At 37.5% G+C, this 65,403-nt stretch overlaps 1 long non-coding RNA gene across 1 annotated transcript; it reads right to left on the bottom strand.

Moving 5' to 3' along the window:
- Nucleotides 1-28,880: 28,880 nt before the first annotated feature.
- Nucleotides 28,881-30,701, bottom strand: LOC149801531 (uncharacterized). The gene is made up of 2 exons (XR_016420468.1): nucleotides 30,407-30,701; nucleotides 28,881-29,373 (listed from the first exon to the last, which is right to left on the bottom strand). It is a non-coding gene; the product is annotated as an uncharacterized LOC149801531 (long non-coding RNA).
- Nucleotides 30,702-65,403: the final 34,702 nt, after the last annotated feature.

Raw genomic sequence — 65,403 nt, 5'->3', positions numbered from 1 at the left:
TTAATAATTAATGCCCTATTTCAAAAGGACAGCCCTACAAAATCAATCACTGGGGTAATCATAAATGATCGCAACAAGTAAATCGAACGGTGGGCAGAACACTGATCGGAGCTATATTCCCGCGGAAACATTGATACAGTTCTCAACGCCGTCTAGAGCTTACCAACCCTCGACAAACACGATGATGAACAAACCGTTGATGAATTCAGCAACGCCACAGATAACATAGCAAACGGATAGACAAGGGAAGGGAACAGGAGGATTGCAATAATTATCATGATCTTTCTCTGATGAGTAACACAGGAAACGTGTTTGCTGGAATTGTCCTGAATAAACTTCAGAAACTTGCAAATCTAGTACATACATACATACATACATACATACATACATACATACATACATACATACATACATACATACATACATTTAAATAGCATGGCGTTTAAAGTGTTGGTATAAAGCAAATTAATATACCAATACTATTTGTACTTATTCATCATAAATTGCATGGAAATAACGATAAAAAGTACTAATAGTGCATGCTTTCTAAATGATATAAAAATGGTATGCAATTTCATCGGAATCCTTTCTTTTTTTTTCCATTTCCCTCTCCACTCTCGTGCGTAAGGGACAACAAAAAAAAAGCAAAAATCCGGAGTGAAAGAGAAAACCATATGGCGCTGGACGAAAACATTAAAACTGAACTTGTGCCAAGTAACCTACAGTAATCTGGTTCGTCGTAACGGTATGTTTACGCTTTCGATCGATCGAGAGAGAGAAAGAGAGAGACAGACATACAGACAGAGAGTGAGAGAGACAGATACACAGAGAGATAGACAGAGAGATAGACAGAGACGTTTAATATCTTTAGTAATGTTAATTAAAGAAGAATAATGACTTAGATGAACTGTAAATATATTGTTGGTTCGTCATTTCGCTTAGTTTCTATTCCACGCTAATTTCCATACGCCAGTACCTGAATGCTTGACAGTTCAGGTTCAGTGTACAAGAAGGTAACCGTGTTTGTTGTGCACTACTTTCTTCATAAAAACCATATTTCATATTTAAATCACGAGTGTGTATTATATTGATTTAATAAATATGAATAAGCATAGAAACTCAAGAAGAAAATAATCAACTTATAAATTTGCATATGTGATTGTGAACAACAAAAAATCGCAAAACTACTTTTTGTAGCGGACACACTCGCAGGGATGTGAGAAGTTCATTCACTCGCTCAATACACAGTTACCCGGAGCATATCGTAACTCAGTTCAAAGTATAAATATGTGTATTTGTATGTGATATCAATAAAATATATGTATAATATATACGCTGTATCAATGATATACCACTCGTTGTGTCAATTTTTCATTAAATGGAAACTCGTTTCATTTTAATGAAAAATGTATACATCTCGTGTATATATATATTCGTGTGTGCGCGCGCATGTGTGTGTATGTGTGTGCAATTGTCTCATTTCAGGTAGGCGTAATGGGATAAGTCGATTGACCTCACCATGCACCATGTTAAACTTTAAAACTAACATCACGGCTACCATTTTTTTGAATTCATTTAGCACGTAGTTCCTCCTGTTAAATATATGTACTGTGAAGTCGTACATCATCAGGTTAGTAATGATGTGTGTTGGATGATCATGAAGCCTGTTAGGTCCGCACAGTGAACCACAATGCTAAATTCTCATAATACTCCAAACCAGCCAGCAATGTTAAACATATAGACGTTTTTATTTTTAAAATTAAATTCCCGTTCAACCCCATAGTGGCCCAAAAGTGGAATTTTTTTCTCTTCATGTGACTCCATACAATTCCCAGTGACCCCACAGTGGCCACATTAAATGCCCACAACAAGTGATTATTCAGATTGCAAAGAAAATTAGGTCGAGTTGAATAAATATAGTTTTTAGCATAAAGGCAAATGCATCACTGAATTTGTTCTATGGGTACCCGAAATAGTTTGTAATGGCGGTAAAGTAATAATGTATGTATTGATACTATGTATTCAGATGGGATGGGCGAATCGTCAAAAGGGACAATCTTTAGCCTCGTTTTTCCGATACATTACAGTTGTATCCATTAGTCAAATAATTTTTCAACTGATGGGTAAGGCAGTCAATAGAGTCCTAATGATAATCCCGATAGATTTCAAGCGTCTTCCCATAATCTGAGAAATGAAACTGGAAAGTATGAAAGCAATAGAATCGATAGAAGTTAAAGATATCGCATGCTTTGTGCCCACCATGATATTGAAGATGAATACTATTCATTTTAGTATGCCATGTGTATACTATCTTGTTGTTGTTGTTGTTGTTGTTGTTGTTGCTGTGGGATTTAACGCCATTTTTCAGCACACGATAGGATATGCATGGCGGCCAGTATTAATGGTGGAGGAAGAACCCGGAAAACCTCGGGAAGAACCACCGATCCACGAGAAGCTACTGGCAAGCTTTCTCACATACCCACATTGGCCGAATCCTAGACTCGAACCCACGCAGACAGAGGTGAGATGGCAGTGATCCGTAACGGAGAGCGCTTTAGACCACTCGGCCACTCGGGGTCCCTTATACTATCTTGCGTAAGTAAGACATAGATAATTATTTATTGCGTAATTTATGACAAAGATTGTGTATCTTTGTCCATGCTCTCCTTTTCAGCTTATGACAATTGCCGTGTTGAGTTTATGTTTAAAGTTGTACACATAGCGTTTGATAACCACGCAGAATTTGTAACATTTTTAATATGTGTTCTATAAGCATGTTGGTGCTTTCGATAATGAACTTTTGAATTGATTTGAATTTAATTGATAAAATTTCGGAATAGTGTAGGACTAAATAATCACAGGAGAACGTCGAAACGACTTTACAAACGATGTATCAAAATCTTCACAACGGTCATGTAAACTCAAAACGCGACGCATTTATTGTGCTGTATACCCAATAAAGAAACCATTAATCCAAGCTACATCTTTTATTTTATTTTCAATATTTACACCTAAGTATAATGTTGCATAAAAAGTTCCTGATTCCATTTTATATCATGAGTGTCTTGAGTGTTCCAGCTGAAATTATACCCACTTCAACTTAATTAGTTTTGTTTGTTTCCAAAATAATGTTGACTTCGTTCCACCTATTTATTGCAAAGAATCGTTTTATTTACATTACAATCTTGAAGTGTCTGGAGATCTTTTTGCAAGAGATAGGAAGTTCTTATTTTATGATGCGTCAAAGATAATGAATGTTATGCGTCAATAGATTGCGATTTTACAGCAAAATAAAAAACTATTTTATTAATATATCGTTGTCCTTGATCTGTGCTTTGGGCACAATTTAACAAAAAAGGGAAAAACTTTTTTTTTAAATTATTTGAAACTTGCATACATACCTACGTACAAACATGAATTATGGAGGAACTTACCTGAAAAGTATGCAAAATATATCATTGAACCACTTACCTGAAAAGTATGCAAAATATATCATTGAACCAGGATATATCTATTTTTCTATCTTTCTATTTACCTATAGATCTATCCATCTATCTCTGGTTGTCTCTCTCTCTCTTTATCTCTCTCACACACACATAAAGTTAGTTTCCATGTTCCTGCAACGTTTCAGCCATACACCCTGAAGCTTCATTTTCATAGTCCTGGGGATCATTAGGGATCAACGTTCTGTAAGCAGCGGTATGTTATATGTTGCTATGACTGAATCATCAGTGGAAATGCTTGTCGTTAAAAGTTGCATCAAATCCTGGAGTATCGCATTGCGATCGACCGGAAATAGACATGCATGCAAGCAATTCGTATCAGCAAACACATAATGAACATTATCAACTTACAATTCTTTGCTCGAATAATTTATTGCGTCTGTGTTCATAAAATAGAGATAAATCCTATTATTACGAGCACCAGTCTAAGAAAAGCGCACTTGTTGGAATATATTGCATCGGTATCATGTTGTATTTGCACGCGTTTGAGATGCCATGTATAAAAGCGTGCATGTGAAATGTGAGTCATTCAGCACCATTAAGCTCCAAATATTGCTTGAAACTTTTCGTTCCACCTAGACTGGCATATATACTTGTAATTGTAAATGTTTACACCATCTGTGTGTGACAATTGGATAATGTATTATATACTGATCGATTATGTTTTGTTTGGAAGTCATTCAAGAAATCATTAAATAAAGACATCGTCTCGACATCGCCATCTAAAAAGTGTTTTGGTCTTGTGTATTGGTAGCCCTTGAGTCAATGATGAATCATATCTGTCTTGTGTATTGGTGGCCCTTGAGTCTATGAGAAATTTTCTGTCTTTTGTAATAGTAGCCCTTGAGTCTATGAGAAATTATCTGTCTTGTGCATTAGTAGCCCTTGAGTCTATGATAAATTTTGTCTTGTGTATTAGTAGCCCTTGAGTCTATGAGAAATTCTGTTTTGTGTAATGGTAGTCTTTGAGTCTGTGATAAATTCTCTCGGTCTTGTGTATTGGTAGCCCTTGAGTCTATGATATGTTCTCTCGATCTTGTGTATTGGTAGCCTTTGAGTATATGACATATATATCGGTCTAGTGTATTGGTAGCCCTTGAGTCTATGATAATTATCTGGGTCTGGTGTATTGGTAGCCTTGAGTCTATGATAACACTTGAGTCTATGATAATTATCTGGGTCTGGTGTATTGGTAGCCCTTGAGTATATGATAAATTATCTGTCTTGTGTATTGATAGCCCCAGCTTATGATAAGTTCTCTCGGTCTCGTGTATTGGTAGTCGTCTTTGAGTCAATGATAAATTTTCGCTGTCTTGTGAATTGTTAGCCCTTGAGTCAATGATAATTTGTTTTGATCTTGCATATTGGTAGTCCTTGAGTCTACGATACGTTGTTTTGATCTTGAGTATTGGTAGGCCTTGAGTCAAGGATAAATTGCTTTGGTCTTTGTGATTTGTGATTTGTGATTTTGATTTTTAACGTAGCTTTAACAATTTTTCAGTCATATCGCTACGATGTCTGCAATGTGGCAGTTTATAGTGATGTCTAGCACTGGGGCATCATGCCGCAGACATGTAGCATGATGTCCCACCCAGTCACATTATCCTGACACCAGGCCGACCAGTCCTAACACTAACCTCTTAATGATGAACGCCAAGCGAGGCAGCTGTTAGTACCATTTTTGTAAGTCTCTGGTATGACTCGGCCGGGGATCGAACCCACGACCTCCCGCATCCGAGGCGGACGCTCTAACCACTAGGCCATCGGAGCGGTCCTTTGGTCTTTGTATCATGAAATACGCTCCAATACATTGCAGAGACTCGTTGATAAATGGATCAGTCTAATACAGTTCCCGCGTCATGAACAAACTTATTCAAAAGAGATATCATCCTAGTTTTAAGACAAATGCAACCTCTATCCATGCAAGCTGCTTTGTTAATTTCCTTCCGGGTTAAGATACGGGTCACACAAGCCCAATTCACGATAGTTATACCATTTTTAAGTTATTAATACCATGCAGAAATGATTTTTTAAAGTCTCATTTAAATCCACATCACTGAGTAGCAATGAACTCCTGGTTGAATGTTTCAGGGCATTACGGATCCATTTCCTAATCTTAACATTCACTGAGGAACAATGGTTATCCATAAAGTTACTGAGCAGGTATCTGGCTGTAGGCATTTTACATTGTAAGTAGTAATATGTGGCATCATGGGGCGATACGAATCAACATATAGTATTAGATTTACAATGGATGTCACTATGGGGACAAACGGGAAATCTTATGTGAATTACGCCGTAGGTTTATATGGACAAAGTACTCTCGGGACAAATAGGAATTTAACATAGGATCGATATTGTCCCCAGACTACTCTCAAAATTTATAGACATACGGGAATTAACATTACGCCATAGGTTTATATGGAGATGCCACTCTGGGGAGACAAGGTAACATAAATGTTAAAACTGTTAATGGAAAAAGGGTCAAAAGTTTTACTATCGCACACAAGTGTTGATATATATACTAGTGTACCCTCTCATGCATACTATCACAAAATAATGGGAAATGAGTTTTAAGTTTGATTTTGGTGTGGCAAGACAAAGTATACACAAACACCTACATACACAAGCACAAATACTAGTATCTCTCTATTCTAAAGATCTAGCTGGCCATGAAAAGGGTCTTTGAGTCTTTGCAACAAGCACCTCAACAGTGGTCGCATATCCCGGGTCGAGCACCGCAAATCGCAGATCTTTGTCCCAAGTTCGTTTCATTTTTCTTCCAAAGTGTCTAGGTGGAGACCCGCTGAGGTGGCCTAGTGGTGAGAGCGTCCGTCTCGGATGTGGGAGGTCGCTGGTTCTACGGCCGAGTCATACCAAAGACTTCTAAAAATGGTAAGAACAGCTGCCTAGCTAGGCGCTCAGAATTATGAGGTTAGGATTAGGACTGGTCGGCCTGGTGTGAGGATAATGTGACTTAGTGGGACATGATGCTACATGTCTGCGACGTGATGCCCCAGTGCTAGACATCATTATAAACAGCCACAGTGCAGACATTGAAGCAATATGACTGAAAAAGTGTTACAGCCACGTTTAAAAAAATCCAAATCCAAATCAGTGGAGACCACAAGTCTAAAACTAGGCTCACTGGCCTCCTTCTCCCAGTCTTCCTCATCTAGCATCAAATATGGATGACTCAACCTTTGTAATTTGCCCTGGATTTTAATCCATTTCGCATTGCAAATAGCGAATTCCCCTTCTCCCTAATTTGTAGCAAGTGCTGGCCAAATGTGCCTCCGTGATTGGGTAGACCGGGATGGGAAACTGGTTATGTTTTATCGCTCCTCAGTAGATTACCCACCGTTCGATACTGCTGTTTAACATGTGGCATTTTGCTCCGACGAGCAACGGGAGCAGAAGTGGTCATCGGTTGTAAGGTAGTTACTTTCTATATATGACTATTTCCATTTCTGTATTCCATTCTATCTCATCTCTTCTGCAAGAAAGGTGTGGACATCACCTTTTTTGCACAAAGTTTCATTTCGTCCTCTCTGGGAGTAGGGAACGTGTGAACAAAGAAGTTTCTATATTACCTAGTTACTGGAGCAGACGAGTTTGCAACACTTCGCGTTTGTCTTCTTTACCCGTGGTAATGTCTGTCTTATGTACTTGTTTTCTCGTTTCGTCATAATATTAAAATGAGAGTATGTTTAAAGCTTTCTGGTGAACAGTTGAAGACGTTGAAATACTTACCCATACAATATGTGTCTGATAGTTGTCTATTTCTGACAAACCGGTTCGAACCATCAGTGTAATACTTATTGCAAATTTTGCATCTTGATTAGATTATAATTAGAAGACTAACGATGAGATGTCTGTCGTTCCTGTAAACGATGGGGTTACACACATTAATTTTATCAAATTAAAAATGTTTTCTCGTTCTTTCATAAGACCCAAAGGAAACAAAACGTGATGTCCTTCCAGGAAAGATTTCCTTTTTATATTCTTCGATCTGATTTAATGGTTCTTTGTAAACGAGGTACAGAAATGGATCCTAACAAGGAGCAGCTACCTTTCACAAGTGTCCTATCAACATGCTGAGAAATCCTCCTCGTTGAACCATCATTTTTTTTTTTTGTTGTTTTGGTTTTTTTTTTTTTGTTGTTGTTGTTTTTCTTTTCTCTGACTAATTGGTATTTTTCTTTTCACCTTTTAGTAAAGAATGTTCCGATGTTTTTGTGATTGCTGTTTCTGTATCTTGGACAAGGTACCGTTCCTTTCAAAGCATTCAAACATCATTCAAACACGGTAATAAGATATCTTTAGTGATTTGACTTTGCATGGGAGGATTGGATTTCGTTTAGTTAAACGAGGAGACGAGGAGGAATTTGCTCTCTTTTCACATTTGTGGAGGAAGGGTATGTCCTTGGACGACGACGAAGGTGGTGCACTTCTTGGGCACCGCTCGACGATGAGGTATTTTCAACAGATTAATTTCTGAGAGATCTTGTTTGGATACATCTAGTACACCTATTAACAAAATTGTTCTATATTGCACTTTTATTTTTGGAGAGGCCACGTTGTTTTAGATGCAAAAGTAGTTGTGCATTTATTTCCCAAATGATGGCCGACTGTGCACGAATACATTTGGAAGCAGGATGAGACTAAAAGTATGTCATGTTGAATACTGTTTGAAAGAAAAGCAGTGAAGGATAACTTCATATCTTATTTTTCAGACGCCAAAAAGGACCTGTAAACAACATGACCCTCTTCGTGGCCTCAGTGGTGAAATAAATTAGTACGAAATCTCAAATAATCTGGAGTGGACGGTTTTAAGTCGACGAGTAAATAAGCGTGATGTGTTTGAACGGCATCATCAACTTGGCGTAAAGGAAAACTTATTGTGGCCTAATATAGACAAGTAGGTGTACAACATTTTCGATCGATCTGTGTCATATTAAGTCTTGTGTTTTCTATGGCAGTTATTGTCTTCAATTAGTCAGGGCATTTTATTTCGACCTCATTCCTGTCTACGTGCACAATACTACTACTACTCTTGTGGACTTCTAGAATTTCTTTATCACTTTTGGGTTCTTCTATCTCTGTTTCTAAATTTGTCCTTAATTCCATTTTAACTTCTGGCTTATCTTTCACTTTCTTTAAGTAAAATTCCTTTCTTGGATGATTGACACACGGTGCCTTTAGCATCATGAGCCAGACAGTTGTCTCCATTCATTGAAGCCAAGATTTTCCCGACGAATATATTCTTTATAAGAAGGTACACAACTTGCCACTTTTCTCGACACCTTTAACATAATTTGTCTTTCGTGCACATATAAAGTTGTGATGGTCATATACAGTTTTGGTGGTCATGTCTTTGTTTCATGTGCTATTCATAAATGGGTCATAATGGATTTGCAGGTAAACGAAATCCAAGAAATATTGTTACTAATAAGCACACCACACGTCGTCCAAAATTCAATATAATCGTATGTGAGAACAGTTATTGTAAAAGTGTTTTTGATGCCCTAAGTCCTGAACACTATCATTGACTTTCTTACACGGACATTTTGCAGAACCGAGGACAAACGTTGTGGCATGGTAAGCTAATATCCGCAAAGAGTTTGATATGTTGTGTAAGTGTTTCTCTCAAATATATATTTTAATCCTATGGAAATAGTAACATGTTAAAATCGAGAAATTATTAGTTTGCGTTTTGCATGGAAAAAAAAAACAAAACAGACTGGCTCATGATGCCAAAGACACCGTGTGTCACTCATCCAAGAAAGGAATTTTATTTTAACGAAGCAAAAGATAAGACAAGCTCTCTGCAAATGCGTTATTGCAAATCCAAATGCAGATTCTGAATGTGCTCTTCTAAAAGTTAAAATGTTCAGTAAAATGTCTTTCTTTCTTAGGAAATATGCATATTTTTACCAACCGTATCTACTGTTAAAGGGTAGACAAAAAATTTCAGTCACTAATATGCACACCACACGTCGTTTGTATGAAACGTCTTTAAGATGTTTTTTGTAATCCTCCAAGTTTTCATCCTCTGGAAGAATTCTTCGTAGTATTCCAGTCTTGTACCTAGAAGTCATGGCATCAAACCTTTGTAGTTCTTGATCATTGTCTGGCAATTTAAGTACTATTCTATCATCCCTGTTATAGCTTTCAAGTACCGCGGGTTAAAACGTCTATGTCGTAAAAGTATGAAATTCTTTGCGTTTCGGTTGAATCTGTACGAGCTCTCTGTAAATGCGTTCTCGTACTCAGGAGTCAAATTGTCTTCTCAAGTATCCATGGGGATAAAAGGGACAACATCACGGAGACCATATGGCATATTCCAGAGAAGCAGAGTCTTTAGACTCCCATTAGTCACAAGATAACATAATCCATGTACTTGGTCTTCTCGTCCCGAAGAGACAAATCTTGCTCTGGCTAACGATTTTGTACTGGGTATCTAATATCCAGATATTTGGGCCAGTTTTAGAACGTCATAATTCCTTCCACTTTCAAAACTTCAATAGCAAGGAAACGTGTATTCTTCTCTGATTGTACATCTTGATGAGCTAGTCGTTTATGAGTGCATGGATGAAATCCATAGCTAGGTAAGCGCATGGCATCAATCTTGACAATTAAGCAGACGGGTGTGCTCCGTCGTTTTCGCTTATTAGTGACCAGGCACACGAATGGCATCATTATCGACCGTAGAGGATAGGCAATGTAGTGCTGCATAGCTGATGTCGCATGGCACGGCATCACTCTGATCGCACTCGAGTTCATTATTGTTTTTTTCTTTTATACTGCAGCTCAGCGTATCCGTACGGTACAGTTTTGTGGTCTGGAAGAATCACTCGTATCTGTTAGACAATTTGATAGACTTTTTTCTAAAGGACGACTGATGATTTGGTGATTTACAAATGTACAGTTTTGTGTAATCTAATGTGGTCACACAAAGTCTTAATCTTACACAGACTGTAAAAGCTTAAATCAAGACATCAACGTTAACTACTCGGCTCCGTCAATTGTTTAATGTTAGCCATTCACTTTGCATTTTGGTAAGCACTTGTCCCTTTCGTTTCCGGTATTAGCATCCTTAATTTTTCGTGCCATCGCTGACACAACTTACAATAGCGTCTTCTGGGTATTCTTCAGTCCACTCGCCTTAACGGTCTCCTTCGATGTCTGGGTGACGACTATAAGGGTGATGGATGTACATTCAGATATTGGTGTTAAAGCAAAGGACTCTATCTCCTAAATGTTCCAATGCACACATTTTAAACCAGCATTGGCTGTTACATACGCTGCAATGATGATATTTCCAAAACTCGGAAGGCGGGGGGGGGGGGGGGGGGCGATTGTGTACAAACTTTGTCACTTCTTCGTAATTTCACAAGATCAACTCTCCACAATTTTAACTTCAAATATTTATAAAATCGTAAGACATACTTACACACGCACAAAACCGAATCATGGTAAGGGATTTAATTTTCATTTGATTTGGTATTCATTATATGGGATCTCTTTTCTAAAAGATATAGTTAGCCCTGAAATGGACTGGTGGCTTTTTTATAATCACAAAAAAATACTTATGGACTTGATTGTATTAAGCCTAATAGTGGTAGCAACTGGTGCTGCTTCTGTTTAACCCTGACTACCCCGTCCATATGAAGGCATTGTGGAGCATGACCAGGATCACCGACACAGCCATATCGAAGAGAAGAGTGCGTGTGGAGAGGCAAGGATCTTAACTGGGTTGTAGTCGACAGAAACGCTATGAGACCAAGCTTAAAAAGAAGACAAGTGAAACGAGCAGACTTGTGTCAACCGACTTGGTTAACAACAGCAACGACCATTTTCAGGGCCACCCAGATCTCTAGAAAAGACAGATTTTAATAATATTTGCCAAATATTTTATTTTTGTGTATGTGATGTGTATGTTTATTTCTACCCTTTTAGCTCTTCTCTTGTGATATTATGGGTGATTGCTTAAAGTAGTGTCTCTATAATTAGAATATGCTCATTTTCGTCTCCGTTAACTTTACATTATCAGACTTGTGCAGTATTTTACGATATTGAACCCATCAGATTCTACGCATGTGCACGGCACGTGTGCCCAATAGTAGTATAGTGTATTAGGAACTACTTTGTAAATAAATCATGTACACTCATGCAGTATACGCTTTAGGTTTTGGTTGATTCATTTTGTTTCTGAATGAACTAAAGATGTTGTTTCGTGGACTGCCACGCATCAGCTGCTTTGCAATATTCCGCGTTAACGTTTATTATACAATGTTTTGGTTTTATGCTAGCGATAGACTCAATACAGGTCATAACAGTGCTCGGGTCCCTACAAAGAGCATGCAAGTGACAAGGAATGAACGTGTCTTCTTTAGCTGGTAATAAGAATGGCAAAAATTATACTTTGTTTTACATTCTGAATTTCCTCAAAATGAACTTTCTTAGTTCTTCAAATCCGAATTACATGAACTATGTCATTGGTTCTAAAACCTTATTGCACACTACAAAATTGTACTGTTATTTCGACTACATTTCCAACTGCAATAAAATTCTCCTTACTGCACTCAAATGAAATGAAGTGGATATTCATTTGCGTCATTTTGATAACTACAATTGAAAGAGTTCATATTTTCCCTCATTATCATTCCAAACATTCAATGACAGAACAGAAACACACTTGCAGATGAGTCAAGATGCACCTGTTCTTGCTCAAAACAACAATTCTGTTTTAAACTGATGTGAAGCGCGCGACTAAGTTCAAAGGTCGCTGGGCGGTGCTATGTGTGCATTAATATTGTTATTGTGTGTTGGAGAATGTATGGTTGTGTATTTATTTTGGAATAAAGCATAAATTCGGTTACTTTGTTTCTTGTAGTGTATTTTATTATAATTAATCCTTAGGTAGAATAATAAAATGAGTATATAATAAAACGTTACTGCATTTGTATGGGAAAATTGGAACTCATTTCTTTGGATGAATAATGGCACTCCCAACTCGTGCAGTATTAATCCCCCCCAAAAATCGTTCATATTTTTCCATACAAATGCAGTAACCTATAAATACTTCCTACCTGTGTGTGTGATAGTTGTTTGTGTGCATTTAAGTAAAGAATTCATGTACAAACACTTCCTACCCATACAATTGGATAGTAGCTGTGTGTACTTAGACTGTAAACAAAACGTGATTACTGTAAACAAAACGTGATTGCTGGATATTATATATGGTGTGCTGGAGTGTAAAAAAGTGGGTCTTGGATAGCAGGGGTGCGTATGAAAAATAATCAATAACTTGTTGCTGGAGTGTAGGGAATGTGATTTGATTGTAATTAAAAGAATATTAATATTAAATTTACGTACGTCTCAGAAATGTTTCAACATGGATAAGGCCAGTAAAAACAATTTTAACATAGGTACGTCCGCAATGTGGCATATTAAATTAAAGCTACTGACACTTTTAATATACGATTTCCCGAACGTACCTAGAGTGATTCATATTAAGGGCACCTCTAACAATGTACCAATGTAGCCTCAACTAAGGTTAGCTGAATTTAATAATGGTAAATGTGGCCTCATCCGAGGTCAGCCACTTCTAATAATATTATAATTGTACCCCAATGTTAAAACCTGTAGATAATTTTAACATAGGATTTCCCGTTTGTACCTAGAGTGGCATATCCGTTTAATCTTAAGGCGTAATTAACATATGATATACTGTTTATAAAAAGATGACATATAATATAAACCTACAGCGTAATGTTAATTCCCGTACGTACCCAAGGTGCCACATATCACTACTTTTGTAAAATGCTCTTGTATAACAGTTGTTTCTTCTCGAACAGAAAGAGACATGTCTTGGATAATTTACCGTTTCGCTGATTGGTGTATTTTCCAAGTTTGTTATCTTTACTGCTCACTGCACGTTATCTAGCCTATTACATGGGATGAATTCGTGAAAAGTTTGGCATTTCACTTCGCAGACAATGCATGTCCTTCGTTCAATCTGTTTATATGTTTCTCTCAACCAATTGAATAAGCGCCTCTGCCCTTACACAATGGTTTCCACTTTAATGTTATGAAGAAATGAGATTGTTCTCATCAGATAATCAGATAATTTGTCAATATCGACAGACTTACGTGACATAAGTAAACCAAGATTTGGTGGCTATGATCTCTCTCTCTCTCTCTCTCTCTCTCTCTCTCTCTCTCTCTCTCTCTCTCTCTCTTCATACGAAAATAATGGCGCAAATTCAAAACGGTTTCCCAACGTTTCGAACTAAACAAGCTCTTCGTCAGGGGCTCCTACATGTTAGAATCACTAGGGTAATTACAACAAGAGATATAGCAATACAAAGTTGTGAAAAAAATGATAGACGAGCTGGTTTTTGTGTCTATGCACATAGCGATCCAGTATGATTATATATCGCATACAAACACACATGGCCGCATAATAATCATTCAAGTAGCGTGCAAATAACGTCCATCAAGTTATGTAAGTAGAAATCAATAAAACATTTGGTGTTTTCTGCAATGATGGTTTAAAACAAACACGTGCTGGAAAAGTTAACAGTAGACGAGAACACGTAATGAATAAAGTAACCAAAGTCTCATTAAATACCATTATCACTTAATCAATAAACCACTAATAGCAATTGTAAATCAGACCCCACATGGTGTGTTATGTATATGTAACTTAATTATTAGTTCCTTAGTTATATTTTTTTAAATTCTATTGTAATGTAATATTGTTTACTGGACTTGACATTGTCCACAAATTCATTTCAGTTCTGTTTGATTTTTTTAATTTTTTTATTTCATTGATAAACACATGATAATAGAAACGCTGTATCTAGTTTCGGACCTTGATTCAGAACCAGTGACAGTTTTGGTAAACAACTTTTTTTTTTTTTTTTTTTTTTTTTTAAATTCTTTCGCAGAATAAGAATTATTAAGTTAAGTCAAGGCCATACCTGGACGACGTGATAATTACCATGTAACAAGCTTATATTCCTTCTGGAAGGATGAACTCTTGACCCCCATCTGGCAATCTGTTCTGCGTTTTCGTAAGTCTCATAACTGATGTTCTAATAAGAATTCAGTCAGTCGTGACTTAACACTTGAAAAGTCAAGCTGTTTTATGTTGTGTCCAGTTTGGGTTAATTGTTTTATTTTCTTCAAATTGTTTGAATTTCAAGTGATTCTTTACCCTGGAAATGCATAAGTGTTCCTACGAAATTCTTGGACAAAGGCATTCACTGAAATTTATATGGAATTCAAAACTGGAATAATATATTATGTGATTCAACAAGAAACTGTTGACATAACATCACTTCTTCATCGCCTTCCATTTTGGATATCATCGGGATTCGAGCTCATTTTCACTCAGGAATTTTTTTACTAGGACTTCTATTTTTTAATTCTTGGATTATTTTTGTATTTGATTAGTACAACCGTAAGTTCTTTTTTCTCATTTTCATTTGATATTTTAGGGAAATAAATTATTTGTTACATTTTGCAAAGCTTGTTGTCTTCACTCTTTTCTGTTACTTTTTGAAAGAGTCCAGACTTGTAACAGGTATCTCCGATGCCTTAAGTCACTGAAATTATTCCCTGATGGAATATAGATAATTCTATAAAATATAGCAACGTTTTTTGACATAATATCGCCATATTAATTATTACAAGGATGTACATCATAACGGATATCATGCACTTCACGAACAAAGTAATTAAATATAGTCTTCACGACTGTTAAACATTACATGTTCAATCTAAATTTGATCCTTCAGACGTTTCAAGTGCAAAGATATTGCCATATTACCAAATCATGAACAGCTTAAAATGTATGATTTCATTTAGTTTAACTTTGTAGATGTTTCTTAATTTCAAGAATCCAGTATGTTGTTGTCTACTTGTGACATTTCAAGTATTCTGTAATAGGTAGGCATTAGTATGTAAGCCTTCTGGTAACTTTTTAGTACATTATATACCTTATGCCATCTTTCTTTTACAGAAATGGCAATCCTGAGAAGAGGAAAATTTGGAACAATGACTGAAATTGGTTTTGCCTTCTGATGTACCTCTCTCTCCTTCACACTACTAGCGAGGAACAGACCATGCACACTACAATACGCACCAAAGACTCATTAAATACTGTCGGAAGAGTTGTTAGACACATTGCAGGCACAGACAAACAATGTTGGGACACATTAATGCAATCTGGCCGCAACGCAAAGAGATGGTATCACATTAAAGCCCGATATCTTCTAAAAGGCGGAGAAAAGTCTTCTCTACCAGTAGATTAATTTGCGATGGATTCAAAAATGAAAGCATTAACTGTTATCCTCTATTTCGCCTAGCGAAGCTTTTGATTTGAAGATTAGTTTCATTTTCGCAGCTCAAGTTACTCGTATCATCAGCTTTTATCGCTTTTAAATTAAATGTCTTTTTTTTTTCATTGTATATCTCCGTAGATAAATACCTCACAATTTTTTTTGTTTGTAAATCGATGTATAAAGAGAATGTACGTTTTGTACTGGTTTTTGTCAAACGCTTATCTGTCTTTTTCACATTCGTTCTACCTTTACAACTGTAATCCAATGACTGAACTATGCTTAATTACATTTGACCTCCCGCTGTACCTAAGAAGATCTTCCTATAATCTCAATGTATCCAGTAACAGAAAGATAATATATCAACAAACCATGTAACAGCGTTAAGCTGGCATAAATGTTTCTTTATGTTTTGAAATATCTGGATCAGAAAGGTAAACAAGTTCCATTTAAGTTTCTTTGGATCAAACTTTCTCGTTTACCATTACTAAACACCATGGTATTATGCAATTTTATCACACACAATAAACAATACACAATGAACAATTAACTTACTGACTTGGAAGACCCTTTGCTACTTTTCCATATTGAGTTATAATAGGGGATCGCTTGTTTAACGGTTCCAGCCAGGGAAGAGTGTAATGGTAACCCAAGGTCATATTGGCTAAGTGACAAGAACGGAGACATAAGCAGAGAAGATTTTAGGAAGTTGTGGTCCATTTGAAACAGGTATCATAAATGATCTATTCCAGAATAGATTTTAATAAAGGCGGAATGGGAAGACGTTTTTGACTTATACGGGACTAATAATAATTCTGTTGGGTAAAGTAATAATCCCGATTGGCTAAGCTAAAGGGGGGGGGGCGGGTTTCCCAGACAGAATTCCGAAATTTTTAAATTAGTCCCACTCACCGAACAAGGATCAGTACAAAAAATTATGCCGAGGGGGAAAACATGAGGGGCTCCGAGATCAGTAGAGAGTGCTCTTCTCGTTAAATAAATCATCTTAAAGACGAAAGGAAACATATGTAACTTCATGGGGAGGTGCGAATCTCGAATAAAGCACAAAGGAAAAAGCTCTATACACACCTGACTGCACAGTGGGAAATGGAGCGCAGTCCGCAATTAAGGTTTGATGACCAGGAGAGGCTAGGGAGAGAGAGAGGGATTGGTGGGTGTTATATTAAGAATCTTATGGTAAGGAGTAGTGGTACATAAAGATACTAATAACAATTTATATACATGCTTCTGTACACACACACACACACACATACAAATATATATATATATATATATATATATATATATATATATATATATATATATATATATATATATATATATATATATATATATATATATATATATATATATATATATATATATATATATATATATATATATATATATATATATATATATATATATATATATATATATATAAAGGTATGTGTGCTTTATGTATTTACGTCACCGGTTAGGAGCTTAGATACGGAAACGTCGACTGATCACCAACAGCGATTTGGAAAGGACAGGAAGAACAAGGTGATGCTGTTATGCCAGGCAATCTGAGTTCCATCTTTCACTCGATCATATCATGCAATTTGATCCAGGGTATTCTGTGGCATCATAGGTCAGGTGATACTTTGTATATAAACAGAGGTTTTGTAAACAAAGTCACATGCACAATTGTGTGCACGCCACTATAATTAAACTCAACAACAAAAAATAAAGTCTTCCTTCATGTTTCATATCAGTCCTCGGGAATCTATTATGAGAGTTTAGTTGTGTTAAAAAATATAATTCAAGAGGAATTATTTAACTCATTTATTGCAATTTCTAAAGTGTTCCTTGACTGGATTAACACATAATTTTGGGATTTTTGTGAATTCATTCAAAGACATTTTGGACTATAGCATTGTGGTACATGAGCACCTCGAAGACTATTTGTATATCAGGGCCGTCATGACTATTGGAATTCATTCGTAACATTCTAAAATTTTGGACTTGTAATAGGACATTTAGGATTTTTTGGAATTTAATTAAATTCAGAATATTGTAAGGTTTTTTTAAAGTTTTTGTTTGATTGTTTTTTCTTTAGATCTTCACTGGGACCCAGGTGAACCACAAAGGCGGAACTGATCCCTATTTTTAGGTTTTTGGGTACACACTCGGAAATTCAACGACACGGTTTTCACGAATATTACCAAATACGGAAGAATTTGGAAAGATATTCGCACGAGCACCCCCAGTGGAAAGCCGAACGGCCAATACACACAGACTAATACTAGTAAAAACAACAACTTATTTAAAACGGCAAATATAGCACACATTTCACATCAAATTATAAGTAGATTAAACACTGAAGGTGAACAATTGTATTACACTGGTGAAGAAACTTTATGAAAATACATGAGTGTTACCTTAATCCTGGCGAAAATGGATATAAGTGCCTATTTCCCTCTCAGAACAGAAGGTAAGAAAGACAGCTTACAATGCTAACGTCTACGAACTTGGCTTAAAAAGTAGAGATAGGTACGCAAAAATTAGAGTTCTTGTGTACAAGATTCATATTTCAAAAACGGTTGCTCCAGTTACTATACTATTATTTGCATTTGAGGTACAAACTTTCCGACAGGAGGCGAATGTAAACACTAAAGGGAGATTGTGTATTAACTCCGTGCATAATGATATATGCAAATGCAGTCTTTATGAATATAAGTTGATGGGTAGTCAGGTTTGTTTTACTAGGGAATAAATTATTTGTTGAATTTTACTCTAACTTGTTGTTTTCACTTCTTTCTGTTAGTAGCTTAAGACCATAAAGTCATAATAATAGTGTAGTATGATAATTAAAATTATATACACCAATTTATGACATGATCGGAAGCAGACCGATTTTAAAAAAAAAATAGCATAGTAGACCGCGTTATTTCAGTGACCAAGTCGGAAGAAGAGATGTATTCATTGAATATCATATTTTTGGCGGAAGCATTAAGATAAACAAAACTTTTTAGAATTAATACTCGAATGGTCTGTTTTGAAGAACAGAGCTCTCAACAAGTGGAAGATCGTCCTTTCAGGTTGCCATACTTTAATGTAAATATTTTTCTTAACTGCTCCAAGTTTATTCCACAGAAGATAACCGTTGTCTCAAAGAATTGTTTTGATTATGCATTAAGAATACTGAAGTAGTGTTAATTCTTAACACAGCAAGTTTGTTTCTTTGAAACAGTTTTCTCATTGTGTAGATTTTTAGTAAGGGTAAATAGGTACGACCATGGCGAGTAGAGCAAGCCAGAAAGAAACTTAGATTGCTTGCAATTATATTCCACGCCGACAAAAAATGCTGAAGGTGTATCATATTTACAAACAATGTGCCGATTATGAATGCCAACATTGTGGACGTACCTTGGAACCATCTTGATCAGTTGTGCTGAAGAGCTATCAAAGCATCATCCCAAACGCATGTTATGTTATAGATAAGTGTCAACAGCAATTTGGAGTAAGGACGATCGTGTGGTGTTTTCTACATCAAAGTAGCTTATCGACGTTGTTGTTGTTGTTGTTGTTGTTGTTGTAGGGTTTAATGCCATTTTTCAGCACAAGGTAGTCTATGCATGGCGGCCAGTATTAATGATGGAGGTTGAATCCGGGAAAACCCCTGGAAGAACCACTGACTCACGAGAAGCTACTGGAAAGCTTTCTCCCATACCCACATTGCGCGAATCCTAGACTCGAACCCACGAAGACAGAGGTGAGATGGCAGTGATCCGTAACAGAGAGTGCTTTAGACCACTCGGCCACTCAGGTCCCCGCTTATCGACGTAACAACAATACAAATAGGTTGCACATGATGAATAAGCCGACAAGGCTCACGTTTTGACGTCACTGCATTGAGCCAAGCGTACTCAACAATCTAAACAAATTCTGGCAAAAAAAAACTTAAACTATTATATTTTTTCTAATTAATATATATATTTTAGAAAGTTAATACCCAATGAAGGATGCAAAACAGTGCGATATTTCTATTAAAAGACAGACTCCCTTTGTTCTCTTTCAACCGGGGACCCCGGGTGGCCTGGTGGTCGCCTTTACAGATCACTGACATCTCATCTCTGCTCGGCCAGCGTGGAAATGTCAGAAAGCTTGCCAATAGCTTTTCGTGTGTCGGTGGTTCTTTTCGTTGTCTTACCGGGTTCTTCATCTGCCAGTGTTATAGCTGAAAAATGACTTTAAACCGACACAACAGCATTCAGTCTGATTCTTTTTATATAAAGCTATTCTTTGTAACATACAAATACCACTGCATATTTTTCTACACTAACAAGTTTACTCTGATTTCAATAATGTTATTGCCTTAACTACAAAAGTAATCATATTAAGTCACAGCTTTTCGTAAAGTATCGGGATCTTTTCCCATAATGCATTATTCATACAACCTGGGTACAAACGGTGCCACCGGGCATCTCATTCTAGAAATGTAATTACAATAGAGAATGAAGCCACCATATTTGACTACTTAAAAGCCGTCTTGTCATGTTTGTGACATCTGAAAAATATATCGAGAAAATGTGGGGACTGGATTTTAGATTTGACCTAAAATTCTAACAATTTATTTGACGATGATGATAGGATATAGGAAATACGAAAAAAACCCACATTATAGTTAATTTAAATGCTGCTTTTGTTTTTTGGATTTAACGCCATTTCTCAACACAAAATAGACTATAAATGAATTCCGGTATAACTGGTAAGAACCTCCTACCTACGGGAAGCTACTGGTTAGCTTTCTAATATTCGGAGATTCGAACCCACACAGACAGAGGTGAGATGGCAGTGATTGCCAGAGGTGAGCCCTTTAGACCACAGGTCTCTCTAAATGTAATTCGTGTCTTAAAATGTATTCACGGATGTGCTTTCTCCAGACTGAACATCAAAAGTAGTAGCAGTAGTAGTGGTAGTAATAATGTGTGTGTTGGATTTTTTTAACGTAGCTTGAAGAAATTTTCAGTCATATCTCTTCGATGTCTGCAGTGTGGCAGTTTATAGTGATGTCTAGCACTGAGGCACCATGCCGCAGATATGTAGCATGATGTCCCATCAAGTCACATTATCCTGACACCAGGCCGACCAGTCCTAATACTAACCTGTTAATGCTGAGCGCCTAGCGAGGCAGCTGTTAGTACCATTTTTAGAAGTCTTTGGTATGATTCGGCCGGGATTCAAACCCTTAACCTCCCGATTCCGAAGTGGACGCACTAACCATTAGGCCACCGAACAGTCTAATAGTAGTAGTAATAGCGGTAGTAGTATTTGTTGTTGTTGTAATAGTGTGTCCTCACGAAGTATATCAACTATTGCATTTTCATCAAATATTGATCATTTTTTAAGTTAGTCGTATAGGTACGGTCCAACGAAGAAATTAGCGCGGAGGAAAAGGTAACCTGATTATTTTAATTTTCAGTTTATATAGGTTATCTATCGTAAAACAGACTATGTGTCAAACATGATAAATTTCTAATTTATACACGTGAATATAAATATAATAATACGAGAGAAGGTTTACAACAAGAGGTCCAAGTACGAGAGATATCGAACACTTGGCTTTCATCTACCTAAAAACCAAATGTAGGCCGCTAGGATGTTTTCTGTACAAGTTTCTATACAATATAAGTTATTTCACATTTAAGGAAAACACATTTTTCGAGATTTTTTTTATTTTTATCTTCATCAAAATTTAATGCACATCAGCATCATTTTTCCAACATTGAAAAGTCTTTTTGAACGATGCTTTCTGCCAGAGTTTGTCAGATTCTGTTAAGCAGTCCTTTTGGAATACTTTTATTTTTTAAATTTGGGTCTTTTTCTTCTCTTTTCAAATTATAGTAACATATCAATATTTGATGACAAGATGCGTACGCATTTTATAAAATTATGTTGAGTGTATTGTTGAGAAGCAGTAACTGGAGGTTGTTTCTGGTTTCTAGTTTGGTGTGATTTGGATTTTTAACTTAGCTTTAACAATTATTAGTACACGTTTGGAAGTTTTGACAGGATGTTTTCGGTCAAGTTTGGTTAAATTCTGATGACCTTTTCTTGAGAGGCCTTTAAAAGGTTTTTCTCTTTCTATGGCGGTAGCAATATTTACTTGTAGATCGGCATCCTGCGTACAAACCGTAAAGCCATTTGTGCCAGAATACTGTGTGTAAAATTTGGTCGAAATCTTTTGAGGGATTTTGAGAAAAAAATTGACTGAAGTGATTTTTGTTTTTTCCTTTTGTTGTATTTTGTTTTTAGTAACAGCGGCTATATTTGTATTTGATGGTACATCGGCATCAGTTGTACTAACTTGTATGGTCTTTATGTGAGAATGTTTTCTATGAAATTTCTTCAATTTCTCTTGAGTGCTTTTTTAGTTTTTTAAGCGTGTTCTATTTTTAGTAAGTGCGACCATATTTGCTGGTGTATCTTCATAGTATGCATGAACTTGTGAGCCCTTCAGCTCTTAATAGTACCTTTTCAAATTTTTTAAAATTTTGGTACGACTCTTTTGGATGAAATTTAAAAGTTTGTTTATTTTCAGTAGCAGCGTCTATTTTATATGGCAGATCGGCATCATGTTATGTATATTTGAAAGCTCTTTATTATAGAATGTCCTTTGCCAAGCCATATTGAATCCTGTCCGACGTTTCTTTTTCTAAAACGAAAGTTTATAATGGCAGGTGTTGACGGACGACGCATGACACAGTACCATACATACCGTAAGCTCTCGAAGCTTTACAGACAGGTGGGCTAACAAAAACTAGGTATAAAACTTCTTTAAGATACGGTTAGGTCTGAATTGATAACTAGAAATTTAACAGATGTTGTTCCTCTGAAATATTTAAGTGTGTACATGACTTGTTAGATTTCGTGGTCACGCTAGACTTAAAAGAAAAGACACAGATGTGAAATTTCACTTTCTTGTGCTAATTACGGCAACGTTTTAATAACCTATGCCGTTTGATTGAGATACAGCGGACTATCTTCTTGCACATGAAATAAATAACTAAATACAAGCTGTCAGCATTCCTTGCTTGTAATTATGACCTAACTCTTGCATTATAGTTATTTAGTGGCCCAGTGTCAGGTTATGTTTTTCTTGGTCAAATAAACACGCTATGGTCTCGACGCAAACATTTCTTTTAATGTGATACTATGTTGCACTGGTCTAATGCGCTGCATAGTTAAACTAGGCACTGTAGATTTAACACTAGGCACTGTAGATTTAACACTAGGCACTGTAGATTTAACACTAGGCACTGTAGAGCACATACAAAGTGGACAAAACCACATTCACTGTCAAAAGCAAAACTTAATTGGACCTTTAAGTACTTCGTGTCCTTGAAATCAATCTTGGAATCATCAGCTCAGCAGACTGCGAAAATTGCTGGAAGTTCACGATTAACATGTGAAGTCCTTTGTTAAGTAAAGAAAACTAAGGAAAAGTGGTATAACCTCAAGTCAGAGGGGAAAAGCCATAACAAATCCAACACACAAGCAAAACAAGGGATTATATGAATTTATTTAGAATGTAGGACCAACGACAAATATGAATATAATATGCAATTGATCACAAACCGTATAACCGAAATCTGTATTAATTTCTACCCAACATTGAACAGTACACGCGAAAGCAAGGCTCAGTAAGCCATCGCAGTAGAACTATCAGTGGGTAGTTTTCACTTATTTGCCTCTGTTGAGATACATACGAATTTTTATGAACGAGTAAATTTTACATAAATCAACGTAAAGTGGATGTCAGTATGATAAGTTTGCTTGTTCATAAAACTTTTTCTTGCTTTAGAAACAGTCCCATTAGTTTAATATTGTTGACGGGGCTAAAACCTCAAAAAATTGCTTGAACATTAGATAAAATACAGTCCCTACCCACAGTGTAAACATGTGTCACGTGACTGAAAACTGTGTCATGCATAAGCACAGTTACCTCACCGCAGTCACTAGTGTATCTTAGGTTTACTAAACACAAGGAAAAAAAGTACTACAGTAAAACAAAATATTTTATAACATTTTACAAAGAAAATTAGAATAAAGTTATACAAAAGTCTTTTCATGATTTACATATTACTTGATGGTAGGTTCATACAATGATTTTGAAGTTTACTGAGCATGATTGATCACTTGCATATATGAAATGACACGAATTAGTATAATCAACATTGATCACTTGCATATATGAAATGACACGAATTACTATAACAACAATATCGTTCTGACTGCTGTCTTCATGGCTTAATACTGATTTCTGATTACCGCTGTCAATTTTGGGCTGGTCATGCCCCTAATCTTTGGTAGGTGTATGTCGTTAGCATAGACTTTGGAAATATCGTAGGTGTATGTCGTTAGCATAGACTTTGGAAATATCGTAGGTGTATGTCCTTAACATAGACTTTGGAAATATCGTAGGTGTATGTCCTTAACATAGACTTTGGAAATATCGTAGGAGACTTTATAAATATCGTAAGTGTATGTCCTTAACATGGCAAATCTCAACCTTCCTATGATACGATCTTTCTTCAAATCATCATATAATTTACTTAACTCTTTACCCTTGTCCATTACAATATGCGAAGAGTTTCCATTAGAGTGCCCTTCCATTCACGTACTCTGGATATAATGAAATTTCTGTCTTTGTGTCATACAAAAATTGCCATTATACTGCCACCTTTAACCCTATATACTGTTATACTGTCACCTTTAACCCTATCTACTGTTACACTGTCACCTTTACCCCTATGTACTGTTATACTGTCACCTTCAACTCCATCTGCGCGTTCTATCTTTAAGTCCTCCTCGATCTTAAGATTTATATTGCTTACTTCGCGAATCTCCTGTTCAAACTGATCCCATGTCTCATTCCGATTCATCTCTTGATTCCAAAGAATGCTAAGTTGCTTCTTCTGGGCTGGTCCTCTAGGCTATCAACATTGTCTTCCAGAATACTCTCTTTGGCCTCTTGGGTGGCCTTTTCCTTATCAAGATCTTTAATTCTTGATGACATAACAACACTAACCGTATCATCTGTACATCAGCGATTTGCTGCTAACCACATACAATCTTTCATCAAATTTCTTCCGAATTTCTCCATCTGTCGTGTTTTTTTTTTTTTTTTGGTGTAGCGTTTGTTTATGGAAAAGGATCGAACACCATCAAGTTATGTAAAATTCAAAAAAAAATGTATTTCATATGAATACAAAGTGAAGATTTAAAAAGAACTTACAGTATTGTGAATTAAATCCCCAAATAGTCCTAAAAGTTTATCACAAGTCCAGATGTATAAAGTTCCAATTCTAGTGGTATTCCAATTAAATTCCAGTATTGAATATATTGGTGTGTCTTGTCTGTAGTATCGAGCGTGGTAATGTGCCAATAGCCAGAATTGTGTCGATGTGCTAAGAGTCTTTTGATGCATCACAATAGTATAGTCCAAAACTATTCTTGTCTGAATTCACTATAATTCCAAAATAATTTTTCTGTCCAAGAATATTATCGAACACTTTGTAATTCCAGCGAATAATAATTTGAGTAAATAAATCCACTCTAATTAAAAGCTGAACACAACAATAAGACTGATTCTCCTTAAGATGTTATGGCAAGAATGAATAATCCCAATGTAAACAAGGTTATATACTCCTCTACCTGACCTAGGTCACAATTACTATTTTCTGAAAATACTCTATCAACTAATAGGATTGACGTCATTATCAATATGTGTGATAATCAGTCTAGTACAGCGTCAAACATTTGATTATAAATGTATAAATTAATCATATTTGTTGATGAACAATACATTGTTCATAAATTCATACGTTAATAATATTTTTGATAAACAATAAAGTGACCATGATTCCATATATCAATCATATATGTTGATAAATTCCATGAAATGGCCCCGTTGAAGTTAGAATGTAATTATATTAAGGATATTAAGATATTAAATTTTTAGCACTTTGATTTTCCTTTCATGCACATAATCGCTTGGTCTCAAATTTGCCCTTTTTAATGGTATCACTCGGTACGTGTGCAACAAATGTCAAATGCAAAGACACGCAGTCATGTGGAAACATTTCTGCTGCATTATAAAAACTAGCTTTCCTGTATTCAGTTGCAAAACGGTCGTCTGAACACTGTACATAATTTTATTATAAAGAACACAATGATTATAACATGAGAACGTCATAGTCAGAATGGCAACCACGTAATCTTAGCTTAATTTTGACCACAGCTAACATTTGCCAGGCCCTCTACTTGGTGGTTATTAATACCATCTTGAAAGCGTGTAATTCTCCAAGCTGTATTATCTGTTGAAAAGATCAGTTGACGTGTAGATCCAATCTACTTTCTATTCCAGTTCATCAATTTTAAATGTAAAACCGACAGGAGATTCGTTTTCAGCACAGTGGCAAAATTATAAATTCACGAACGCATATACGTACGTGCTATATAATATGTGATAATGTTCACTTACATGACTTAGTAGCAAAACGAGTATTTATTTTGTTTTAAATATTCCTATCGTAATATCCAGTGGAAAGTATAATACATTTTGTTGACGTACCTAAATTGTATTGGTTTGAATAACCTACATTATTAATCTAGTAAGGGTATATTCACTGTCACAATCTGCATTGCAAACCATACCCTACTTTCTTCTGATCAATCTTGTATTATTATTATTATTATTATTATTATTATTATCAGCAGTAGCAGTAGCAGTAGCAGCAGCAACCACAGCAATTCAACAGCAATAACTGTCTTCATGATCATTATTATCATCATCGCTGCAGTAGAATTGTCTGCTATTTTAAAATATTACGCTGAAGTTATTTTAAGGAATTACGCTAAAGTTATTTTAAGATATTACGCTGACGCTATTTTAAGATATTACGCTGCAGCTCTCTCTACCTGTTGTACGTAAAGTTCAGTGAAACTCTTTTCTGTAATAATGGCAACATAACATCTGGTTATTGTCTATGTAATTCAAATTCGACTAACATTAGCGGTCGTTTCGGCCCAACCGTAATTCCCGTGCATGTCATACTTAACGTTTGGTGTGTCAGAAAAATGCAGTCAAATTAAATGGCGATTAAAACTACGATAATCTTTTTGGCAAAAAAAAAAAAAGATATTATACTGTAAGGCATCACAAAACGCTAATTAACTTCATTATATATTTCCTTCTTGTTCAACATTTTTAAAATAAATTCCAGTTCATCGCTTATACGTTCTGCTTCACGAACACTACCTCATTTAAGTTAAACACCAAAAAGGAACAACATATACAAATTTAGCATGAGCTATGCTGTTTTTTCCAAACAAAGTTCACTTTTAATGAAATGATTGGAATTTGTTGAGCAGATGTCCTTTCCGGAACCTCTGAAGCACACCTGTTTGCTTTCAAATTCAATGTTAAGACGATGAGCTCCATAAACATTTTACTTTCTGTTTAGGCAGCGATGTTGTTTTTTATTGGGTGCTTGTGACGTTATTAATTGGTTAGCTAATCTGCATAACAAATCAGAGAAAAAAATAATATTATTTATCTTGGGGACTACATTAATATGCAATGACAGCTTATCGGTTTCATTAGCGTTGTATTACCTCAAGGAGATGACAAAAGTTAAACCTGTTTAATAAATCTGCTATTTATGTGCATGTATCAATAAGGAAGCAAAAGCACGAGGTCTGGTTGCACTAGTTCCAGCGTGGTTTGCTCCAGATAACATTTTATCTTAGGGGGCAGGGTCCAGTTTTTATGTACAAATTTAATGCCGCATTCAGTGACCTAGTATAAAAAAATCATAAAAAATCAAATACACAAGTGAGGTCAAAAAGGTCCATATTTTTAGATACCTATATTAAAACAGAGCATAAGAATAGTATTCACTTGACCAGAGAAGTCAATGGCAGTTCACAGCAGAAGAGGTTTGTGCACCCCAACCCCTATTTTATACCTGCATTTTTCACATCCAAATGCCATTTTTGACAGCATGTAGTACTCACAATGCAAACGCAAGCCCTTTCCCTGGATGAAACTTTTGAAAAACACTGTCTGCTAAATAGTTTGATGCAATTCAGAATAGTTGTCATCCAAGCCGTTTTTGAGATACTCGGCTTGCCTTGAACCCACGTGTCTACTGCTATGGGAGGCTAGCTCTTCTTCCTAGCCAACTATTGGTATTTCACTATCAACATACTGCAGAGCAACTATGGAAGGTGTACATGACTGACATCAATTTCAGAACAACACAAGCCCAAAACACCTAGTTCACAAATATATCCATATCTATAAATAGTAAACAATAATAGCTGAAAAAGTCACACCATAGCCTTAAGTTAAGAAATTTGCCAGGGGCCAAATTACGAAACTGGACCCTGCCACCTTAAGGATTTGGCTCAAAATGGTTTATGTCAAAAGTTGTGTACATATCACATATTTAGACATTATCTAGTACATTGGTATAAAGGAAAACTTTTTGTGCACAAAACTAAAAATGGTATTATGCTTTTAAAAAAGTTACCTCTTTGCGGCAAAAAGCACTGCATTATTTACATTGTGAATTATGACTGACTGCATTTCTTGAAAGATTTCAAATTGTTTGCAACCTACGATGCTCTTGGTCTTTGTTTACCACCATAGCATCAGTACAAAATCAAAATTCCTTTACAATGTTTCATGAATGTCAAGAAGAAATCTGGAAGTTATACATTTTAGGAGGGAATAACATAAATGCTATGTTAGGTGTCAGTGACAGAAGTGAAAAGTTTCTCTAAACTCTTCTAGCAAACTTAAAGAAATCACACATTTAAGTAAATCATGTGCTTTAGAAGTACTCTTAGACTGATATAAAAGAAGTGGTTCCTAACTTTTCATTATCATTCTGGAGATGCTAATAGCAACATCAGTGTTGTGTCAGTGTATATTGGGGGGGGGGGGGGGTAATCGCAACACAAGTCTAGCTAGTCTGGAAAAGTCAAAGTTTAATCAATTAACATTAGACAATGCTGGAATATTGATATACTGATGTGTAGGACCCTAAAACTTACAAGGAGTGACATATCAAATAAATTCATTGATACATAGCCAATGAAATTGACCATACATATACAAATTACTCAATACAGTTTAACAGAGAAATTTCTTCTCAGACACCAATTTACTTACAACTGACTTTAATGTTTTCTGGAGTTTACAAAATCATAGTAAATAATAAGATAAGGTATAGAACAAATATTTATAGTGGAAAATCCAGTTCAAGGTAAAAAGCATATCACCGGCTTGGCTTTTGATAAGCACGTACCATAAAACAACTCCTGCAGAAGCTAAGTCTGTCCGTCAAAGTCACTCTCTTGTGCACTTAGATCAGAATGACTATCTGGATGAGATTGAAGCTATTGTTTCTTTCAGCATGACTAACCGATTAATCCTAATCTCTTACTATGCAAACTGACACCTGCAAAAAGAAAAGAAACAAGTGATACTGATGTACTTTTAACATTCAGTGAAAACATAAGACTTTCAGAGGAGAAACTGTATGTGCATTGTCAAATGCATGAAGCTGCCACTTAATTTTAAGCTTTTCCCCCTTTGTTAACTGAACCTAGAAATTTCAAGATATATACATAACACTGAAACATTTTCTACTATCACCCAAGTGTGAGATATGAATCTCTTATGTCAACTTCAGAGTGGGGTCATGAAGGTATAAACTATGTCGGTGTGCTAAAACTTTCATTCTTCTCACCAAAATATACCAAGTAATATGCCATATGCATCATTATTTCTAAGACTGTTCCACTGGTGACATTCAATATTCACAACAGTGTGTTTATGTATGATTCCTCTGAATTCTATCTGCTCCTGTGGAGTTAAATTACTTTAAAGAATACATGTTGACATGCTATGCAATTGTTTAGGCGTGTCTGTATTGAAATGTGAATAGTATTCATAAAAATAGAGGTGCAAAACCTTGACAGCTACAGAAAGTGCAAGACAATACATTATGGTTACCATTTTGTTCTCATATTTAGTAAGTTATATCCAAAATATGCTACTTTGTCATGATGTAAACAGTTCTCACATGGAGGTACAAAACACAGTTACCTCCCTCTCCAAAGAGCATCACATACAACACTATGTAATATATGGAAAAAGGAAGGAGATATAATAAAGCTAATGCATAAAAATTATTTAAATATACACAAAGAAACAGAAAAGTGTAATAGATGTGGCTGACTGCACTATCAAAAAATGATCAATTTTCCTTAAGGGGGCAGGGTCCAGTTTTTATGTACAAATTTAATGCCGCATTCAGTGACCTAGTATAAAAAATCATAAAAAATCAAATACACAAGTGAGGTCAAAAAGGTCCATATTTTTAGATACCTATATTAAAACAGAGCATAAGAATAGTATTCACTTGACCAGAGAAGTCAATGGCAGTTCACAGCAGAAGAGGTTTATGCACCCCAACCCCTATTTTATACCTGCATTTTTCACATCCAAATGCCATTTTTGACAGCATGTAGTACTCACAATGCAAACGCAAGCCCTTTCCCTGGATGAAACTTTTGAAAAACACTGTCTGCTAAATAGTTTGATGCAATTCAGAATAGTTGTCATCCAAGCCGTTTTTGAGATACTCGGCTTGCCTTGAACCCACGTGTCTACTGCTATGGGAGGCTAGCTCTTCTTCCTAGCCAACTATTGGTATTTCACTATCAACATACTGCAGAGCAACTATGGAAGGTGTACATGACTGACATCAATTTCAAGAACAACACAAGCCCAAAACACCTAGTTCACAAATATATCCATATCTATAAATAGTAAACAATAATAGCTGAAAAAGTCACACCATAGCCTTAAGTTAAGAAATTTGCCAGGGGCCAAATTACGAAACTGGACCCTGCCACCTTATAATACAGAGACCCAAAAGGAGTTTCATGTGTCGCCATATATGAGTATAAACGCAAGGAATCACTTGCCATACTCATCATGTAAAAACAATTGTACAAATAAATCATTTTTTAATTTGGAAATATCAATTATATTCAGTTTTAATATTTATATGTTCACCCAAAAAGAGAAATATGAAGAAATAAACAATATCACTCAACATGTTGCTTTGGAAATATAATGCCCTCCCCTAAATAAAAATAACTTAAAAAAAATAAGTATCTAAAATGATACTTTGATCTCTCAATTGATGTTTCTGGAGAAATTAAATAACCAGTGTGCACCTGGGACCACGGGTGGCCGAGTGATCTAAAGCTTTAGGAAATGCAATATTTTTCAGAACTGTATTCTATAACTGCACCCAGAAATTGATTGATTAACTTGGTTCATGTATATGCATGCAACATTTAGCAACGAATGCATCTAGGTTGTAAAATTATCAAACAAATGTGATCCTCGTTGATTTTCCACTTTATGCCTTTTCTGTATAGATTTCCTCTTTTCTATATTTGAGATAATAATATCCAGTGCATTCATTTTAAGTTTAGATGCCAAGGATTAGTGTACTTATGTAAGGCATTAACCTGTACAGAAGAATAGCAAGATCAGATTCCACGCAGCATTGACGCCCTGGTGTGTTGTTATACCTTTCGTTTTTCAAGGCTGCAACCAAAACAAACGATTCTGAATCCCGCATTTATGTGTGTTTTGGTTAACGGCATGCAATGCTATTACGATCCCCAGCACACAGAAGAGAGAAATTTTCTGAGCAGAAAATGATGATGTGCTCGCTTGCCCTGATATATCGTAGCGATAGAAATAACGATGTGTGGATCTTCAACTCGCCTGCTCCATAGTAACCGGTGTGTTATCACATATGTGCATCAGTCAAAATGCTGCTTAGAATCATGGTTATTTCATGTATTTAACTGCTAAGCATCTCATAGTTGCTTTATTCCTCAGGAATGGTAGATAATATGGTGAACATTATGTAAAAGTGGTTCCTTCTCTATTGATCTTCGAAGATTTCCGTCTTGCGAAACGCTTGTGAAAATCGCCTCTTTTCCCTCAACTGATCGGGAGCATCGCCCCGGAAAGGACTTTGTAAAACCGACTTACCGGATGTGCGCCTTCACTAGACAAACTTTAAATTGCATATGAAAATTGCAAGCTGGTATCTTTTTTTATTTTTGTTGGGATAAGATCAGAAATCACACCCGTTTTGTGGTTGTTTTCTGGTATCAATGTTCAGGTATGTTGAAAACTCACTCTTTTTGCTCTGGCTTCAAGGATTCATGATCTCTGGTAAGCAAATTTCCAGGAAATATAAGAGTCAACATTTGAAGTCTTTTCATAAGGACTATAAGAAGATGAAATATCAATTGACTGGATCAGTTACTGTAGTGATACCTATAAAGTTCTTGTTCGTCCTTTGAGTTCAAAGATGATCATGACATCACTGACTGCTTTGGTTTCTGTAAGTATGTGAGTGGTTGATCAGCCCAATTTGTGCTCTGAACTGTCTATGGCACACTTGACAGGATATGCCGCTTGGGTTTGCTTGACCAAAAGAGGATGTGCTAATATTCTGAGATTTGAGCTGCTCACGCTTCTGTACAACCTGTTCATTTCTCATCCGTTCAGATCTATTAACTCCAGTGTGGATTACACTCTGCCAGGCAGAGCGATTCCGTAGATCTTCCCAAGACTCGGGCTAATTTTTGACGTATTTCCAGAATTATATGATGGAATCTTTGAAGCGTTTATCCTGAGCATCCTGATATCGCTTTCCCTCCTTCAGTTCGAAATAGAAAATCTTCTTTGGTAAAAGCTCTCCTGACATCCTGATGACGTGGCCTGTCCGTCTCAAATGTGATTTCATCAGCAGAGTGTGCATGCTTGGAATGCGTGCTCGTGTGAGAACATTAGTGTCTGTGACCCTGTTCTGTAATCTTATCCTCATCAGTTTCCTCAAGTGACCCATGTGAAAATGGGTCAGCTTCTTGACATGGTGTCTGTACACCTCCCATGTTTTGCAAATATACGCCAGAGTAGTATAGTGGGGTTGTTTAGCAACAATGGGAAAGTACATTTCAGACCCCCTTGGAGCTGTTTGGCGACAACACGTTTTAGCACACCAAGGGGAATTGAACATGGGGAATATTGGGGCTGTATAGCGACAAAGGAAAGTTGGGTTGTTGTATAGGGTAGCGAGTAGCGGGTAAGTTCAGCCAGTGGCAGCAGCAGGTAGTGGGGTGACGGGTACGTTCAGCTAGTTCAGCGGGTAGCGGGTGGCGGTTACGTTCATCTAGTTCATAAACTATACCAATAAAACAGCGATTGGCGGAGCGGGACATATAACTTATCTGTAGACAGAGACATAGATATACGACACATACATGGATTGATGAACATCAATATATCACACAACAACCGAATATAAAAAATTAGTCAAGAAAGCAAATCTTTTCGAGGCATATCAGTGGCCCTGAAAAGTGCCTTTGGTATTTTTGTTAACACCATTCCGTTAATATAGAGGGCATTGCATAGGTCTTCTTCTCTTCCTCACACTTCTTCTGAATTCTGAACCGTTGATGAGGACTTTCTTCAGACAACGTTGTCTCTCCGCATAGATCCTTCTTTTCCAAACTCTCGTATCGGTGATCCGGATGATTGTCCATGATGATTTCATATACATGGGTAAGTCCGTTCGGAACAGTATCGACGATACGAGGGTATATGATTCAACGTTAGTCCCACTTTGTGACGAGAACAGGTGAAGGTAATGTTTATCTATGTTGAATTAACGTCGTGTTCGACCGCTAGGCCATGCACTACAATTTGTGCCAGCACGGCTGGCTATTTAATTACTCCTGGGGGAAGGAATTAGTCCATCATCCCCCATGCATTTATGTGTTCATAGAACACTATTTAATTTGGCCGTCAGGTCGTAGGACTAGTAAGTCCTTTACGACATGATTGAAGGGCCGTTATGAGTGGGAATGGACCCAACACACAAACACATGTTCAAAGACGAATTACAGTCTGCCAGAACTGAGCAAGGGTGTCAACCAAGGCAGTATGTGACGCCAATAGCGATTGGTCGTCTACTATGACGTCACATCGGGACACCAAGCTTTGGAAGGGTTCCACATCTCCGTCCATGTACCAATGTCCGAGAGAGGCAGGAGAGGCAAGGAACTCGGCAAGCCGGCTTTGGATGTTGTGTACTCCCAGAAAAACCAGCCCTTACTTATTTCAGATTTAGTCCAGTTGTATAAATGGACAATAAAATGCCAATAATGTGTAAGCCACCTGTGCAATTGTTCAAATCGACTAAGTCAGAAATTTTGAAAATGATTCATTCATTAAAAGTTGGGATTTAGTGTAGAGAGTGTACAGTCGATATACTAATTAAATACCAATCGGTAAAGTCAAAATGACTTATGAATAGTTAGTATCACGCTTAATAAAAATTACAGAATAAAAATTTTTGATGGCGGTAACCAAACGGATCAAATTTGGATATTGAAAAATAGAGATATTATCAAAAGCAGTTTCCAGTCAAAATATAAACTGCATAATTCACTTTGGCAATTTTGGCACGTTGCTCGACCTTATCAATATCGAGTTTCCGGGGGTCATCAGAAGGTAAGGCATCACCTGATTTTCAGCGCTGCTATCGTCAGTCCACATGGTTCAGCCTTCCATTGAACTGCTAACATCCCGGCTAGTAGCTTGCTTGCATACTGAAGTGTAAACTTTCCTTTTAACAACAGCAGTACCCTCCTCTATTATTCAATAGCAGGAGACTCGTTTATATGCAGGTATTACCGGACTTCTGTCTTTCTTCTTCCACAATTCTGTGGGTCCCTGTGTCCACATATGCAGCATGTTTCCCATGCACCCACATACCACTCCGTCAAGATACCAGCCAGGGCTCTGATGTTACTCCCTCAAGGTCGCCAAAGTGAATGATTCAGCAAAGGCAGCTTTCCAACGAAGTTATTCTGCACTACACTTTGTCGTCCCGGGCAAACGATTAGGTCCATGTTTGGCTGGTGGCTCATAATTTCATCAGTCTTCGTGATATAAAACATAGCCGCCACGAGGACGCCAAGGTGCAGTGCTACCCGATGTTAACTGGTCAATGTCCTCTTGCTGAATGATGAAGGGAATTTAGTGAACCGTGGTTATTTATAGTAGAAGAGCGGATCGAAACGGATTGAGTTTTTTCACGAATCCTAACACGCGTTACAAAATTCAGTTACAGTTCGGAGTCTGTCTTCCAACCCGAAGAGAGCGACCTGTTATGTCACATTCCCTATATAGATGCGCTAGCGTCTGTGCGCAATGAATCAATGAGTTTTCAAACATGACGGAAACTAAGAAAACGATTAATTAGGGTGCATCGGCCGTGGAGAAGACAAGCGATTGTATAGCAGCCACTACCAAAGTCAACACAGTCCTACTTCCAGAAGAGGCCGATTTTAATTGGAATTTAGTGGATTTTCTCTCTTCTTCGCAAGAATTTGTTCCGGTACCAGCACCTTCACCACATTCTCCTTCCTTACTACATGTGGAGGATTTTACAGAAAGAACAATTAGAGAAAGTTTTACAGCAGCAGAAAGAAGCAGAACAAGCTTTTCTCCTTCAATAACAACAGCAACAGCGAGAATAAGAGGCAAGAAGAAGGAAACGACAGGAAGAAGAATAATCAGCAGAGAAGAAACAAGGTCTAGGAGAGAAGGAGAATAGTGAAAGTCAAACAGTGATGGTACTTTTAGATATTTTAACAGAGTTAAGGAGTCTGAAACAAATGTATCAGACTTCTTTAATAACTATCCAATGGAAAAAGACATTCCAGAGCTAAACAACCCAACCCTATTACTACGCCTGCGATACCACCCCTGGTGATTTCTACCAAATCATTCACAGGAGCAAATCCAGAAGTAGGCCTTGGCTGTGTCAAAGGCTTAAGGCAGTTAAAACTGATTACTTCCCGTTCCTGAGTTTGTCTTTTAAAAAAACAAGCACCCAACGGTGCTTTTCAGGGCCACCCACTTCTCTCGAAAAACGATAGCATTCATCAATTGAAACTCAAAATCCCTTTTTGTCCGTGATATACGCGTGTGAGTGAGTGTAGGTTCTTATTATGATTATAAAAATCAAAACCAAGAGACACTTACGTTTTCTGTCTGGTCTATTCTGGTACAAATTTTACAATCCAGTATCACAACACAACACCTTAAAAAGTTCATAGACTTCTTCTGTGTCTATGTCCACACTCTCTGTTTTTTTAATTTCTTCGCTTACACAGGTTCTTCCTCCTCTTCTTCCTCACTTTCTCCTCGTCTTTTTTTTCTTCTCTTTTTTCTCTTTCTATACGTGTCTGCGTTCTTCCTTTGGGGAGGGTACCTATTCTTCCGGTTCGGAACTCTTTTCTTCCTCTTGCTCCTGTTGTTTCTTAGGGCCTTCTGAAGACCTATGTTCTTTCTCTTGACAATGAGAACAGGTATCTTGACTTTTGTCTCTTTTGATATTTGTCTTGCCTTTTTGAAGGTCTGGACACTCTGTAGCCCAATGCCCTTTCTTCTTTCAGATATAGCAAGTATCTTGACTTTTATCTCAAACGGAGGGGGAGTAGTCCGTCGGATTGTCTGAAGAAAACGTTTGTATGACACCTCACAAAGCTCTGATCTGTAGTTCGATCTGTGTTGGCTCTTCCATCTTTCTGGTCTTTTTGAGACTGAAATGAATAATGGAAGGGAAGACACTGACCCCTTTTAAATATACCTGTCTGACATGGATATAAAGGGACCCATGGTGTTTAAAATGTAGTCATTTGACTTTTTGTAGTCAAGATGAAATGAGATTTTCGGAACGTATTCGGTAGATGGCTGCGACTTAGAAAACCTCACCATCGTGTAGGAGTTTAATGGATGCTTATTTTACGGATGTCCCCTATGCTACCATCAACGTGACACCAAAAATCAGTTTTTACAACGGACCATGGAAGATTTGTACGAGGCCACTTGTCAACGGAGATTGAAGTTAGAACAGCACGGATACCACAGGGTGGAAATGTGGGAACACGAGTACGATCACCGTTTGAAAACCGATCCCGAGTTTAAATGCATCGTGGAATGTTACAAGTTGGCGGACCCACTGAACCCGAGGGACAGTTTGTACGGAGGGCGGACGAATGTCACCTGTTTTGAGGAGAAAGGAGAAAAAAATCAAATACTTGGACGTGTGTTCGCTGTATCCTTACATGTGCATTTATTGTCTCTTTTCCGCAGGGCACCTGCGATTGATGATGGAACACATCGACTTGGATAACATTCGATAATACGAAGGATTGATCAAGTGCAAAGTCTTGCCTCCCACCGACATGTTCCATACCGTGTTACCGCACCTATGCCAAGGAAAATGAATGTTTTCCTCGTGCCGTACTTGTGCCGAAACGTGCAATCCAGATCAGGTTTGTCAGCACACCCAAGAAGAACGTGCCTTGACGGAAACGTGGGTCGCATGGAATTGTTTAAAGCTCCGGACCTGGAATACCAACTGTTAGAAGTGTAGAAAATTTACCACTTTCCCAAGAAAGAACTTTACCACAAGGACGACGAGACTCAGAAAGGAATTTTTGCAGATTACGTGGATGCCTTTTGAAACAGAAATAAGAAGCCAGCGACTATCCTTCCTGGTGTCACACTCCCGAAGACCAAAAACAAAATTCAAAGAGAAATGCTGGGAGCAGGAAGGCATCGCTTTAGACCACGTGGGGAGAAATTAAGGAAGACGATCGTATGCCGAAGTTATGTTAAATTGCCTGTGGGGTAAAATGGCACAACGACCATGTTTACCCAAGACGGAATATTTGACAGAACCTTCCCGCTACTTCCAGATGATTCACGACAAAACCAAATGCATGAAACACGTGGACGTCCTTCGTGAGATTTTGATCTTAGTCAATTACTAAGAAGAACTGAACTTTGTATAAGCCGACGAATTTGGAAATGTCATCGTTGTGGCTTACGTGACAGCCCATGATCAATTAAAATTGTACGAAGTTTCAGAACTGTTAGGAGATCACGTCCTGTACTTCGACACTAACAGATGCATCTACATCAAATAGCCTGGGTCACTTTTACCCTAAAATTGATGCAGACCGTTTAGAAGCCTGTACGGACGAATACCCAGACGACAAGATTCAAAGTTTTCCTAGTGGCGGTCCTAAAAATCACGGCTACGAATACCGGAACAAACAAGAAGTGCACACGGAATGTAAACTGAAATGATTGACTCTCAATTATCGTACCAGTAGGGTGGCGAGCTTTGGTGTACTGAAAGAAGCCTTGCAGTCTGGACAGGATGGAAGCTTTAAATTGACCACCTACGAAACAAGACTGAACGTTTACCAACACACCAAATTGTCAGTCGGTGTTTGGAAAAAGTTTATCGAATCGTGTAACAGAAGCAATTGCAGCTTCCCAACCACTTCACTTTGCCGCACTTACACGTCGATATTGGCCTGCATATAGAAAGGGACAACGTTCAAGACCGATAGTTCATTGTAACTACCAAGAACAAGCGAGAAAGATGAATATTTTTAAACATACATCATTCAAGTTGGTGATTCTCAAGTGGAGTGCGATACTGTGACCTCAGCGATTAAGTACCACATCATGGGAACTTTGCTATGACAACTACTACTACTACCACTACACCTACCATGGAAAGTGATGATATGCGTGTCAAACCTGACGGATGCAAAAGAGATGCCACTCGTTATCGTGGACTCTTTACTGGTTTTCATTGTCACGGTCATCCTCTACGTGAAACCATTCAGCTACCACCCTACGGTTGTCATCGAAAAATGAGCAAACTGCCTCGGATTTCACCGTACCCTCAACGAAATGAGTTTGTGAAAGACGAATAGTCGTTCCCTGTGCATTTGCCTGAAGACTGCAGCTTTGAAAGTCGTTTCCAAACCTTCAAAGGAAAATAGCCTAAATATCTGGGAGGACCTACCCTCGAAGAATTCGCCAGAGCCGGATTTTTCTACTTGTACGAAGGGGATAAAGTCAAGTACTTCAGTTGCGATGTGTCACTTCGCGAGTGGGAGCAGAAAGATTCGGTTTTTCTGGAACATACTCGATGGTCTCCGCATTGTCACTACCTACCTTTAGCGGGACGACCTCAGTAAACTCTGGATGGATCCTTTACAATAGAACATTCGTGGATTACCTGTGGAGTTGAGAGAACGCATGTACCGAGAGCTGGTCAAAATGCAAGTGAAGCGCAAACTCAAAATCATTTCTCCATTTTTAAACTATGCTCTTTTCCAAAGTAAACGAATACTGATTATGGGAGGACAATACTTCAGCCAGAAATATAAACGAGGCTATTGGGCACGAATTAGCGATTCTTGGAGGACAATGAATGGATACTTTACAAGAGAACATCAGTGATTTGCCTGGGGAGTTGAGAGAACTCATTTACAGAGAGCTGGTCAAAATACAAGTTCAACGCAAAGAACAATTGCATCCGTTATGTCACCGATGTTTAAACCACTGGTACCTGAATTCTATAAGAAGAATGAATCAGATGAAAGTGTTCCAGTGGTCAGAAATTGTTAAACTGGACGTGGGAGAGAAGGTCTGGTTTGTTGTGACATTCTTTTTACTACAAGTTAGACATGCTACGATGAATTCAAGAAGAAGAGTTTTTATAGGATTACCAAAATTCTTTACGCAATGTAAACTTATTTCAAGAGGAAACTTCTGAACGGTGTATTGTGATGTGCAAGTTAGTGACTAAACCATTTATATACGCCACTGGAGCATGAACATCTCTGTGCAAAAAGTACACTTATTGCCTCCGACAAAAAGAGGTATAAAAACGACCTATCATGCCACGACCTCTATCAGTGGTGATACAACAGATTCCGTGGAAGGAAATCAATGAGAACATTCAAACGGTGGAGAATTTCAAACACTTATTACATGAACTGTGTCCATTGAATTGGGGTCATCGTGTGGTGTGTGTCTTAGTGAATTGCTTTCTGGGATTTCGTTTACCAGCCGATTGTGGACTCTTTACGAACAGTACTTACTACCAAATAAAACAGGAAAGTGGTCCCTTTAAATGTCCACGAGATATTTATGTTTTCATCTGGATACTTCTCGACCTCTACGGGAAAAAAAGATTGGTCAACTGTTAGGCACTGAAGATATGTACGACGATTTGTGTGTAGCTTGTGGCTTACACCCTCACTGGACAGACGTATGTGACTGGAAAAGTTGGGGTTTCGAGACTTGGTCCAAAGAAGTGGCAAATTATGCAGAAACCTGTGTTAGTGACAGTGTCAGAAGAAACAGAACCAGACACCGAGGACAATCACTGCCATCAGGACTGGACTGTCACGTACATTCCCGAAGGACTTAACCATTTGGCTTTTATGCATTTTTGACTTTCGTGTTGTTCCATTTTGAAAAATCAATAAACGTGTCCTAAAAAATTATAAAATCTCTTGTCTTTTTTGTCTTCGTGTCAAAGTAACATTCTCTGCACTATGGCTACCTCTGCTCCCTCTTCCGCCACTTTCCAAGTCATCGACGAACACATATATCATGCTAGTTGGGAGGCCTTGTATCTTTGCCATCCCTTTAACACGTTAATTGCCGGACCCAGCGGTTCAGGCATAACCGTATTTGTCAAACGTTTGATCGAAAACGAAATCATTTGATCGATCGTCCACCTCAATGGATCGTGTAGTGTTACAAAAAGTGAAAATCAGAGTACAGTCTCTTGCAAGAATGTCAAGGCAATTCCGTCGTGTTTGTAGTCATTCTCGACATGTTAGGAGAAGACGAAGAAGAAATAAAACTGGTTAACGCGCAAATGGCATCGTCGTAATGCCAGTGTCTTTTACATTGCTCAGAATTTGTTTCAACAAAGTAAAGACCATTACAACATTAATCTCAATGCTCATTACGTGGTTTTGTTTAAAAGTCCTAGAGATAAATCGCAAGTTCAAGTCTTATCAAATAGTTAGGAACGCCTTGGCCGACTCATGAGTACGACGATGCCTCTCAAACCCTATATGCCTATTTACTTGTGGATTTATAACCCACCACCCCCGTCGTCAACTTAACATAAAAATCTAGAAAAAAACTCGGTCACTTTGGGTCTGTCTCACACAGTGTCAACATGACGTCCCTTCAGTCTCACCTTCCCGTCAAATTGATTCGTGCCTTGTACGGCATCAGCCGCGAAAACAATCCACAAATACGTGCTCGTGTTTTAGAAGCCAGTCTCAAAGAAGTCTTACGATGGTTTAAAGTTACAGCACGTCAATTACTACAAGGCATCATTCACATTCCTCATCAAACCTAAGACTTTTTTTGAGAGAAGCAAAGTAGCCTAGACACATCTGGAAGAACTCCACATCGGCACTCAACCCAAAAGCAAATCATTTTGAAACCTGGAGGTAGCGGTTCTCTAGGAGGTGTCATCACTCGCTCCCTGTCAAAATGGGATCCTAATGTCCCCAAAGTCCTCCCCAAGAAAAAAGTCGCTCCCAGAAAAGCCAAACGGACCCAAAAGAAGAAAAAGAGCAATAGTGGCACAACCCCAGAAAAAGAAAAGCCTACAGAAAAAAGTCCCCAGAAAAAAACACCCCCAGAAAACAGCTTCTTCCCGCAAGATAGTCACTTCGGCCAGGACGCATCCTTACATTCGCAAACTACGACCCGCAGTGACCGCGTCTCAAGTAGCCACAGGTTCTTCCACTTCTTCGTTGTTAGTGATGCCTGCCTAACCCAATTTGACACCCGCTGTGCCTCATTTGATGAAACAACGCAAACACACGTCTCCAAGAACTTCTCCTCCAGCAGTGACACCCTTCTCCTCCTCTTTAGCTGCAATGGCAGCTGCTCACAAAATACCCGTCCCAAAAATCAAAGTCCAAGAGAGATCGGACAGGTTACAGAGTTTACTAGATTTGTCCAAACAAGAACAGTCCAGATTTAGTCCGTTGCGAACCCCTCTACGAATTGTGATGCCTGTCATCAAGTTAATACGACGTAAAGACAATCACTGGCGACGCATTCCAGTATAAAATAGACTTGTGACAAAAGGATGGGTCTCTGTGTTTTTGTGCTTCTGAATGCCCAAAAATGTCCCCTCAAAGACATCGTTGTTCTTCTGTCTAAAAAGAAAACGGAAAAAGAAAAGGACAGTCTCGTCATCCGAAAAAACGCTTATCCAAGCATCGACGTCACTCTCGGTAAAACAACACAGTCTTCCAAAGAAAAAGAGAAGCAGCCAAATGAGCGGATTCTGTGGCGATTTCGGAAAACAAATAGTCACCATTTTGACGAAGTGATAGTAAAAAAAACAATACAAAAGGAATTGTGCCAAGTCAAGTGTATTTTTGGTGTGTGCCCTGGAACCGACAAACAAAGATGTCGCCCCCCCCCGAAAACATTCTTCTTCTACCCCCTAAAGGAAAGAAAAGGAAAGGACTTCATCCTTGCTTAGCCAAACATTGGGACGTGTTGTCCGTCCAGTCAAAAGCGAAAACAAATCATTCAAACTACCTCAAAAGATGTCATCGATACCGTGTGCGAATGTTGTTTGAATGTTCTGAAAGGCACGAAACCTTTGTCTAAACATTAGAAAAGATGCTTAGTCAAGCATCGACACGTTCTGTGCCAAAACGAAAATACCCATTAGTTAAAAGAAAAAGATGTTAGTGCAACGCGGACGACTTTTTACCTCTGTTAGGACTTCTTACCAAAGGAATAGTAGGACCTACATTTGGACTCCTGGGAAGTATTTTACCCATGCCTCCAGGAAGATAAAAGGGGCCTATGGTGTCAAAAGATCTCAGATGTGACCATTGAAATCGAATGGAAGGATGAAAATTGGCTTTAGTGCCTTACAAACGATGGATGCCAATACCAACGGACCCAGCATTTGCCTCTAAATCCTCATTTGACCGAGATGTCCCAGTTACAAAACGAATTGCCAGAGTTGATGGATCGAAGCGATTTGTCCGACACAGAAAAATCGCAACGTTATAGTCATCTGTTGCAACGACTGCAACCCTTACACCAGAAAGCAGTAGACAGCTCAGCCGACTCTGAGGACAGCCCGAACATTGCATCGATCGGAATAGCAGTTACTTGTACTTGAAAGTTAAAGTGATCAACACATCGACGGACGGTCCCGATATAAAGGACGAAGATAAAGTAGCCCCCGCCAACAATTTCATACATTCCTTGTTCAGTGGAGTGGATTTATACTTGAATAACGTTCTGGTCAATAGCAGCTTGGACACGTACCCTTACCGAGAGTAACTGGAAAATTTCTTGACGTACGGGGAAAAAAAGCCAAGAACACTCATCTGGATGCTTGCGTGGTATGGAAGCCTGACAAACAAGCAAATTCAACGATACCGATTTGATTGCATATAAAGAACCCAGCCACAATGTGGGATTCAACGGTCAACAAAAAATAATCGAAGGACTCAACACACATTTAGAACTGCTGGATCGTTTGCATTTAGACATGTGGTTGCAAGAGAAGTATTTCCTGAACGGAGTGGATGTCCGCCTGAGACTGGTTCGTAGCAGTGACGCTTTCCATTTGATAGCTGAGTCTGCCTATTACAAAACAGTCATTCAAGAAACCAGACTCTACGTACGACGTTTGGAAGTGTTACTTAAAGTTGGAAACAACATCAGTCATACTCTGAGCAGAACGACTGCCAAATATCCAATACGACGCGTGGAAGTGAAAACTTTCACCATTCCCGCTGAACATCAATCCATGATCGAAGATCATCTGTTCCAAGGCCAAACGTTTGATCATTGATACCGTCAAAAATACATAGTGGAGCCTTCGAGGAAAATCCTTTTGAGTTTCAGCACTAAACCAAGTCCAAGAATGAAGTCAGTCGAGATGGCAAAACCTTGTGTACCAGGCCTTTCTAACCTGACCTTAGCGACGAGAAGAGGAATTACTTGAGATAGTACTTGTCCCTGTACGAAGCTATGGGACAGTTAGGAACCAACACAGTCACGGCATTACGTACGAGGATTTTGCAGAAGATTACACTTTGTGGGCCTTTGATTTCATTCCAGATCAAGGCAGCGATGAGGGACATTTCCACCCAATAAAATCCGGCCAGATTCGTGTGGAACTTCAGTTTTCAAAGGCAATACCCGTAAACAACACGGTGAACGTCATCATGTATGCCGAATTCGACAATACTATAAAATCAACAGTTTTGAGAGATGTCATTCTAGACTATTAGAAACTATGGAAGCATGTAATCCTTCTTTGAATGGAATGGGTGGATACCGTGTAAGTAGAACCCAAACAAAAGAAGAAGAGGACATAGTCATGAAGTTCAGATGGCCAGAACAAGAACAACATTTAGTCTCCTGTTTTGCCAAACACATGGAAGACATAATTACGGAATTGATCAAGAAAGATTGCTATGGATATAAAAACGAGCATCACAGTCAAATTCAACACGATAAATGTATGATGCAGAGTCAAGATGAAAAATTGGACGAATATCTGGACGAAGCTTGGAGTGTCATCTCGGAAGAATCCGTGTTGCATCAGTGGTATAAACACTTGCGTGATCATTCCTCTCCTCCATTGATGGATCTAGAGATCCATCACATCGAAGCTCTCTTGGCTCAAAGTACAGAGACGAAGCAAACAAACGGTTACTTGTAAGACATTTTCAAGCAAAATGTTCAGATTGAATTGATGACTTATCATTACCTGTGAAGAAAAAAAAACAGAAAAATAAAACAACACAAAAAATGGATACCTGGGAAATTCATTACCTTTTGAACCATTGATCGAACACTGCATCTTGGAATCCAGTCGTGTGTGCAAAAAATGATCTGCCTCATCGCAAACCTCAAAGCCATCAAGCTTTTGTCATCACCACGGACGACAGTCATCTCACGGGTACCCACTGCGTAGCCGTTTACTATCCCCGTGATGGTTGTATGAAGTATTTTGATTTGTATATATTGCCACCTTTGGAAGACGACATCATCGACTTTATGAGAAGAAATGCCCAGACAACACGATTCAATAATGTGAAATTACAAGGCACAGATTCCATGGTGTGTGGACAACATCGTGTGTATTTTCGTCATCAACGCAGTCTTGGATATTCTTTAGAACGTTTAGTGACTTATTTTAATCGTCACTCTTCTCGAAACGATGACAAAGTAGATCGATGGTTTTGTGACCATTATATCTATCTTTTGTCTTTAGCTAGGAAACGTAGTGTTCATCAATGGCCCAGTGACTTTCATCAGTGGAAGCATGGCTTAACTTCACAATGATGTCAACCTTGTCAAAAATAGTTTGTTATTTGAAAAATGTTTGTTTGTTTATTTGTTAGAATAATTGTCAATTGTTGGTTATTAGTTATTTGAATAAAAATGTTTTGTTTTGAAAAATGTGCCTGTCGTTTATTTTCAATTGTTAGCATTACACATGTTGTTTGACTTCTCTCTATCCCTCACCCTAAAATCAACAATCATAGTGTTCCGACTCTAAACATTGTAGGGGTGTTTTCTATCGGGTCCGCGCTTGAACAATATAAAGCGAGGCAGTCTCCGGTGGGATAAAAGTGAAGGGACGGACCAAGATATTGCTGGCCCTGGGCATAATGGCGAACGTAGACGGAACATAAATAGAAAACGCAAGGAGAGGAGGAAAGCTGCCTTATTAAAGACTACGAACCACCCTACTGCTTTACTGGAGCTCTACTGGAAAGTCAGCTACCCCCAGAACCGATCAAGGTCACCTCCAATGAAACCCAGATAATACCAATAGGACGGCAGGTAAACAGCAAAAACGTTGAAATACAAATTGTATCCAGTATCCCCATTTCTGACTCAGAGGGAAGCAAAGTTGAAGAAGCTGGAATGGAAGAAAGCGACACGGACGAAGTAGCTGAAGAAACAGACCAATCTGAAAAGTTTTTGAAAATCGGGATAGAAGCTGCACTGAACAGCATAAGAAAAGCACAGAACTACGTTAGTGCAGTAAAATACGTTGGATGGCGGAAACTCGCAGTCAGAAAACCGACAAATCAGCAATGGCTCTTTGGGGTTCGTATACTTGACCGTACTGCGTAGAAAGTGGAGCTTTTCACAAACACCTAACGGATCCCTGATAGAAGCTGAAATTCATCTTACTGCATTACACGGATAAGAGGCATTCCTTGAACAGCGACCTAAAGAACCACTCAGTGCAATAGAAATCGTAGACGAAGAAGACGACCGCTGCTCATTTGGACTGTAAGGGCTATTACTAAACAAATGCCTATTATTTTAAGGGTTTCTACTTTGGCTTAGAAACCCGATTTGTTTGAACTAACACAACAAGTTTGATCCTTTGATGACTGCTAAAGAACTGTACCATTCTCAACAACTAATATTTACATAAATTTATAAGGATCACTCTGACTACATTTAAATTAGATTTTTTTACATTTTGCGTACGCTTAGTACACTAACTTTGAAGCTTAGGATAGCAGGAAAATGTAAGACTTAGATTAAACGTGACTCTAATTATGAGTGTGACTAACACAAAATTGGTAATAGGGACTCCCAAAAAATTTCAACTGGGATAATTTGACTCATAGTAAGGGTTTAGCGTTTAAGTACGTTCCTGTGGGCTGTGGTTGCCTCCTGACGGGTCCCTTCCATCCCTTGCACACTCGGACATGTTAACAATTAAGAAGTTGGACATTCGCGCAGAAATGCGAGACTGTATTTGCTCTTTTCCTACAGTACCGACCAATTGAAAATATCGACATTCGAGACTTAACTAGTCGCAAAAGCACTAGTTTGTGTAAGCGACTACAATTTATATTGATTGATTGATTGAATGAGTCTGACCATTCATTGTTGACCCATCCTCTTATGATACCCAAACCTGAAGACATAGAGAATGTCAGAATGTTGAAAGTGACTCGAGACTTGATAGAGCTCTTCAGAGAAAAAATCAAGAAAGAGAAAGAAGAATGGATGGAGACGTACAGACTTCAGAAGCAGAGAGAGCAGCAGCAGCAACAGCCGGAACTAGACAGAGGATGTGTCGACTGTCGTGAAGACACGAAAGAGTTCTCCTTTTCTTTCCGAAGAAAGAGGCCCTATTTTGTGGGATAGCCTGTCGCCAGACGGGGAAGCAGTTTTAGACGATAAAAGATTACCATAACTCCCTGTCCACAAAAAACAGCACTTTTCAGGGTTACCCCAAGACTCTAGAAAAGAGATACTAATTCATTTCCCAAATGTATGTTAGTACGTTTTGAAAAAAATAGAAGAGTGTCTATAAGCACTTCATTTCTTTGTTTTATATCCAAAAAAACAGAAGTATGGCTATAAGCACTTAGTTTCCGTAGCTTGTCAAAAAATAGTCTGTATGTGTTTGTTTGTTGTTAGTGTTTGTAAGTAAAAAGTGAGTGAGTGTTTCTTTTAGGCTCGCAAGTTCTATGTTTTTGCGATAATATGGGTCGCGTACGTTTTGGTGACAGGGGATGTTTTCCTTCACGTCCGTGCTTCACAAATACAAAAGGGAAAGCGTTTGTCGGTCTGGCTACCAAGCGTTCAATCCTTAACATGAGCAAAATTGCAAGATTGATAGAACTTCAAATGCACCTGGAGTATGTCAGGCGGCTCCTGGATGAGCTGGCCATGGAGGCAATACAGGAGGAAGCCAGGCTTGAGGAAGAGGAGAAGAGAAAAAAGAAAGACGAGGACTCAAAGAAAAGACCTATATTACCTCACCTCATCCTGAGACAGACCAGCGAAGTCAAGCCTATGGTGAGGACACCGCCCCAGCGACAGGCACCACAGCCACTACCACCATCAAGACCCGCGGTTCTCCAGACGGAAAACTGGGAAGAGGAAATAAGGAGGTCACAGCTCCACGAGTGTGGCATAGGAGAAGGGAACAAGAACAAGTCTTCAATATCCCTCAAACGGAGGAGTGGGATAGTGAAGCCACTCAAGCCCCGTCTGCGCTCCCAAGAAAGACTGTAAATCTCTAGAAAAGAGACTATTCAAGTTGCCGATTGGTGAGAATGTAGATTAGTGTGATTATAAACACTCAGTCCTTTCCTGATATGTGTGTGTATGTGTTTGTGTGTTTGTATGAGTTAGCGTAAGTTTCTCTGGATAGTAGATATAGAACTTGTTTCCTCTTCCCGTATGTGGATAGTAGATTTGGAGTTTATGGATAGTATGTAATAGTTTTTTCTTCTTCCCGTGTGTGGATAGTAGACTTTTGGGGTTTGTGGATAGTATATAATAGTTTTGTCTTCTTCCCGTGTGTGGATAGTAGATTTTTGGGTTTGTGGATAGTATAAAATAGTTTTTTTCTTCTTCTCGTGTGTGGATAGTAGATTTTGGAGTTTGTAGATAGGATATAATAGTTTTTTCTTCTTCCCGTGTGTGGATAGTAGACTTGTGATTTTATTTCTTCTTCCCCTGTGTGGATAGTATGTTTTGGGGTTAGTGAATAGTATATAATAGTTTTTTTCTTCTTCCGCGTGTGGATAGGATATTTTAGTGTTTATACGAATTCACGTACGTTTGTGTGGATAGTAGATAATATGTGAGAGAATGTTGTTATCCTTCACGTCCGTGCTTGACAAATATAAACTTCGGCGTCCATCATTCGCGCCAGAGAATCCCGATTCGACAACACCACAAAACTGATTCGATCCTTTTATCCACCGGTTCAAAATTAACAAATTACCACACCTAATAATGACAAAAAAATTTATTTAAGTCGCTTAGACATAATAATGAATACAAATTTTAGGGCATTTACAACGTACACTATGTACTAGAATTCTTTTGAACAGTAAAGATGTAGGAAAATTCGGAAACTCGAACAATTTGACAGAATTGCACACGTGGCTTAAATATTATTGGGTTTATTTATTGTCCACTAGTATAACTGGACTCGATTTTGAATTGAAAATACGTCCTGGCGTTTTAGGGCTGTTAGTGTGATGTGCTCGGTGTATTAGTTGTTCGAACTAACTACCTAAAACTAAATCTGATTGGCAGTTGAAATTTTTGGTTCGTTCTCTTGGTGGTGGCAGGTTCGTAAACTCAAATTTGATTGGTACTTGAATCCTTTGGTTGGTTTTCTAACTTGGTGGTGTCAGGTATGTAAACTCGAATTTGATTGGAAGTTGAAACCTTTGGATAACTTTTCTACTTGGGCTAACTCGCACATATTAGTTATGAAAGGCTGCATCTGATTGGAGGTTGAATTCTTTGGCTGGTTTTCCAACATGGTAGTGTTCAATGTATAAACTCAGATTTGATTGGTAGTTGAATATTCTGGTTGATTTCTAACTTGCAATGTGCCAGCATGATAGATTAAATCTTACTGAGCGCTGAATTCTTAACTATTAACTTATTTCTTTTAGTTGGGAATGTTTGGTATTAACTATGATTGGAAATGCTAATTGAACTCAATAAAACGCTTTTATTAGTTGGCGGATTGGAAATTGTTTGTTGGGTGTGAGCGCCGTTCCAGGGTTCCTTTCCACCCAGTGCAGACCAATTAAGAAGTGTGACACTCACACATAAACACGGAATTGTAGTGGCACCATTCCTACAGTACCGACTAATTAAGAATCTCGACATTCGAGAATTAACCAGTCGCGAAAGCACTCGGTGCATGGGCGACTTAAATCTTTTTCATCATCATCATCATCATCATTCGCGCCAGAGGAAAAACAGTTAATGCCACTCCCAAAATAGCACGTGCACTGACAAATAAGGAAAAGGCAGACCAACTAGCCAAATATTTCTCAGCTATGAGTAGCAACCTAAACCACACACCAGCCTTTCAGCAACACAGGGATAAAATAAAGAGAAAAAAAGCATATACACCTTTTTAAAGATCTGGGCCGTAATGAATCCAACTTAAATAGAGAAATAACATCATGAATGGGGAAAAAAGGTCTGACGTCAAATAAAGGAAACATCCCCAGGTGAAGATCAAATAGGCTATATCATATATAAAAACTTGCCTGAAAAAATTACGTACAGCTGATAAACAAGATCTGGGAAGTAGGCAAACTACCCAATAAATGGAAAAATGCAATAGTAATCCCAATACCCAAACAAGGAAAAGACCCCAATGACAAAACCTCGTATAGACCAATATCCCGGAATAATAATATTTGCAAAATTATGGAAACAATAATAACTAATCGACTTAAATACCACTTGGAAAGTAACAACTTGATATCCGATAACCAATGCGGATTTAGAAACAAAAGGTCCACTACGGACCAACTCATACGATTGGAATCAGCAATTAAACTGGCATTTAACTCCAAACGAAAGATAGAGAGAAACACCTAATTGCAGTATTCATAGACTTGGAAAAAGCATTCGACCTCATTTGGACAAAAGGCTTTTTATCCAAACATAACCACTTCGGAATAACTGGACGATTATTTAACCTCATCAAGAACTTCTTAACTGACCGCAAAATTATAACTAGAGTTGGGGACGCTTACTCTGATATATACTCAGTCGAGAATGGTACTCCACAAGGGAGCGTACTCAGCCCCACACTCTTTAACAGTATGATTAATGACTTGGATCAAAATATAACTTTAAAACTAGCCGAAATTTCACAATTTGCGGATGACAGTGGAATATGGAGAGCAGGTAACCCTACAAGTCACAAAATCATCAGTGAAATCCAAGATAGTTTAAACAATATAGGGAGATGGGCAGATAAGTGAGGATTTAATCTATCCCATGAAAAAACTATTGCAGTCCTCTTTACAACCAAACATAGTTATAAATTCAAGTAGCCCAAACTCACCATACAAAAATAAAATCATCAAATTCGTAAACGTAGCACGATTTCTAAGCATGTATTATGATGAACATCTTAATTGGAGACACCACGTAAATGACCTAGTAAATAGATGCAATAAGGACATAAACTTATTAAGGAATCTTACAGGAACCACATGGGGATCCAATCAAGAAACGCTCTTAACACTAAACAGGGCATTATTAAGGTCAAAATATGACTATGGGTTTCAAATATATAATCCAGCTCCACATAGACACCTAAAAAGATTAGACCTGATACATTGAAAAGCCCTAGTCATTTGTCCCGGTGCTCTGCTGTCTGTATCCCTAGCTGAACTCCAAATACTAACAGGAGAAACTGCCTCTACACCTAAGACGACAGGAGTTAACCGTAAGATATACAGCTAGAATAACTATCCACCCTAACACCCACCCCACCTGTATAGCCATCAATAAATGCAACACGCCACTCAGTTTCAAACGAGTAACTACCGTCCATGCAGGAAAATGTATACACCAATTGATTAACCAATTATCAATTGATGATTACCAAGCCGAATTAACAACAAAATACGACACAACGCCATGGACCAATATCAAACCATCAATTAACACACAAAACACGGAATTTGGCAATGAAAAAGACCAGGAACTCAAACTTAAAACAATTATCACAACTGAAATTATGACAAAATACCCAAATTCAATTAAAATATACACTGACGGGTCCAAAACATTACAGCCCCCAGAACAGCAGCATCAGTAGTTATACCCGAGCTGAACATTAAAATGGGCAAAAGGCTACCTAACCACTGCTCTATTTACACAGCAGAATTCTGGGCCATCCTAGAAGCCCTCAGATGGATTAAGGACAACAACATACCTATAGCAGTGATTATGACTGACTCGCTGTGCTTCATATCATCTATACTAAATAATAATACTAAATCAAGAGAATATTTCCTCAGGCAAACATATTTATTAATTAAAGAACTATATAACAACAAACAACAGACCGAATTCATATGGATACCATCCCACATTGACATTCAAGGAAATGAGTTAGCTGACCAAATAGCGAAACAAAAACTAAATGAACCAACTCACATAGCCATTAATTAAAGTGTCAGCGAAAGCATAACCAAAACCTTTATGGAGAGCAAATGGCAGGAATGCTGGAACCAAAACACCAAAGCCAGGAAACTATACTCTATTCTAAAAGATATCAACAGGAATAAGAAACCACCTAAAATCAAAAACAATGATCAAAAAACATAACTAGGATATATACCGGAAAAACCAAGTTGGCCAGCAGCTTTGGACAATACAAAGGGCACCAACCCCACAACTCAAACTTCTACCACTGCCGGGTTCCAGAAGACTTAACACATATATTCACCACCTGATACAAACTAAAGAAATAAAGAACCAAACTAAAAATGGAGCAAAATAAGATTGGAGTCCCGGAAAACATACCCAGTATTTTTAATGAATAACAACCCCAACATCAATCTCACATATGTAAATATAATTAACTTTATACATGAATCTGGGTTACAAAACAAAATATAAAACTAAAGTTCCATAATCCAATTATTTACAACTAGGAGACAGGCTAAGAAACTAACTGTAAGGACCAGTAAGATCAGGTGCCTTTGACATGTCTTAGTGACCCGAGTATTCGGCAAAGAAATCTATCTTATCCAAAAAGTTTAAGCCAGAAAATAACATCACACAACTAGTACATGCTAACAAACTTAAATATAGAGAATATATAAGATCAGATGTCATTGACACGCCTTAGCGACCCGAGTATTCGGCAAAGATATCTGTCTTATCCAAATAGATTTAGCCATAAAATAACCATCACGTAACTAGTATACAGGCTAAGAAACTTAAATTTAGGGGGGAAAATAAGATCAGATGTCTTTGACACGTCATAGCGACCCGATTATTTGGGAAAGATATGTCTTAATCAAATAGACTTAGCCTGAAAATAAAATAACACCAAACAAATCTAACCACATAAAATGAATAATGGTGGAGCATGCCGCTGTTAGTAAAAGGAACGTGCTAACGTTTACGGGCCCTGTGTGTTTGCACCTGCTGACAGGTACCTCTCCTCCCTTGCCTCTCCCGGACCTCCTGTACCGTGACGGAGATGTGGAACCATTTTCACCCGTCCAAATTCAGGTGTCCCGATGTCACGTCATAGTGGCGACCAATCGCTACGGGCGTCACATAATGTTTTGGTCGACATCTGGCTCAGTTGATAGCAGACTGAAATAACATCTATATTTTACATGAATGCATGTTGAGTCCATTCCCAGTCATGAAAGTTCTTCAAGTCATGTCGTTAGGGACATTTAGTCTCACGACCTGAAGGCTAAATTAAATAGTGCTCTGTGAGCACATAAATGCCTGGGGGATGTGGCACCAATTCCTTCCCCCAGGAGTAATTGCAGAAATAAAATAGAGGTACATGTACATTCGTACGAAAACCTCTTTAATTAAGCTAAGTAAGTATTCGCGCCATTATCCAGCAGCGAACGAAACAAGAACAAGTCATGCAGTCAATGGAGCTAGCGACGGAGGTGATTCCCGCTCAAGCACTAAATGCACTGAAGGGCCTTGGCCTCACAGTTGCAATAGGCTGAAAGGCTGAAGTTAACAGGACGACTTCATTATTACTATTGGAGAAGAAAGAAGACGAAAATGAAGAAAGAAGATGGCCCAGGGGTCGGTAAAGGTGAAATAAGCAGAAACAGAGGGAGCATACAGTGTAGACTTGGTTAACCTGCAACCAGCCGAGTACGACCCACGGAGAAAATAATCACCAGCTGTCTACTGAACCAACAATAACAACTTTAGTGGCCCGGCTACCCAGGGGCGTATTAACCATTTAGCAGACTAAGCACGTGCTTAGAGCACCAGGGCCAAAGGGGGCACCACAAAGTTGAGAAAAGGGTGAAAAGAAAAAAACGAATGAAGATTTGTAAAAACAAATTGATAAAACTAGTGCAAATTGATCATAATGTTCTGTTTCTTGATCATGGTGCACCCTAGAGTTATCTTCCCAGGTGTACGTGGAAAGGAGGGGGGCACCAAGATCTGTCAGTACTTAGGGCACCAGTGAGCCTTAATCCGCCCCTGCGGCTACCGGTATTGACTGCGCAGCCTTCACCAGACCACGCTATGGTCCACAAACACCAGCAAGAAAAGGAGACATATGCTAGTATTGTTGCTCATTCTCCTACGAGTAGGACTAATCCAGAAAGTCCATCTACTCCTTCTCCTACTACCTGGCAGCCGGAATTTGTTGCTACACTTAAAGAATTGCTTAGCGCCTTTAAGGAAACAAGTACTCCCGTCATGGAAAACAAGGAGGAAACTGATGACGAACAAGAGGAGCCTGCAGAAGGTGAGCAGAGTCAGGCCGAGGGAGGGGAGGAAAACGATCAAGGCATTAGTAGACTTCACACCCTTGGACTGTAGAAGACTATAGACAACGCCAAAAACGCAGGAAACTATATAAATGCAGTCTCTTACTTAGCTTGGAAGTCTTTAAAAACAAAGAAACCATGGCCACAACAATAGAATTTTGGCAACCGCATCCTCTCCACCTACTATAACGAAGTTTATGAAAAACACCCAATGTCGACCCTGATTCATGCCGCAAAATATTTAACAGAACGTCATGGGTTTGAAGCATTCCCGAATCAGCGGTACGGCGGAAAAGATATTTGACCAGGAAACCAGCCAGAATACCTTCTAACCGGCTGCCTTAAACAGTCCTTTTTAGGTCTACTAAACAAATTGCCTCTTATCTAGGGATCCCATTTTGACTTGGAATCCCAATTCGATAAAACCATTAAACTGACTTGATCATTTAATCAACCGCTTCAAAACTGTACCTAATAGTGACCAAACTTTTTTATGTCGCTCAGACATATTGGTAATTAGAAAATTTGTAGGGCACTTAAAATGTACACTATGTATTAGTATTAATGGATTAGTTACGAAGTAAGAAAATTTTAAGACTAGTTTGATTTGATTTGAACAAATTGCACAGGTGGCTTATACATTATTGGTACTTTTCATCGTCCATTAATATAACTGGACTAAATCTGGTTAAGTACGAGCTAGACGTTTCAGGGCTCTGTGCTTTTGCGCCTGCTGCCGGTACCTTTCCTCTATTGCCTCTCCCGGACCCCCGGACCATGACGGAGATGTGGAACCATTTCTACCCGTCTAAACCCAGGTGTCCCGGTGTCACGTCATAGTGGAGACCAATCGCTACGGGCGTCACATAATGCCTTGGTAGACACCTGGCTCAGTTGATAATATAATGAAACATTACCTTTTAACATGAGTGCGTGTTGGGTCCATTCCCACTCATGAAAGCCCTTCATTCATGTCGTTACGGACATTATAGTCCCACGACTTGATGGTCAAATTAGATAGTTCTCGGTGATCACATAAATGCTTGGGGGATGTGGCACCAATTCCTTCCCCCAGGATTAACTAGATAGCCTGCATTGCAGGCAGAAATCAGTGGTACATGTACTTATGTACGAAACCACTTAAATCCAATTAGTCAGTCAGCAATTCGCGCCATTCTACACGGAATAACCAAAGAAGAGGATGGCAAGCAACCATATGGATAAAATATTGGAATTACAGGAAGTGGTGGATACGATATGCATGGTGGAAGTGCTACTAGTGAGAACAGAAAATGCGGCCTTTAGTCCACACATTTTAAAAATGAAAATGAACAATTAAAAAAAGGTCAAGGAACAACTGAGATAAATAATTAAAGAAGAAAAGGAAAACGAGGATGAAGAGGACATACAGAGGATGAAAGAGTGGAATAAAAAAAAATAGAAAAGTAAGAAGAAAAGGAAAGGAAGAAAGCGGAAGAAAGGACGGGAAAACACAAGGAGGAAAAAATGAATAAAAGAAGAAGACAAAGAGTGTAGGGCAGAAAATAAGAAGCTGGTGGAAGAATAGAAGAAATTAGAAGAAAAAGAGGAAGAAACCCAAAAGCCTTTTTCAGGGCCACTAATATGCCTCAAAAAGATTTGCTTTCTTGCCTTCCATTTTTAGTCTGTTATATAGTTGTTTGTGTGATAGACTGATGTTCATCAATATATGTATGTGTCGTATATCTATGTCTCTGTCTATAAAGAAGTTATATGTCCCGCCCCGCCAAGCGCTGTTTTATTGGCATAGTGTATGAACTAGCTGAACCTAACCGCCTCCCGCTACTAGATGAACTTACCATTCACCCCCTACCCACTACCCGCCACTCGCTGAACTAGCTGAACTTACCCGCTACCCGCTACCCTATACAGCAACCCAACTTTCCTTTGTCGCTATACAGCCCCAGTATTCCCCATGTTCAATTCCCCTTGTCGCTAAACAGCACCAGGGTGTGCTAAAAAGTGTTGTAACCAAACAGCCACGGGGGGGGGGGGGGGGCTGTAATGTATTTTCCCATTGTCGCTAAACAGCCCCACTATACTACTCACCAGAAATGATAGAAACCATGCTTTCGTTATCTTGATATTTATAGCGGTATTTTAAAGCTCGTGCCGTTTGATTGCGACCCAGATAGGATCTTTTTTTTTTTTGATTACATAAACGTCTAAATACCATCTTGTAGCATTCCCTGTTGTTAATCACATTATACATTTTGAAATTATTATATCTGCCAACCTTGGGTTGTATTGCACACCGTGAACGAAACGCACGATGTTCGAGAAGTCAACGTGTGTTTGTTTGCAGAATACGTTGCAATTGACATATTTCGTTGCATTGCATACATTCAATACAATATAATTAAAGAGGCAAGAGATGAAATTAGGATGGCCATCATCCAAAAGCAAAAGTGGGACGCAATGAATTAGACCATCATGTATACTGCGTAGTGCAGCAATCGTCTTGAAACCTTCGCTTCCGCCCAAAATTGCATGCTTAACGAATAATATTGAACGGGTCCAGTTATGGAAATGAACCAAAATAGGTCGATTAATTTCACAGGCCTGGCCCTAGCATGTGCGGGGCCCAAGGCAGCAAGCGATGAGCGGGGCCCCCAAGCAAACAAACTGCACTGTGGAGTTGATTTCCTGAAAGCGCGGGGCCCAAGGGGGTTGCCTCGTTCGCTACGTTAAGATATAATTATGTCTGATATAATAATTAGAATATTAACAGATGCATATCCCATTTCATTTCTAAAAATATAGTTTAATGGACAAATGATAAAATACAGCTAAAAAAATCAACCATACATCCATCAATTCGCTTTAAGTGAAAAAATGCGGTACTGAAATGTCAGTGTCTAGTTTATATCTACTACTCAAAAGCAAGATAAGGGGATACAATAAATATTACTGGGACTTCATATATCTTTATATATCTCGTTGCCACCACAAAAAGGACGTAGATGAAAACATGCTCACAATGTCTCTCAATAACACATATGTATATAAATATTGCCCCCTCAGTTTCATTGAGATCTAGCTAGGATCACGTTGGTGTGAAATAGATTGCTTATTACAGACATTCGGCATTCCTTGCTTATAATCATATACAACATAATACAGTATTGATTTTAAATGGTCAGTGTCACCTGGTGTTAAACTCTGTCAAAAATATGTTTTTTTTTATTACTGTAAATATTTCTTGAGGCCAAAAAAAAATAAATAATGAACTGAAATATCGTTAGTGCCACGATAGCATTTATCATTTTACCAAATGAAAGGCTGTAAAAACCAAATTACTTCCAAATTACTTTATTCGTAGATTTCTTTTGCACTGCTACAGAAATAAATCCCCAACCATTTGTTCGAAGAATAGGCTCCAAAGTTTAAGAATCTTTGATAATTATGCTGTAAATGTCTACAAAATGTGACAAATAGCATATTGCAGCTTTACCAACCTATTTGTGTCATGCATTCTATCTGTTAGAGACCAGCCCTTTATTGAAGAAAAAAAATCCCACTTCTTTCCTTCATTTTAAGGTAAAAGAAAAAAAAATATTTTCTGATTGGAAAGATAATTCCAGCCCCGTTCCAAAGAAATAAATTAAATCGTCATTCTCTCAGAGACCTTATCACAATCTGTAACCCAATACACCTGCATATTATATCCAACGTTAATCTTCAGGATTACGTTGCATCTAACCCATATAAATCAAAAACTGACACGACGCGCAGTATGCATAAATCGCACTATAATCTATGGCTGCACTGCAGTAGCAACGAAAAAATAAACATATAAAACCATATCAGATTGCTACATTACAGTTTCAGAAGCCATGTGCGAGTATTAAATAGTTTTCTCCACCACAAAATGAGCCGTTTTTGTGGGTCATTAATGATAAGTCAAGTTTGTGGTATTCAAGTTCACCGTTCCTAAACATTTCATTTGCTCATCATAAAGGAAAGGAATCCTATAAAATATATTATAGAAGTCAGCACTATTAGGCAGCTTCTTGTTTGTGTCAATAAAGTGATCCTCATTCAAATTGACAGTCAAAATTTAGTTGCTTATTCATATCAATCTTCATTTTCAATTCATGCGATTGCATTTTGAAATCTTGTATCTATTATATATTTCAACGCACTGTCATTTATTAGCGTCTCCTCATACCTGTAAATTAAATCTACTAAACTCTTGAGTAAAATGATTAGTTCACTTTCCACTCTGCATCATCGTCGCTGATAAAAAGACTCTCGGTTCTCTGGCGATCCACTCACTGTACAATGCTGTATATTAACACTGTGCTACAATCTTGGCGGACGTATATATTAAGAGTCCAACAAAATAGTTCCATTCACTTGGCGCCTTTGCAATGTTTGCTATATTACTTATATAAGTTATACTTGTCCTCGATTTATATACTTTACATTAATCATGATCTCTGCTCAGATTTTCTGATTAGACAGCATATGTTAATTATCATCGCACCATCATCACGCAAGCTCCGTGTTCCCCCGCGACACCTCTGCGTTGAAAGTAGAGTGGTTATAAATATTTATTATTGCATAGCGTCTTATCTCCTCCCGCTTCATAAAGTGTCTGTGATTATACATTGATAGCGAAATCTGTTTTACAACTGGATCATACACTGAACATTCAAGACATATTCTATGGTGTTAGGGTATCTGTTGAAGTAATTTGAAATAGTTGTAATAAAGTAAAAGCATAGTTTTAAATGGAAATTACAGTAGCAAGGAGTCGCTGTTATACCCAGACTTGATCGGCTTAAACATATTCTATTTCCAGATACATTTTATATCAGGCAGATAGTTGAGAAATACGATGTCCAACTTTACTTGTACGTCTCCATTACTAGAAGTATTTACATGAATGCAATAGGTATTTGCAAAGGAAATATCAACTGATTCCTAATATATATATATATATATATATATATATATATATATATATATATATATATATATATATATATATATATATATATATATATATATATATATATATATATATATATATATATATATATATATATATATATATATATATATATATATAATAATAATAATAATAATAATAATAATAATAATTAATTATAATTTAATATATATACCTTGCATTTACAAACAAATATCGAGTGGGTTTTCGCCAATGACTGAATGTTACAATACCGCTGACTTAGCGAGTTCCGATGCACCTCCAGTTCTTTCTCTCGACTTTTTTTTCCATTATATTTGGGGAATGAGCTCTTGGCCGTGTCGGTTAGGTCCTGGCGCATGAGTCCTAGGCGGTAGAAGTCTTTACCCACAGCACAAATGTGAGTCCTGCTTTATGGAGAACGAATAACTGGAATTTGAGACAGTGATCTTGAATAATGCGAGATGGATGTTGCATCGTTCCAATATTTAATGAACTGGAATTCAAGTAATTGTATTACAGAATAATCTCAGTTATGTAGTGTTAAATTATTTTGTTTTCATAATGGATTTCTGCAATTCTCTTTCAAAATCTAGGTCTGAAAACGTGCGTTTTGTTCTACCATTTTTAAAAGGTGAGGTAGTGGGTCAGTACTTAATTGGTACAGGTAATTCGTTCGTGTTTACAGTGTATGAATGGAAGGAATTCGTGATTAAAAAAAAAACAGCATCAGAACCGGAGGAAATCGTTAGGAGTTTCTTCGATTGTAGGACACTACATCATGTGCGTAATGTGTGGGCACATTTATAAGGTAATTTATACACTGTTTGCTGACGATATCATAACTTATATAAAACGTTTGCCTTTCATCTCTCCGCAACAGCAGGCCAAACTGTTTACAGTTTTTAAGTTGTACTTTTTCAAGTTTTTCAGAATCAACAACATTACATGCTGACGACACTTCACAACTATGTTCATTGCTTGGGCAAACGTAAGTAAAATCTTGCTGGGGTTATCTTTCGACAGATTTAATGTAAATTTCTTAAAATGACCAAAAATGACCTAAGTTAGACTGAATAAGATTATTGATATGGTTTGATAATCATCCATTTGAATTTGACTCACAGATGAATACCTGATGTAATAGCAATTATTTAGCCATACAATTCAAGATGCGTTAAAAGGACAGTTACCGGGTAGTAAACATGCATGCTTTTTTATCTAATTAAAATTGATTAACCACTCATTAATTAATATGAAAGTTTCTGAAGATTCAGCACTGGAAACGCTTTTGATGAGCTTGAAGACTGGGAGCTTGTTTGCACTGAATATTCATCTGCAAACTAGCGAGCAAGAGACATTAAAATATCATCAATATTAACAATAAATAGAAAGGGGCCAAGTAATAATCCTCGGTGGACACCTGCATTTGTTTAACCAACAATCAAATATTCATTACCAGCGATAATTCTCTAGCTTCTATTTGTAATGAAATCTTCAAGTTTGTCATCTATGCTAAAAAAAAAAAAAAATCTAATTTTGGTAAGGAACCTTTACAACAAACGCTATAAAAGCTTACATATATCACAAACAGACTTATCATTGTAAGGATGTAACTTTCTGTCCATCTATGAAGAGCGCATTAATTTGGGCCAGAGAACAATTAATTAGATTTATGGGAACAGGTGCTTGCTCAATCACTATGCAGCAATTATTTATAATGTCTGTGTCGAGAGAGGAAGTGATTCTTAATTAAGCATTCGTTCACTTAACCGTTAGACGACTAGAAAAGGGAAGAGTACCTTCGATTTTATATCGGAACTGTCAGATTTGAAATTTTCCAGATCTGTTATTTGGAATTCTATAAATCATGCTGACCACAATTTTGGCGCTAAGTTATAAAAGGTGGTAAATATATTTAATCCTGATTGGTTACACTAAATAAGTGGCCGGGTTCTCACACGAAAATTTTTTAGGGTTAAATTGCCCTCATCGAAAGAAATATAGTCAGTCTGCAATTTTCCTGCAAGAGCGAAAATATTTGGAATTTGGAAGAAATTATCTTGTAAAACTTTGGTCGAAGGGACCGGATGTCTGGAAAGTCAACGGACACAATTTTGGTGGTAGAAGAGAACAAAGCTTGAAAGCACAAGGTATTTGCTTCAATTTCATGTAGTTCGTTGATACCAATATAATTATTTGCTTGATATTGTTATATCTGCATGAATTTAGTTATTTAAATCCGTAGACCAATATTCTCGATATGAGTATCACTGTGAGTTCATCTATATGAATCCGTACAATGATCTTCTTTATATAAGTTTGACGAATTGTTTGAATTTGTCGTCTTATTTGTTATAGGAATCTAAGAATTTCATGCGTTACTTCAGTTCATATAAGTTACAACAATCCGTGTGAATTTACCGATCTTGGTTGATTTCACGTATGATAAAGACTTGAATGTGCGCATTCGCTGAAAATAACGTAGTTAAGTCATTAATTAATTTCATTCATTCAGTTGTGTAATTGAGACGAGAACTGAACTGTTGTGTTAATGGAAATCAGTAATGAAATGACCATTATGAAGTACAGTAATCTTGTGAAACTAGGTTTGTTTATGGTCAGCCATGTTTAGCTTGACCAGACAGTCTTTGGTCTGTTTGAATTCCGATAGAACGATATTTGACATAAGGAGAGGGGAGTAATGATCTGTTCCCAGTAAGACAAGTGATAGAAGATTTAGGTCGCATCTCTGTTTATTTTGTAAGAGGAAATAGCTCCACGGAAGTATCCACTGACGTATCCACGTACCTACTTATCCAAGTATCTTCGCACTTACGTATCCTCCTACCCACACAAAGTTTGAGGGCCGAAAAGAGGCAAGACAGTAGGGAGGTCGGAAAATGGAAAAAACGAAAGAACCTGGAGGAACCACCATGGTAAAGTCGGAGAGGACTAGAATAATCAGGTTATGAAGTTGCAGACGGCAATGACATCGATTGTTCACTCGATTATATAATGCACTAATTCTGTCATTTAAAACAGAACGGCTATTTATATAAATATATTTGTGTTTGAATTAGGTGAAAGATTTATTCCAAAAAGAAGTGTATCTTCCTAGTGTAATATATTATCCCAGTGTTTTATGTAATTGATTAAATTTTGTTTTTCCTGGAATGGGTATCGTGTCATTCTGTTCTATATATCTGCTCAGATCTCTATTTATTCCATCTATAATTTCACGCTTTATTTTAATATTTACTCTATCCGAGCAACAATACCGAGAGCGATCACCCTCTAAATAACGATAGCCAAATAAAGTGGACACATTGTAAGGAGGTACAACCTCACAATACCACACCACCAGTATCAACCGCTACAATCATTCTCATGTATTACATATGGAATGGTAAGTATTTATCAGTTGAAAAGAGTAACCTGTTTTAACACAAGTTGTGTGTGTGTGTGTGTGTGTATATATATATATATATATATATATATATATATATATATATATATATATATATATATATATATATATATATATATATATATGAATTTGATAAACATAGCTATAAATGTGTTTAATGTCTATTTTCTGAACGTGTTAATGGATTTGCTCATGAGTAATGTTGGTTTAAAAAATTTCCCTCTTTTTTAAAGATGGTGCTACATTACCTATTTTAAATTATTTCTAGGAGTTTTAGAATGCAGTGGTTTAATAAGAAGAAAAAGGTAGTAATGATTTAGGAACGGAAAATCTTGATTCCTACAATTTTACTGATATTGTTCGAGCCAATATCATATTTTGATTTGAAGGGATGAAATGACATCAATAATATCTCTTTTAAAATTGATTTCGAGATTATCAGATGTTAGCCTTGAAACACTGAAGACCTATGACTCTTTATTTAATTAGTCTGTAGAATAATATTCTACATATTTACTTCAGCATAGTTCGAATATGCTAGTGTTGAGTCATTTGGTTGAAATGAAGGAATAACTGCCATTATGTTGTTGAGCTTAAAGGTCACCGGCCATACTCCAACATTTTCCTTTTTACATCAGATTTGCATTACATGATTAAAAGTAGTTATACTCGCACACAAAGAACAAATAAATTATCAAGTGTAAAGACGAAATAATAATTTAATTACTCGAAATAGAAGTATACAACGCTGTTACTTTCCCTTAGTTACGATTTCCCACCTATAGGGGACGCCAACCGGAAATAACGTACATTTATCCCTACAAGAAGAAGTACATGCTTCTTGTTGTCGAAAAATAAAACACTATAAAGTATGGATAGGGAATATTTGGATGAAACTAATGAAAACTAATTTACTGTTCAGCCTTATATCGGTATGCGTGCACGACGCACTAGATTGTGTCGCTTTCAAAACTTTCCATTGTTTCAATTTATTTTGAAAAGTCCCGTTAATACAGGTAAAAAGAATCAATACTGGATTCCCTGTGTTTGCAGACTTTATTATTAAAACAAAACAGAAGAAAGAAATCGGCACACTTAAAGAAGTCAGTTTCCCGGGGTTGGTTTGCTTTGTAATAAAATAACCTATGTATTTGATATCCTGTCGGTAAGTTTAAACAATGAGTTTATTGCTCCCTGCCAGTTGTGTTTATCACCTGGGCTTCTATTTGTTTGCCATATGTAATCATAACTGATGTTTGCAGGGCAAATAGTATACACAATAATAACTTGCTTTAATAATACTTTTGTAACCCATGCTAGCAAAAAGATTATCATTTGCACTCACACTGAATGTATTGTAAAATAATGATTTTTTTATTTGCGAGATACGATCTTATAATTAACCTGGATACAATATAATCTGGGTCAGTTTGCAATAAGTAACTTATCATGCGTAAATGGCAGGTGCCTTCAAGCAATCGGGTGATATTTTCGTCTCATTTGCGATTTTGTTATTTGACATAAGCGATACACTCTACACTAAGGATGCATACGCAAGCCGGCATCTGTAACATATACAGAGTTCGTGGATATATATTTTTTAACACACTAAGACAACTTGAAAAATAAAAACAAACAATAAAATTAACTGATAAGAGCTTCATATTGCAGCAACTAAATACTGACAAAATTCTCAACATTATTCTCCCTCTCTCTCTCTCTCTCTCTCTCTCTCTCATATGTGTAATCGAGTGTGTTACAATGTGAAGCCTAAAATTAAGTATATTTGTTATAATGTCTCATATACACTACCCTTAGCAAAATGTATACGTATTATATAGAATATTATCTGTTAAGTTATTGTTTTTATAAATGATTATTGATAATTTGACCGAAAGACTTAAATTGAGAATGTCGTTGTGCCGTTGTGCAGACGCGGATATTTTTCAGCATAAAAAATGTATATCAATATTTTAATTAGAACAAGCAAGATATGTCAGTTTGTGTCTTCTCTCATAAATATGTATGTTACGAAGTATGATTATTTTCTTTCAAAGAATATCAAAATAGTTTGTTTAAATTTTTTTCTCCCTAATATCTATCTTACATTGCATCTACTTGTTTGTTGAAGAAAATGAACGTACAAACTATTGTTAAGTTTGGCCAAATTGTCTTTCGAGTTGGGCCGAATTGTCTTTGGGCCAAATTCACTATAATCTGGCATAAATGATACAACTTTCCCATCCCTCCCCTATTCGATCCCACAGATTCGGAAAAAGAAATAACCCTTTTTCCCATCATCACTCTTTTGGTTACATCCGTATGCAATACAGTGCACCATATTTGCTGTACAAAAGCACGATCGTACGCTATATCACATAGTCATTTACGTGGGGAAATTAAACACTTTAATGGCTAGGTTGAATAGAAGGGATAAATGTACGTCATATCCGGCTTTGGCACGCGGAAACTACCGATTGTTTACAAAGATTACCGAATTTTTTTTTCATTTAAAAAAGCAGAGTTTTTACTCTAATTAAACATTTTTATGGTGTGCATACATAACCAATGCGTTTTGTTTATAACTATAATAATATCACACGTTTGTACAATATAGGTGGTCAGTGACCTTTAAGTTTCATTAGAAGTGTCATAACAGAAATTTTATAATTTTCTTAGTGATAAAATTTGACCCCTCCAGATACTAAGACTTTACCACTTTCGCAAACCACCATGGATCTTTGCAGTAGCCTATTA

This window comes from Sinohyriopsis cumingii, chromosome 4 (assembly GCF_028554795.1).
Source record: "Sinohyriopsis cumingii isolate HCF-2022 chromosome 4, ASM2855479v2, whole genome shotgun sequence".
In the NCBI taxonomy this organism is placed as follows: Eukaryota; Metazoa; Mollusca; class Bivalvia; order Unionida; family Unionidae; genus Sinohyriopsis; species Sinohyriopsis cumingii.
The sequence above is the reverse complement of the archived record's forward strand: the minus strand, read 5'-3'. Positions and strand labels throughout refer to the sequence as shown.